The 54746-nt window shown below is 37.3% G+C and overlaps 2 protein-coding genes and 2 pseudogenes across 3 annotated transcripts; 2 read left to right on the top strand and 2 right to left on the bottom strand.

The window, feature by feature from the left end:
* Window positions 1–8928: 8928 nt before the first annotated feature.
* LOC122139708 lies at window positions 8929–37342 on the bottom strand (annotated as a pseudogene).
* LOC109102169 (transmembrane protein 121-like) lies at window positions 25411–32065 on the top strand. Of its 2 annotated transcripts, none has more exons than XM_042738790.1 (2): window positions 25411–26170; window positions 30633–32065. In XM_042738790.1, exon 2 carries the CDS (start codon window positions 30634–30636, stop codon window positions 31678–31680), a length of 1047 nt encoding a protein of 348 aa, XP_042594724.1. In that variant the 5' UTR covers window positions 25411–26170; window position 30633; the 3' UTR covers window positions 31681–32065. The 2 variants fall into 2 exon arrangements, with proteins under 2 accessions (XP_042594724.1, XP_042594723.1); XM_042738789.1 differs by lacking the exon at window positions 25411–26170 and adding an exon at window positions 26312–26607.
* A 3813-nt stretch (window positions 37343–41155) lies between the features above and the next one.
* On the top strand, window positions 41156–42369 carry LOC109102176 (prefoldin subunit 6-like). The gene is made up of 4 exons (XM_019115509.2): window positions 41156–41360; window positions 41625–41695; window positions 41859–41983; window positions 42095–42369. Exons 1-4 carry the CDS (start codon window positions 41297–41299, stop codon window positions 42213–42215), a joined length of 381 nt encoding a protein of 126 aa, XP_018971054.1. The 5' UTR covers window positions 41156–41296; the 3' UTR covers window positions 42216–42369.
* Window positions 42370–47128: 4759 nt separating this feature from the next.
* Window positions 47129–48623, bottom strand: LOC122139707 (annotated as a pseudogene).
* Between the last annotated feature and the right edge of the window lie 6123 nt (window positions 48624–54746).

Raw genomic sequence — 54746 nt, 5'->3', positions numbered from 1 at the left:
CCCTCCCCAATAAGGAGAGGGACAGTGTGTGAGAGAGAGGAGAGCTGTGTTGCTATGCTAATGAATTTAAACGCACAAGGGCCAGTCAGCCAATTACAGCAACCGATGTAAGTCACCAAAAGATGTGATTCAAAGCCTCCTCCCAATTCTAGCTCTTTTATGTAAAGCACAATCCCCTCTAACTCGTTTCTCTCTCTCTCTCCCTCTTTCCTTCTATTTTTAGGCAATGCACCTTGGGGAGCTTAAATATAATCAAGCATCATAAGTATAGTAACCATCTGTTCCATAAAAGAGTAGAACCAAGCTGTGCGTCAGCATTTGAACATTTTGTTCCAGCCTCTTATTGCTCCCGGGACCATGCAGCTTATTGAGACTAAGCAGTGTCACAGAAACCAAGATTGGCTCTCTCACACCATCTGGTGTCAAATAGGATGCATCTATGCAGTAATCCTAAGACTATAGCATCCTAAATTAGGATAACAGCATTTGTTAACCATGAACTAAAAAAATGGGGGAAATCGGTTAACTATATTACATCCCATATGAATGATTTTATTTCACAAATCAATGCTTACGATGTACAGAAAGATCACTGAACATAGTTTTTTTTTTCCTGTTCTCTTCTATCTGTAAAAATTACTATTCTTAGATGTATTTCCTAAATGTATATCTAGAAAAATTACTACTTTTTTAGACGTATGGTTAAAAATAAATGTATGATGATATACACATCATACAGCTGAAATACAATAACAAATGTTTGTCTAATGTTTGAATCTCAGTGTAAAAAAAAAAAAAAATGAACAGCCACTAGATAGAGAGAGAGAAGAGCTTTTAGTAATCTGTGTGTTTGTACATATGCAAACAGAGACAATATTTGTAGTGGTATATATAATAAACTATAAATGATATAAAATATAAGATAAACTACAACTGATGCCCCCTTATGGAAATATACCATGCACACAACATTAGAAAGTGGAAGAGATTAGTATTCTACCCAACACTTTTTCTAGATCAATTTAGACCACTGTAAACTTCATATGTGTATTTTCGTTTGTGACATGACATGTAAAATGAAATTCATTACAGCACATCAGCCGTGGGGTGGCATGGTTTATCTAACAGATATGTAACAGCTATGTACTGATTGCATTCATTCTGCAGAAAGACTTTTGAAGTTGGTAGAAGGTAGCTGACAAAGTCTAGTTTCACATCAAAGAAAAGCCACTCACTTGGGCTCTAAGACGATCAGTCAGAAGCCAAGATCAGAAGATAAATTTGTCTCAGATTTTAGACAAAAGCATCTAGTTATGACTGTTTGAAAATTATATGCACATAGGGACACATATCTAGCTGGACTGTCAGGCTAAAGACATTTAGCTCACAGGAATATGCAAAGCACACTCCATTCAGGATGTAGAGGAGAGGAGGGAGTTACACTCTCCAAAGGATGATTATCTGTGTCTGTTAGCAACCTGCAAACAGTCTTTAAAGATGTAGTGCCACCATGTGGACATTCAAGGAGCCTTCTGTGAATTAAATGACAATTTTATGAAAAGTCAAAAAAATTAAATTAGCCGAAAATAGGCGCTCAGATCTAGTAAACAAGGAAGCAGGTACTACTTTACAATAAGGTTCTACTAATTCAAATCAATTAATTACAGTTTTATCATGAAGTAGTAGTGAAAAATACTAATACTAATGTACTAATACATTATTAAAATCAAAATTACATATTTTAATATTATTTAAAGGAACCTGAGATAACATGAACTAACATTGAACAATTGTAATTTTATCAACTAACGCTGGCAAAGAATAAATAGGCTACTGTAATAAAATGTATTGCTCATTGTTAGATAATAAATTAACGTACATTAACTAATGGGACGTTATTGTAAAGTGTTACTGAAAGTATTAATCATTCTCCAGTGAGAAAATCCAATGGAAAAAAGCTTAACTAATACTAGAACAAATCTGAAAACATTATAATTTGGAAATACCGAAAGTGAAAAAGTTTCAATGTAAAGATGCAGATTCAAGAGTTTTACAAAATAACTAATAAACAACGCTGAGAGAAATGCAATAGGTAGTCTACAGTACACATGAAGTAAATAGGTATTAGAACAGATTCAGAGGTGACTAATCAAACTACTTTTTAAAAACTACTTAAATAAGCAGTTTTAATTTCATTTATTTTTAATGAAACAAGCCAAACTAATACTATGACCCTTTTCACCCTTTCAGAGTTTTCCCCCACATAAATATGAAAGCAATAAAGAATTCATTAGCCTATGCATTCAGAATAATGATGAGTATGCTAACTTTTACCTCAGTCTTATAAATAAATTGGAGGTCTCATTTTAGCATTCAACTAACCTGGAAAAGTCTTTTCCATGAAGTCTCCACTTGAGTGTCTTCATCTTCAAATTCCAGCCCATTTGGTTACACTCATCCTCTTCTGCAGTTCTTTGAAGTGGAGCAGACGTTATCTTCCAGCTCAAATTGCATCTCAGCATCAATTCAGCTTATGTGGAGCAAACTTCTTCTAATGTTTGGTATTTCTAAGAAAATTGTACAAATGTACACATTCAGATTCAACAAGAAAATTCTTGTTATAATTTACATGTATTTCAGACTGCAAATAAACATTCAATATGATAGTAGGCTACTCATCATGGCGGTGTATAGCTCACTTTTACTTTTGCACGGACTCTGGCTACAGTTAATATGTACAAGATTTGCTAATTTTTTTAATGACTCAGGCAATTCCAATCTTATATTCACTATAAAATGAGAGGAAATAGACTTTAGTCAGGAAAGAACGCCATACTGAAATTTACGTGGATGAAAACAAGGCTGTGTAGACACTGTTTACGACTGTATAAAGTCACTAGATCGTGTATATTTAAAAACTTTAAAAACTGTTTTATGGTCTTTTGTCTACTGAAAGCTTCTTTGGAAAGATAAGCTGAACAACTGGCATGTTATTAAACTACAGTACGAATCCACAAAGCCATCCAAAATTGCGAATTTAACTTATGCGCAAAATTGGAATATGCATTAAAACAATTGCGAATAAGCACCGTTTCCATCCAACGAGTCAAGAGAACAAAATCGTCACTTCCTGTGAAAAGTAGGAGAAGCCACTGAATATAATAATTTTCATATATCCTATAAGCTACGCTTAAAAAATTTAGCAGTTATTTAGCAGTTTAGTTGTTTTAATGATTTTTTTTTTTTTTTTGGTTTCAATTTGACACAACTTGCAGTTTATGAATTTGTTCATTTCAACTTAATGTTTTAAAGTTTACACTTTCTCAAATAGTTTGCAAGTTATCTGAACTAGAGTATTTGCCCCCTCAACTTAAAATTCAATGTGTTAATCAATATCGTGTTCTCAATATCACTTATCACAAGGCTTCTAAAATATTTAACAATCTTGAGTCTATTGCAAGCTATCCTTTAAGAGACAAATTTTTTTATTAATTAAATTTTTTTCTCCTTTGTCAACGACATATTCTGATAATTTTGTGTAGCTTTTCTAACTTCATGTGATGATGTCCGTTTTCCCCATTACTTCATAACTGTTGTAATTTTTTCAATTGCAAACAAATAAAAAAACAACAAAATAAAAACCATCACTTATCGCGGTATAGCTCGTGAAGACCATCGTCAGCCATCTTGCTGATCTTCTTCAAAAAGTGTGAGAATTTTCTCAGTCTACCACATTTGGTAAGTAAATATGTGTATTAACTGGTTTACATGTGTAAAATTACGTATGTTGTCCAAGAAGGGTTTAAATGAACTAAAAATTTTAAGGCAACCGGGATACTTACTTTTTTAAGTTAAACCAACAAATAATTTTTTACAGTTCACTTGCACCTCAGAGCGAGCAGATGAAACACAATGTGGTCATTGTTTTCGGAGGTGGGTGCCTGCTGTTTGGGAATGCTGCGCAGTCATGTAAAACAGTTCTGAGATCAATTATGCAGTAATACTTTGAGGACAGATTACACAGAAATACTTTAATCACAGTTACACAGAAATACCATGCTCTGCAACACGATCGGTCCTGGTTAGTCAGGTTTGCCATCCCACAGTGCAAAGTCACATGACTTTTTGATTTAGCATTAAGTCAAAAACTACCTCAAGTGAGCGTAAAAACTGTTTTGCGAATTAAGGGATTTTTTTTCTCAAAATCTGCTTCCCCCAAAAATTTGGCATTTCCATCAGTCGTTTATTGTGCATTAATTCAAGTTGTTGATAACATAGCTACTGTACTTCTATCTCCTCACAGCCTCGTTTTCATTCTTGTCAAAAAATTCAACATGGCGAATAAAGAAACCCCTGAACAAGGTCTGTGCTATATTTCTGAGATTCCTACTAAGTAGGGTCATTTTATATCTACTTTTAGCAATATTCAGGATGCAGTGTAGTGTGGAGTTCATACAGGGGTATAATAATAAAGAGCGGTTGAATTAGCCTACATAACACCAAATCTCATTTGGGATAGCAAAAACGCACTGCAGATCTTATATGACCACATGACCGTCTGCGAAAGACTTGCCTCTTAACTCTTACAGGGCTCTTGTGAGATTCTGCACTTTGGCAAGCTTCATCCAATGCATAAGATACAGATTCTGATGCCTTTAGCAAAAGGCCATATGAGAAATCACATCCTATTTCATGTTATCTCTCGTCCTTCCCTGTTCATGTGAAATTGCAGTCAGCGACATGAAGAACACTGTCACTAAAGCCTGGATAGAGTGCAGACACTGCAATCTTGTTCAAATCAGAGAGAGCGCTAAAGGGTCTACTGTGGTACTCACACTTTCAACAAGCATTTTGAAAACAATCACAAATGCACTTGACTTTAAGGCAAGTGATTTGACAGTGCTTGTAAAGTCACTGGGTCACTCGGGCTACTCCATCACAGACCAAATTACAATCCATTACACATTTTTCGCTTTGCCTATACAGCCTGGCATTTCCAAGACTTCTTTCCCAAGCTGTATCCCAATAGTCAAGCAATCATAATGTTAATGTTTATAATCTCTAAAGGAATTTTTAAATTATAATGTCCTGAAAATTCTCACCCTCAAGCCATCCGAGATGTAGATGAGTTGTTTCTTTATATGATGTGTTTTGGTGTGTTTTTTCGTTCGATGAGTTGCTTAACATGCATAAAATAATACACATGTAATCCCACACACACTCAGTCGATTAACATCCTGTGAATCGAAAAACTGTTTGTAAGAAACAAATCCACCATTAAGACATTTTTAACTGTTGCTTCCAACTAAAATGAGTCCTCTACCTATAAAATTGCTTTTTCCAGTGAAATATGTACACATCAAGCACCATTTGCAAGCCAAGCAGTCAAAACAGTTCTAAACAAATATGCTGGTAGATTTTGATGTGGGAATACAACTTTTTTGATGTGTCTTTTACCAATGGAGGAAGCACTATAATGACTGGATTGTGGATTATTGTGATGTTTTCATCAGCTGTCTGGGACTCTCATTCTGATGGCAGAGGATCCATTAGTGAGCAACTGATGTAATGCTAAGATTTCTCCAAATCTGTTCTCCAAACAAACTACTACATCTTGGATGACCTGAGAGTGAGTATATTTTCAGCAGATTTACATTTTTTGGTTGAACTTCATACCTTATAGTTGCATTTATCAGATTACAGCTGGGCGATAAAATAGTTCACATTTTATGACAATACAGGCAGTTTTCATATGCTATAAAGTAGAGTGTATGTACGCAGATTACACAGGTAAAGGTTTTTTACTACTGTAGGCTACAGCTTTTAAATGTATGCGAATAGAGTGCTGCAGCTGTGACATCAAAAACCCAGAAGACTAATTCATCATCTCGAGTTCTCTTGAGATTTTTTCTATGGGTTTTTATAAAGGGGTTTTTCAATTCATGAATGAAATAAGGTCCGTGCTAAACTGCACAAACTCACAGCCCAAACGGTCTAATGTATTTACATTTTAAATTCTTAAATTTTTAACGGTTAATGTTAACTGTTTAAAAAATTTTTTTTTATAATGTGTAATGTTCTAAATCTCACAGCTTTTGTTTTTTTTTTTAAAAATATGTTTTTTAAAATATAATAAATTGAAAAGTCCCATTATAAAAACCGTAGGAAAATCTTGACAGAACTAAATTTTGATGTCATGGCTGCAGCAGTTTAAAAGGTTTTATATATAGATTATATATATATATATATATATATACTGTATATATATATATATATACATACTGCCGTTCAATGATAAAAATGCAAACTTTAGAAGAAAAGTTAAGACGGCACTTAGAGGCTTATATATACATACACTACTGGTCAGCAAAAATACAGGAAAAAAAAAACAAACAAACAAAAAAAAAATGTTATTACAATATAAAATAATGGTTTCTATTTTAATATCCTTTAAAATATAATTTATTTCTGTGATGCAAAAGCTGAATTTCCATCAGCCAGTACTCCAGTATAAAGTGTCACATGAGCCTTAAGAAATCATTCTAATATGCTGATTTATTAATAGAATTAGCAATGTGGCAACAAATATTTTTTTGGAACCGGTGATACTTTTTTTCAGGATTTATTCAAAATATAAATCTTTTCTAACAATATAAATCTTTGCTATCACTTCTTAACAATTTAACACTTCCTTGCTGAATAAAAGCTTTCAGAAAAAGAAAGAATAAACATTTAAAAAGAAAGAATAAAAAGATAGGCGTGTATATTGTTAGAAAAGATTTCTATTTTAAATAAATGCTCTTCTTTTTAACTTTTTATTCATCAAAGAATCCTGAAAAAAGTTTCACATGTTCCAAAATCTTCTTTTTAACTTTTTTTTATATATATATATATATATATATATATATATATATATATACATACAGGTCCTTCTAAAAAAATTAGCATATTGTGAAAAAGTTCATTATTTTCCATAATGTAATGATAAAAATTAAACTTTCATATATTTTAGATTCATTGCACACCAACTGAAATATTTCAGGTCTTTTATTGTTTTAATACTGATGATTTTGGCATACAGCTCATGAAAACCCAAAATTCCTATCTCAAAAAATTAGCATATCATGAAAAGGTTCTCTAAACGAGCTATTAACCTAATCATCTGAATCAACTAATTAACTCTAAACACCTGCAAAAGATTCCTGAGGCTTTTTAAAAACTCCCAGCCTGGTTCATTACTCAAAACCGCAATCATGGGTAAGACTGCCGACCTGACTGCTGTCCAGGAGGCCATCATTGACACCCTCAAGCGAGAGGTAAGACACAGAAAGAAATTTCTGAACGAATAGGCTGTTCCCAGAGTGCTGTATCAAGGCACCTCAGTGGGAAGTCTGTGGGAAGGAAAAAAGTGTGGCAAAAAAATGCTGCACAACAACGAGAAGAGGTGACCGGACCCTGAGGAAGATTGGGGAGAAGGACCGATTCCAGACCTTGGGGGACCTGCGGAAGCAGTGGACTGAGTCTGGAGTAGAAACATCCAGAGCCACCGTGCACAGGCGTGTGCTTTTGAACCAGAAACAGCGGCAGAAGCGCCTGACCTGGGCTACAGAGAAGCAGCACTGGACTGTTGCTCAGTGGTCCAAAGTACTTTTTTTCAGATGAAAGCAAATTTTGCATGTCATTCGGAAATCAAGGTGCCAGAGTCTGGAGGAAGACTGGGGAGAAGGAAATGCCAAAATGCCTGAAGTCCAGTGTCAAGTACCCACAGTCAGTGATGGTTTGGGGGGCCATGTCAGCTGCTGGTGTTGGTCCACTGTGTTGTATCAAGGGCAGGGTCAATGCAGCTAGCTATCAGGAGATTTTGGAGCACTTCATGCTTCCATCTGCTGAAAAGCTTTATGGAGATGAAGATTTTCGTTTTTCAGCACACGACCTGGCACCTGCTCACAGTGCCAAAACCACTGGTAAATTGGTTTACTGACCATGGTATTACTGTGCTCAATTGGCCTGCCAACTCTCCCTGACCTGAACCCCATAGAGAATCGTGGGATATTGTGAGAGAAAGTTGAGAGAGACAAGACCCAACACTCTGGATGAGCTTAAGGCCGCTATCGAAGAATCCTGGGCCTCCATAACACCTCAGCAGTGCCACAGGCTGATTTGAAGGTTGACTTTTTTTGTATTAAAAAACCCTTTTCTTTTATTGGTCGGATGAAATATGCTAATTTTTTGAGATAGGAATTTTGGGTTTTTATGAGCTGTATGCCAAAATCATCAGTATTAAAACAATAAAAAGACCTGAAATATTTCAGTTGGTGTGCAATGAATCTAAAATATATGAAAGTTTAATTTTTATCATTACATTATGGAAAATAATGAACTTTTTCACAATATGCTAATTTTTTGAGAAGGACCTGTATATGTATTTTTTATCATTACATTATGGAAAATAATGAACTTTTTCACAATATGCTAATTTTTTGAGAAGGACTTTAATATATCACTGGTTGATAATATAGTTCACAGTGTTCAACCCATATACATTTTTTTTAATACAAGAAAATGCTTAAGAACTCTTTGGGTGCATCCAATCCATTTAAATAAGCGTTAAAAAATGTCCTTATGTCAATGCATATCAACCTGTGTCAATGTGTTGCCAAATAGCAATCTACTTCAGCACAGATGTCAAAGACATAGCAGCTATAAAAAAACCTCTGGATTTATTATACCCAGAGTTGGCTAGGAGAGACAGATAAGCCAATGGATGTGAGAGAAAGAGTAGGTGAAAGTGGCTCAGAGGCCTAAAAAAAGGTTGTAGGAGGCAGAGAAAAGAAAAGAGAAAGTGGGGGAGGTAGAAAAAAGTCAGGAGGCAGGATAGTATCATCAAAGAGAGATACGGAGGAAAAAATACACCTTAATACATTTGGATGCAAATGAGCAGCATTTTATTAGAAAAACACGTCTGGAACAGTAGGACGAATCCACGTGAATGGGGGTTTTGCATTGATAAATAACTCTAGCACACAGCAGCTCTTCATTTCTTCTTTACTACTGCTGCTGCCTCAGCGGCTGCTGCCTCTGCTTCTGCCTTCAGTCTCTCCTCACGCTCTCGGAGAAACTCCCCGTACTCTTCTGGTGACAGGCTGACAGAGGGATGACAGGAGAGGATAGGGGGAGCATCGTGAGAGTGACAGAGAAGACGGAGATTAGAGGCATATCAACAGATACATCTACATTACATTAGAATTTCAAACATTTCTAGAGATCGATTGAAATGCAAGGCGAGCATTGCTCTTCCCTCATACACAAATGATGGGTCTGGCCATTTATGCCTCAGTGACATGGTTCATTTATTAAAGAGGTTTGGTTTAAGAAAAGACAAGACTCTGCTAACAGAACAGGCTGCTTTTTTTTGCCTGTCTAAATGCTGCCAAATTTCAATGGCTCAATGACATTTGATGTCGCAGAGACAGAGGATAGAAAAGGCTTCTGGTAGCTGTCAAGCAAACACTCATTTAATGAATAGTCTCAATAAATATACTAGCAGCATCCCTTACAATTTCTCAGCATTATTAAGGCATTAATTATAAAAAAAAAACATTTTTTTTTATTCATTTTTAAAAGGCTGCAAATCAAGCTCAATCTCAACAACAGTGAGAAATGGCATAAAATTCCAAATGAGCACAAGAAATGAAGTCATTGGTGAGCGTGTGAAGTAAGACTTGATTTATTCAGCCATTATTTATTCACATCTCTTTATTAAGGTCTTTAGGTGGTGGGATGCCTGCAATATTTATACAAGAAAAAGATAGATGTTTAATACTCACAGTAGAGACCAGACATGCAGAAAACACAAAAGAAAGTGTGAAATGCTTGAAAATAGTTTTGTATGTAAATCATGCCCACGCATGCATCATTTTTTCCATAAAGCAAAAACTTTTAGATTTTTTTTTTTTAAAGAGATATACTAGTTACCATTCAAAAGTGGAATTGGTAAGATTTTTAATGTTTTTGCATCAAGGTTGTTTAATGCTTAATGTTTTTGCATCAAGGTTGCCTTTATTTGATCAAAACAGTCAAATCATTACAATATAAAAATAAATGTAAAAAGTTTTTTTTTTTTTAATTTACGTTTTCTATTGTAATGTATTTTACGTTTTTAATAAATGTAATTTATTCCTATGATGCAAAGCTGATTTTTCAGCATCATTACTCCAGTCTTCAGTGTTACATGATCCTTCAGAAATCATTCTATTATACTGATATGCTGCTCAAGAAATATTTCTTCTTATTAATAATCCTTCAATCAATTCTTCTTCTTGTCATCACTTGTAATGTTTTTTTATGAAAACTAACAAAACTAACAGTTTATTGACCATCAATTTTAATCAACTTAAAGGGATAGTTCACCCAAAAAATGAAAATTATGTCATTAATGACTCACCCTCATGTCGTTCCTAACCCGTAAGACCTCCGTTTATCTTTGGAGCACAGTTTTAAGATATTTTAGATTTAGTCCGAGAGCTTTCAGTCCCTCCATTGAGAATGTATGTACGGTGTACTGTCCACGTCCAGAAAGGTAATAAAAACATCTTCAAAGTAGTCCATGTGACATCAGAGGGTCCGTTAGAATTTTCTGAAGCATCGAAAATACATGTTGGTCCAAAAATAGCAAAAACTACGACTTTATTCAGCGTTGTCTTCTCTCCCGTGTCTGTTATGAGCGCGTTCACAGCACTGCAGTTTAGTGATATCCGGTTCGCGAACGAATCACTCGATGTAACCGGATCTTCTTGAACCAGTTCACCAAATCGAACTGAATCGTTTGAAACGGTTCGCGTCAACAATAAGCATTAATCCACAAATGACTTAAGCTGTTAACTTTTTTAACATGGCTGACACTCCCTCTGTGTTCAAATAAACCAATACCCGGAGTAATTAATTTACTCAAACAGTACACTGATTGAACTACTGACCGAGCCAGATAACGAACGAAACATTGACTCGTTCTCGAGTCAAGAACCGGTTGCATCGGTTTTCGGATCACCGGTAGTGATGGGGAGTTCGGTCCTTTTTCCGCGAACCGGTTCTTTCAGACAGTTCGATTCAATAAACCGGTTGAAGAAAATGATTCACACCAGTTCTTTTGAGCTCGACGTAATGACTTCATTGGCGATGACTGCCCTTGATTCAAGCCTTCGTTTTACCCGCGCTCATAACATTAGCACAGAATCAGTTCAGAATCAATCATCAAAAGAACCAGTTCAGTTCATACGCGCTGTGTGTCAGTGAGCTTCATGCTGAATCACGCATGCGCAGTATCATCAGCTCCTCGGTTCTCGAGTCGGACGCATCCGACAGAAACGGTTCTTGACTCGAGAACGAGTCAATGTTTCGTTCGTTATCTGGCTCGGCTCGTGTTCATCTTCAGTTCTCTCTTCACAGCAGTTCAGTCCGTGTACTGTTTGAGTAAATGAATTACTCCGGGATATTGTTTTTTTTTAACTCTGAGGGAGTGTCAGCCATGTTAAAAAAGTTAACAGCTTAAGTCATTTGTGGATTAATGCTTATTGTAGACGCGAACCGTTTCAAACGATTCAGTTCGATTTGGTGAACTGGTTCAAGAAGATCCGGTTACATCGAGTGATTCGTTCGCGAACCGGATATCACTAAACTGCAGTGCTGTGAACGCTCATAACAGTCCCGGGAGAGAAGACAACGCTGAATAAAGTCGTAATTTTTTTTTTTTTTTGGACCAACATTTATTTTCGATGCTTCAGACCCTCTGATGTCACATGGACTACTTTGAAGATGTTTTTATTACCTTTCTGGACGTGGACAGTATACCGTACATACATTCTCAATGGAGGGACTGAAAGCTCTCGGACTAAATCTAAAATATCTTAAACTGTGTTCCGAAGATGAACGGAGGTCTTACGGGTTTGGATAGACATGAGGGTGAGTAATTAATGACATTATTTTCATTTTTGGGTGAACTATCCCTTTAATACATGCTTGATTAATTAAATTAATTTCTTTAAAAAAAATTACTGATCACTTTTGGTAGTGTTTGTGTATATACAGTTTAAACATGGACAGAGAGAACATTTTTGGCTATTACATAATTTTTTTTTTTTTTTTTTCTGTAAAAATGATATAAATGAGTTGGTGTATCCAAACATTTGACTGATATTGTATGTTGTGAGGAATGCAGTAGAATGAAGTTTGAAGGACTCTCACTCATTGATAACTTTGATGCCGAGGGATCTGGCTGAACCGATGATGCTCTTGAAAACATTCTGCATTGAGGTGTCTCGCAGCTTAAAGCTTTCATCCTGTGATTTGACCCGTGCAATCTCATATACGGCCCTCACCGTCACCATACCTGCGATCTCATGCCCTGAGTGGAGGAACAAGGCGGGAGGGAAAAGAGACGGGTGATGATACACAGTAGCACAGAAAGAGAAACCAGCAGCAGGTATGGTTGGTCATGATTGAGAAAAATGGAAGTGGAGATGGAGTGAAGGGGGGAAGTAACGGAAAGAGAGAGGAAGAGGAAAGAGTGGGCGCATAAGAAAGAATAATTGAGGTGGAGTGAAACGTACAAAAATGAAGCAAATCCATAATTCTCTTTTTTTAACATGCCACCTTCACCGCAGCATTCCCATTAGTAACTGCCTAGCTCTCTACCAGTGCAGCTCATCATCAATATATCATCAGTCAAAAAATTCAATCTGAACCAAAACACCCTGCAGGGGAAGTCTGTCCATTACTGAAACATAAGGTGGTGGTGAGTTATACAAAAATTGAGTGCTGAGAGATGGAAGGAAGGATGTATGGCCATAGCTGCCCTGGCTTTAATAGGTCTCGCTTACCAGTCTTTCCAGCTCCTTTTTCAATGCCGGCGGCCTGTTTCAAAAAGTAAGACACAGTGGGCTGCCCAATTTTCAGGTCATACGTCCTGTCGGACTAGAGGAAAGAAAAAAGGGGTCATTTTGTAGCCAGGTGAATTAAAAATAAAAAAAAAATACAAATATTTTGGGTCAGTACGATTTTTTTTCATGTTTTTAAAAGCTTCTCACGCTCACCAAGGCTGCATTTATTTGATCAAAATGCAGTAGAAGCCATAATATTAAATATGAAATATTATTAAATTTTAAAATTACTATTTTCAAGTTTGTTCCTGTGATGGCAAAGCTAAATTCTCCGCAGACATTTCTCCAGTCTTCAGTGTCATATGATCAGAAAATTTCCTTCAGAAATCATTCTAATATGCTGATTTGGTGTACAATTATTATTGGTGCTCAGATATTATTAATGGTTGTTATTATCATCAGTGCTGAAAACAGTTGTGCTGCTTAATATTTCTGCAGAAACTGTGATAAATTTTTCAGTATTATTTGATGAATAGAAAGTTAAAAAGAACAGTGTTTATTTAATATCTGTAACATTATAAATGCCCTTTTAACGTGTTATAAATAAAAGTATAAATAAATCGTACTGAACCTAAACCTTTGAATGGTAGTGTATATATTTGTATCTTTGGCAAATTACATTTGTCTAAAATGCTGTGACATAAATTTCCTATTCTAGTCTTAAAACAGTCAGTCCCTATCGAGTTGTAAATGCTGCAAATTATTTCCTTTAAATTGCCATTAAACTTTGCTTAAATTCCCCATCTCGATTTTTCTCTTTTTCCTTAAGAATACAAAATGATCAAAATGACTTAAGTACTTCATATTTACATAAAGGTTTACATGCATTCATATGGAAGGAGATAAAAGAAAATGCCAAAAATATAAATAAATAATACAAGGATATTGTAAAAATGATATAAATAAGACAAATAAATAAAATTTCCTGAGAAAAAAAACTGTACTTTTCTATAAAACTACAGTGCTTGGCCAGGTTCAGTGCCAATTTTGCTTGGTTACAAATTTTGTTAAAAAGAACCAATAAAAGTCATTAAAAAGTAGTTTTTTTCCCTTTGGTGTCTTGTCTTAAGCCTAAGGCACCAAGTGAACCAGGACTGCAACTGTTGCTCCATCAAAAAAGAAGAAAAAAAATAAAAATAAAAAATAGGTGTGTTCACTATAAGTGCATACATTAAAAAAAAAGCTTTGCTTGATAACAAAAGAAAAAGAGAAAATGGGAGTTAAAACCCATGTTGTGTGAATAGTGTCATAAAATCATATAAAAACTACAAAATAAATGATAAAGCTTACAATATTTGATAAAACCCTTATATACTGCAGTTGGCAAAAAAAAAAAATCTGCATTGCATGTTGCGTTTGTTTTTGACGATTATCTATCGAGACTGTGGGAAACAGAAGGTTATTTTCGTTTTCGGACTTGTGGGCGTCAAGCTATCGCACTCTGTCTATCAGTCTCATCACACATAGCGGGTGGTATCACTAACACCTATCCTCTTCGATAGTGAGAGGAGCCAAAATCCTAGCATCAAACAGAGTCTCTGGACCCTGACAGAATGCTCATTGGCATCCATAGACTTTGACAGCCTCTCATAAACTTGAGTCAAAGAGAAGCCAGACGCACACATCCACACACCCTCCATTCCCCCAGCACACACCCTCGACAGTCAGGCCTGCCTAAAACCAAAGCTTTTAAGGCAGTGGATTAGTCCTGCATAGAGAGGCTCAAAAAACAATGAGTGTGCAGCAGACAGCTTAAATAGGACAACTGGGACTTCACAGGCAGTCTGACTTGGGGAGACAGCCTGGCAAAAATGCCTTGCAGCCATCCGGCTCAAGCCTAGAGCAAGGCATTGTGCTGCGAACTCAACCAGAGAAATATTCTCTACACCCCCTGGAGCTGAAGATCACGTAGCCCAGGCTAATCTTCAATCCCTGTCGAAATGCTCATCAGTATAGTTTGAGGGTGCTAACTTTAGGGTCTAATTTGCCTGTAAGACTCTAAGAATGAATAATGCAAAGAAATTTTCCCTTGTTTAGCAATAGAGTTTTATGTTCTGGATGTCTTGAAGGGATAGTTCACCCAATAAATAAACCTTCTGTCATAATTTACTCAACCTCATGTCTTTCAAACAACCTGTAAGAAAACCTCTTTTTTCTTTTTTGTGTTTAACACGAACAATGGTATTTTTATGGATGGTCCAAAACATTTCTTATCTATACAATGAAAGCTGTTTATATGGATATAGCACAAGTCGTATTGAAGATTTGCATTTTATTTGACTTTTCTTCCTTTTTGTAGCTTGACAGCCCTTGGTCATCATTTACATTTATTGTATGAAAAAGAGCAGGGTGAACATTTTTTAAAATTCCTCAACAGAAGATAAAAAGTCAAATGACTTTGGAATCACATGAGGGTGAGTAAATGATGAAGTGTTTTCATTTTTGGGTGAGCTGTTTCCTTTGAGCCTCATCAATACTGCAAATAACAAAAAAGTATAAAGTAATGAGTATATAAAAGTTGCCTCTTCCTCTTTTTGCTCACCATTCTTCTTTTTGATTTACTCTTTAACTCCATTACTCTTGTATTTCTTTTATACACAGTTTTTATTTGTTATGCACAAACTAAATAAATGTGGTGCTCAAACATCAATATTACTTTTGCTCAGACATACAGAGGCTTGTTTAATGGAGTTTTGCAACGTTGTGTGTAAACTTGTGCAATTAATTGTACATATGCTATTACACATCTTAGCAATCAGACATTGTAAATAAAAATGAAGGGAAAAAGGTATGTTGTGAAGGTTAACGAAAACTAAAACAAGAATATTTTCATTAACTGAATAACTGAAATAAAATAAAATATAAAAAGTAGATGAAAATGTAAGAAACTTGCACAAAAAATAAAAACGAGTGTGGGCTGAAATATTAAAATTACAAAAACTAAAATAAATATATATAAAAATAAAAACAGCACACAACAAAATTGCTAAAATGTAAACTTAAATTAAATTGCATAACAAGGGACCAGAACAAGTTATATGTCATGGAGACTGGGGATTACTTGAGCCAGGAAGCCCTGGCAACCAACTACCACACCTTGACAGTGTTTAAGCAAATTTTGCATAGATGAGCACAACTCACAGACTTCAGAATGTGCCAAATTGAAGTCATTTATTATTATTGTCTAAAAAAAAAAAAATGATGAGAAATGATCATGCATATAGTAAAAAAAAATAATAAAAAAAAAAAAATCACAGTGAGCTGTTGCATGTGTATTCAAGGAACAAATGATGAATGACAACAGCATGAGGTACACATTTTCCTCTCTCTCTCTCCCTCTGAAAACGTTTGCATCTGGTCCTGGAACGAAAGCTGATGTACCTGCAAAGGAGAGCCAACAACAAAGGCTGACAATTCCCACCCTCGGGCAACCACGACTGACTGGACAACACAAAGAGATGAGCTAGATGAAGGTGACATTGTTACTGAAGATGTCTAGTTCTTCTTTATGCCTACAGAAGCCTCCGGATTCAAACTGTGGCAGAACTGGACCACAGACACTCGCTTAATCGGCTCAGAAGAAAACAAAGATTATGTGTTTGGGTTCTGACTGAGACCCCGAGCATTAGACATGAGCCAGAGACATTAAAACACCCCAGAATGGATTGGATGGCAGTGCCGAAGCATAATGTGGCCATATAATTTCCTCACAATGTTTGCACCGCCGTCTGGACTGCCACAGCATCACCCCGTTTCGCTTACAGACACAGAGGGTTCTCGAAACTGGGACTTTCAATTGAAATCACACCAGAGCTTTTCAACAGTTCTGTAATGTAAAAGACAACTGTAATGAGAACTCTCATTTCACACAGTCGTGCCACTTTAAAATTAGTGAACAATGACCTCTTCATAATAAAAAGCCATTTCTCAGCACCTTCATAATGAGCCTTTGCTCAAATGCTCTCTGGCATGTGACTCGGCAAGCATTACTAACAGCCATCAATCCATCTTTATTTACAAAAGACTGAGAATATGAGGAGAAGTGCTAGACCTCTCATTTGTTTACAGAGGGCGGGTTGAAAATGGGAGAGACTCGATTAGAAGAGACGGAACGATCGTATGAGAGAAACAAAGACTAAAAGGTGTCAGGGAAAAAGCTGTTTAAATGCACACAATTGAGGGATCCATCAAACGGCCCCCATTTCTCCAAGAAACTTGGAGTACATTTACGGTCTTTGCATTCAAACACAAAATTGTGTCCTTGACAAAAACATTTATAACTAATCGAGTGCTGATGCGCCCTGAGAAGGTGAACGAGGAGATAAACTTAGGCCAGATGAACATTGCATACACCGCATCAATGACTATTCCTCATTTACGAGTCACGCTCAGATCGGGAAAGCTCTGTTCTTCTGTTTACATCCACTTCGCTCAATACCTTTCATTTGATCATAATGTCAGAAGACCGGCCTAATCCGCGCTTTGGCATTCGCGACGCATCTAATGCTGTTTGCTAATGTGCGCCTGGGATGCGAATGTAAACGAGCGCCTCCAAGGGACTCATAAAATGAGAAAACGAGCGGCAAAACAAACAAAGAGCAAGCAATTGACTGAAAGCAATAAGAGTGTAATTATGAGGCCCTCAAGAGTTCCATCTGTAACTGATTGGTAAAGTGGTGTTGACGTGACAAAACAAAAAAAAAAACACCAACAGTATTCCTTTTTAGTGGTTACATTTACCTTCACGTTGATCTTGATGGGAAAGGAATACCTTCTTTGAGGTCTTTGGTTTTCTCATTGAAGTCTTTGCAGAAGGCCCCGATGGAATCCCTTTCTGGAAAAGAAGGAATAGGTAAAAGACATTCAGAAAGGTTTAGAAGCTCCCCACACACCTTTAGCCTTTATTCATTGTGGCATTCTTTTGATGAATACCAATAGCCATTTACGCAAGCGAGTGGCTGCAGGGGTGTCAATCATTCGATAACTCATTGGTGCACTGTGAATGCCTCGGCATGCTTGGATGCCCGTGTGAGGAGTGAGTGAGAAAAAGTGAACGACGAGAGAGGCTAGTGGAAGCCTATTTACCCAGAGGGTGTGAGAATATGTGTATGTTGTGTGTGAGTGTGTATGTCAGAGTATGGCAGTCATCATGCCTCTGAGACTCCACGATAAATTAGATTCTCTTTTCCTGGCCCTTGCCAGGCAGAAAGCTAAATGTATAGCTGACATTAAGTCAACATTGGCTGCCATTTCTCCTGTGCGGCTTCACCAGAGCATGAGTGTTTTCTGTGGGTTGACTGCAGAGGCGGCTGCTAATCTGTAATATTATTACAGTTGTAAAAGTTTTCCTTGCACTTGAACTTTGCAAAGGATCCACAGTGACTGGAACAGTTGTTTTATCATGTGGTAGATGTTACAGAGCTTTATTTAACAGTTGGAACTATTAGGAAAGGGCTGCCAATGCAGTTTCATCATCACAAGTGTTTTTTCAGTTCATCCCCTGACTGTTTGATGCATATTGCATCTAATGCCAAGAACTGGCATGTGAGTGACATCAGATCTTCATCAACTGCTAGCAAGTAAAAAATATCTAAATAATCAGAATTGTATTAGTGGATGTTTCAGAGTTATGTCTGTGAAATAATAGGTACCAATTACTACTGGATGGATGGACATACATTTTGATTTCTAAATAATACATACAACTATCGTTTTTGACATTTGGGGTCCATGTAATTGAAAGACCTCTTTCCTGTGAAGGCTGCATTTATTGGAACAAAATACAGTAAAAATGAAATATTGTGAAATATTATTACATTTAAAATAATAATTTGAAATGTAATTTATTCCTGTGATGGTAAAGCTGAATTTTCAGCAGTCTTTAGTGTCACATGATCCTTCAGAAATCATTCTATGCTGATTTAGTGCTCTCAATAAACATTTATTATTATTATCAATGTTGGAAACTTAAACAAAATGTTAATATTGTACTGTTTAATATTTTGTGGATACATTTCTTTGTAATTTTTTTTTTTTATGAATACAAAGTTCAAAAGAACAGCATTTGAAATAGAATTTTTAAAATGTCTTTATAAACTTCATGAACTCTTTGTGAACTTTTTAAATACTTTTGCTGTCACTTTTGATAATTTTTTTTATTTTTTTTTGCTGTTTTAAAGAAGTTAATTTCTTTTTAAAAATCTTACTGACCCCATCATTTTAAACAGTAGTGTATCTCACTTCATTTTTCTGTATACATGATCACAGAATGCTGAGTAAGTATTTGATTTGAATTATTTTTCATACTACTGAGGTATCAGCCAGGGTTGTGCCGGCATTCAGAAATAATTTGGGAAGTCCAATTTACATGAATTGAAACTCAAAGAAATATTTAAAATAGAATTTTCAATTAAGCAAATTTTGTATGATTTGATTAACTGAAAATGGAATTCTTAATTTTTGCACAAACTGTTATGTATTTCAGATAAACAAATTTCTTTAAACAGCATGTATAAAAAAAACAACTTGAACTAAGCTTGGGTCACTTTAGTCAGACCTTTCCTGTTCTAAGTAGGCAGTTCTTGGCCAAAATAAGCTGACAAAAAATATAACAGACTCTTTATACATCCCTTATGTGATATACGGGCCAAGATAAACAGCATTTTTTGGCGCAAAGTAAATTTGCAAAGAACTCCCTTCAAAGCACCATTGTTATTTGATCCCAACTTGTAAATACTGATGCAATCTTTTCAGATTATTTAAAGCACACACTGTCATGCGAGAATAGCAAATATTTTCCCACAAATCCAGAGGTATTACTGTTCAGCCAGTACACTGCATAATAATCAAAAAAATCTCAACACTAATGAAATGAAAAACAAACGCCCTGGTTGGCAGGCAGCCCATCTCCCTCCTGACTTGCTTATTAATAGTAATCCCATGTCAACCCACTAGCATCTCCCCGAGCTCTGACTTCAGCGGGAACAACAGATCTAAGTAAACAAGAAAGGCGGTGGGTGATTCCTAATTAAATATGGATTAATATTAAACTGATTAATATTAAACTGAGGTTGTTAGGAGAGCCTCAAAAACCCTTGGGCTGCGATTCCATACCACTTCTACTTTATTTTTTCCACCCGATGCTTGATAACTCCCTTTAAAGTTGTTGTTTTTGGTCTGTAAGAAGTTCAAACAAGCAAAGCCACTTGGTGGAATGCAGAGGACAGCAGACAGATCTGTGAGGAAGAGGTCGTCTAATGATGGTGGGGGAAGCAGGGCGGGCAACAAGGATGAAAGGTTATGTTGGTGTACTGACATCAGAAGCACAAGACATACAAACTGTGCCAAACAAAGACGGGTACAATGGAAGAATCCACAGTAATTGCCTTTGCGTAGTGCTTTTAATATCATAAGTGGAGGCTATTATAAAAATGGGAATCTGTTGTTGGTTGAAAGGACAGGCAGGCTAGAAGATGAGGACTGCTCTATAGGCAGTCTTTACAAAATAAAAGCTCCGTGGATGACCAAGACATTGTGCGTTTAATGGCAGATACATTCACTTTCGAGTGCAGGCCAATTGCCATTCTAGCTCTCTAAAAACCAAGATCTAATCATCCCGAAGTCAAGCAGTCCAATTAAACCTCCTCTTTCCTCATTGCATCTGATAAAAGCAGAGCTGGGAAGAACAAAGTGGTTGCAGTACATCACCTTGATGGAGGCGTGCTACCAACCTTGGACACCGCACATTATTTATTATCTGAGATGAATATTAAAAGTGTTTATCATATCAATAATAAAGCGGCTATTCATGTTGAAGGTTCTGACAGAAGAAAAGTCCTGGGTGAATTGTGTGAGAAGATAACCAGACATGAATGCTTTCAAAACAATTATGCTTATAGATCAATTTGTTATGAAATATGTGTTCTTGGGAACAAACAACTCTCTAACAGCGGGAATAATTTAATAACCAGAGTAAAAAACCCTTCACCTAAAATATATGTTGGGCAGGGTATCTGCATCTGGATTATATTTGTGATTCACAAAACACCTCCTCCTTTATTCATTCTTTTCATCAGTTCTCCCACTTTGCATTTGTTTCATTATTATAACGTAAGCTTTCAGCTTCAGCCAATTCTTTTTAACAAGATGGTCCGCTGACATGGATGAATGATAAAAAGAGTGGAGAACAGACTCAGAAAGTAACAGTTGTTTCAGAAGTAAACAGATTGAGGGCCACATATATAAGTGTGTCTAATAATATTGCACACGTGTGTATATTTCCTGTAATGACAGAGAAGAACAGTGTTACATTCGAGTCATGTCCCCTATGAGAGCAACAATGAAGATCAATACTAACATTCAGGAGGTCCGTTTGACAAAGCGGGTGAAAGGCTTCAGAGCGCTGATGTATGGAGAGGCCATAGGGGACCCGCATGAATAAAGAATGCATGTGTGAGGGCTGCGAGCTCAATCCATTAAAGAGAAGCAAAAGGAAAAGGAGCGTGGTGGTGGGTTCAAGTGGTTCAATCACTTTAGACCAAAGCCTCTGAGGAGAAGGCATTAGAGGACAGTGTGACTTCCAACTAAGTGAAAACCTGCATAATTAAATGCATGAATAAGAAATTAAGCAAATTAAAATTGTTAACACATAAGGAAGGAACAGAACATTGCATGGCTCAGTTAAGAGGATAGAAGATGCTGGACAAAAGACTTCATCAGTGATGGGAATTGCTATATATAAAAAAATTCAATTACAGCATAATGAGGCACTTAAAAGGATAGTGCACCAAAAAAAAAATAAATAAAAAAATTGTTATTGCGTCATTTATGCTATATTAACCCTAATGCTGTTCTAAACTTGTGTAACTTTTGTGAAATCTGCAAAACATAAACTGAGAAGTTTTCCAAGAAAGTACAAAGAAACAAAGCTGAAGTTTCAAGCTTCAAACATCACACAAAAGCCCCATAAAAGTCATTAAAGCAGTGTTCTTTTAGTATTATTTATATACTTTTATGGTGTCTATGAATATTTTGATTTAGCTTTTCATTTTCATTTTGGCAATTTTGTGTTTTTGCCATTTACACATTTATTTTATCCGTTTTTAATATTTCAATTTAGCCTTAATTTTTTTTTAGTTTTTTTTTTTTTTGTCATTTTTAGTACTTCGAATTTCTGTTAGCTGCCACAGCAACAAGTTTTTCATCTAATATTTACACCGTATTTCATTTCATTTCTGCTTTTTTCCAATTTACGAATACAATTTTTTAATAGTTTTAGTTAACAATAATTACACCCCATTAAATTCCTATGTAGTCATCCAATAGCTTTGTGTGACTAACAGAACAAAATTTAACTCATAATTTCTCCTTTTCTGTTCAATGAAAGAAAGAAAGTCATAACAGGTTGGGAACAACATAAGGGTGAGCAGATGACAGAATGATGAATGAATTTTTACTGCAGACAATTCAGATGCAGACAATAAGAAACAAAAGGATATAAAGAGTAAAGAGTGAGATGAAGTCGGAGTGCATAACTACAGTTTCTTTCAGAGCGCTCTCTTAGTGTGGTGATTTAGAGGACACAGCACTTCATGTTCCCTCCTTGTGCGCACTGATATGTAACGGTGAGTGAAACAGAAGTGCAAAAAAGGGTGTGTGTACACAAGCATGACGGGGATGTGGCCTTGGGGCAGCAGGCAGGATTAATTGCCCCTGGCACCCTAGGACGGGCAATTCATTGCCCACGCCAACATCCTGAAAGATGGGGGTGAGGTGAGGGGTGTAGAAGAGGGGTTAATTAAACTCTGCAGTGTGAGACACTCTAATTAATTACTCCTGTTCCCCTTCCCTAATTTAATGTGCAGAACTCTTCCCATTTTATTACATTCTTCCCTATAAGGGTGTCATACAGCTGATTAGCTTCATACCCTCAAACCAGTCCAACCCGTCATGCAGCCTCAAGCTCAGGAGAGAAATGGATGAGGCCTTGTACTGGGAAGGGTCCTGCTTTTGAATGCAAAGAGGATTAATGTCTATTCGCTTGATCCACGGGCGATCACAGAATGTTTGCATCAGATATTGTGGAATGCTAACAAAATTTTGTCAGAATGGCTAATGGCTCTATCTTTGATCATCCCAAATTCCACTGTAACCTCAAACACATCTAAAAAACACATCTCTTCTTAAGTACAAAGAGTGATGATTAATGCATTCAAAGCAAATGCCACAGGGCGAAGACGTGCCCACTGGGGACACATTATTTTCAGGTCAATTTTATGGTGCATTTTTACAGCCAATATTGATAGTTATACCTACTTCAGTCTGAAGAAACAATGACATGTTAACTCCTCTAGAGGTTTATTAAAGCACAACAAAGCAGATTTATTTAAATATAATAAAAACACAGGGTGAAGGTCTAAGACAGAGCATGAGGCTCCACGGCATTGAAAAAGTTAAAAAAGGACAGTAAACGCTTTTGAGGGAGCCGTATCTTTTCCGATGTCTAACGTCTGATGGAAATCAGTGAGTGTGAAAAGATTTCATTAAATGTTATGTTATTTAAAGTAAATGAGCCCAATTCCTCAGACCCACTCTTCAGAGAATTACATCGCATCAATGGATGTCTTATCTTATCGGAGCTCTGCAACATTGCAGTCGGTTAATCAGTAAGACTGCTGATAATTAATAGAGTATCATTATCAGTTGAGCCAGGGTTGGTTTTAATTGTAAGATTTATAGATATTTTAAGTTCCAGAAATATAACTTAGATGTTAAGGTGCGGATTAATGATCAAAAAAAAGTATATCAAGCTGTGCGGCTCATTGTGAGATTCTTCCAGTCTGTAAGACAGATTGTTTCGCTGTGGCTGGAGCATGTGTGGTGTCAGCTAAGAGCTCTAATGCGTAGCAGATGGATGCAGTGAGGAGTGTCTTGGGACGAGCTTCTGCCAGTGCACACCTGGGGCACCAATCAGGCCCGTAACTTTCCATAAGTCAATTTTTGAAGTCTTTACCAACTTTATGGGGGGTGAAAGTGTTGACTGTGCACTGCTGGACTCTTGTTTGTCTAATTTTCTCCGCCGTTCCCACTCCCTCCGTGCTGAAAGCTAGCCAGATCAGAGTGACCTTCACAAACACTTCAGCCCCATGGGGACGAGTGAGAGAGCGCGAGTGAGAGAGAAGGTGATAGAGATGGGAGAGAGAGAGAATGTAGAGAGTAGTGGGTGGAGCTAACAAAGGTGAAAAAATATTGAAGGCAAGGAATGGAAAATGTCTGAAAAACCAGTAGTGCGCACAGACGACTGTGACAAGAAAGATGACTTTGCCTTCTCTATGCCTTTTCTTTTCCATCTGGCTGATTAAAACTCCAAGATGACCCCTCACCATGAATAAATGAGGTGAACATTGTAAAGAAAAAAATACAGAGAAGTAACGTTTGATTTCACAAAGGCCATAAAGACTGTGGAAACAGGCCTGTCAGAGCAGTTTGGGAGAAATTTGACAGATAATGAAATTCAGCTCAATCTCCTGTCACACTGGTGCTCTGATCATGCAAGAGCAGTTCCTAAACCCATCAATATTAAGTTTCCTCCTCAACTTTTCGTAGATATTCTACATAATAAAAAATGGGCCTATGTTTGTATAAAAAAAGGGGTCAGTGCATGTCAAATCAGATTTGTTGTTGTACCATATTTTTATATTTTTTTCCCAAAAAATGTCTTCTCTGGGAAACCATATTTAGGGTATGATGTTTCAAGAATTATGATTGTCTGGCTCACAGGAAGTTGGTAGACCGATAGAAATTCTTGTTCCTTTCAACTCCAAATGATTCAGTTTCTCTCCCGGGAACAAATATTTTCATAATCGGAACCAAAATTTGCAAAAAGGTTTCTAGGTGTGGGTGGTATTGGGCATTAATTGCATCCATAAAGACACAAAAGATACTGACAAAGCCGTTTTGATCTTAAAGCATTGATTTTCAATGATCATGATCAAAATATGAGATATTAACATCTCAGTTGGGTAAGCTACAACATATTGCTCAATTTAAGGGACTAAATTGGAAATGTCTACCTAGAAATACTGGCATGGAAGTAGGTCCATCCATATGTGACCTGTTTTACAAAAAAATTATTTAGCTCAGCTGTTATTAGGCCTGTACATGTTTTTTGTACATTTTTCAAAGGTTCTATTTAAGATTTTAAAAAAAAAAAAAATACTGAGTGCACCTTAAATTTGCTTATAAATACAAAGACTGCATTAGTAATCCATGCAATGCAGTCACCAGTCTTCAGTCAGGCATTTAACCCTGGGGACTGTCCTCACAATTAGTTGTTCTAGATTAAAAAATGTTAAATGGCAAATAACCAATCTGAAAGGACCTTCTAGTTCATCTCAGCACACAATCATTTCGTCACTAACAGCAGGGACACAGTGGGTGTTGTTTTCTCCAGCCTGGAACAATGTAATTATCATAGCAATGATTGCACTAGCAGCAGTAATTAGTAGCACGGACCCTTCCGGACGGTGACTCCCATGCAATATGCACGAGGCCATTCAAATATCCCCGCCTGCTTTCTGAAGTGAAATCCGAGAGGCTTAGAGAGAAGCAACTAAAAGCGGTAGAGTTAGAGAGCGAGCGGAGGGAGGGGTACAAGTGCACGTAAGCTGCCTACAAATGACACACTGCAATCATAAACTGTCTCGCGACGCGTTCTTTTGCGCCCTTTCCTTAGTGAAGTATGAAGAAAAGGAGATACTCGGGAAAAAAGCGGCTTCCGTTACAGATTTAGCGGAAAACACGTTTCTAGCGCACTTCTGACGGACTTCTAAACCTCAGCCCGCAAAAAGCGTCCTCGCAGCCGCCCGAGAGTCTGGATGGAGCGCGAAGGATCCTGCTCGAGCTCGAGTCGAGAAAACGGAATAAACCCCATGCCGTTTATATAAGGATTTTGCGACAAAGAAAGTCAGGACACAGAAAGGCTCGCTTCCTCATCACTTCGCCCGAATAAACTGCACATCACTGTTTATATTATGGACAATGTAGTCTTTGATCTTGGTGTGGCTGACTTCTCTGGATTATTTTCCTCGTTTAGTTATGCTGAGCGGCCGTACAGTGTCATAACTGGACGAACAGCGCGATTTCGGACACTGGATTCAGATAATATAGTCTTGATGCCTGCAGGTCTGCGCTGGTTATTAGATTGAGACTGCCGTGTCAAGTCTTCATGCTGTGGGGTAAATACATTCTCTACTTCATCTAATCCTGGTTGCATTAAGTTCAGCTCTCTTGCAACTTGATATTCAATTATTCATGCAGCCTTCAAGTCTAAAAGTTCAAATGTTTTCACTGCTAGTTGGTGAGACTGACACCTCACCAACCATTTATTCGGATGGGAAGATCCTAATGTATTGACACCTGTCGCAATATGGTGATATATTGAAGTGGTACAGGTCTGATCACACGTGTCCTGCAGTGGCAGCAGCTCGACACTTGCAAGCATCAAGACAGATGATGCCATTTATTCGCGAACACCGATGCTCTCACTGTACAGATCATCTTCTCTGTGTGGGAATGGTTCAATGGCACATTACCGACGGACATTTTCAGCCGTTTACTCGTAAATGAGGGCATGTGGCATGAGTCCAGCAGAGAGTATCTCCAAGAATGAGAGGTAGACGTGATTATGGGCACTTGCACGCAGCGATTAAACATTTACAATATTTAATTATGACCTTCACTTTAGAGTGTTAATTAGAAGCTTTTACATTTCTCCTCACATTGTCTTCATTACTCCATTACATTATTTCTTATCTTCTAAAACATTGCAGGCATAGTTCAAAGTTCTGTCATCATTAATTCACCCCCATGTCATTCCCAAACCTGTATGACTTTTTTTGTTTTTTTAGCTGGAACATAATAGATATTTTGAGAAATGTCTCTTTTTTTCAATGGTTCAAAATGACTTATTTTTGGTAAACTATATCCATTTAAAACAACTGAGAATCAAATAGCTACTGCAAATGACCAATATAGGTTAGTTTATGTTTAAGTGTCAGATAATAAATATGAGGAAATTATTTTAATTCTGCTTTTAGACACATAACACGATCATCACATTGCAACATTTGAAGCATATAAATACGGAATATAAGATGCAAGAACAATAGTGCCTGTACATCAAAAGACTATTCAAGGCACTTCTTTTGACTTACTAATACAAGCGCAGATCAAAGAACACATTTGTGTAGCAAAATTGCATAAAATGATGCACTGTAACCAGCAGCCTGAAGCCATCCCTTATGCTTAAGCATGCACTGACTGTCAGTACTGATGTCTAGTTATTATGGATGTGCCTGGATAAAACAACACAGTATCTTCCAAGTGACTTGATAACCTGATGAATTACGGGGCTGACAGTGGAATCAAAAGATAAACTCTGCACCTACCACAGGCAAACCTTCTGGGTTTCAATTCTTTTTTGTTTTAAAATAACTTCTATCATTTTTCTGATTGAAAATGAAATATGTGTCCTGTGCAGAAACATTTTTCTTCAGGATCACGTGCCCTCATCTAAGTTCAACACTCATAGTCTTAGATTATTGGATTCAATTGAATTCCAAAGCAGAAAATCAGTAATAGAGACAAAAATAAAGTCTACAGTCAGAATCAGATATTAGTGACGCACACTCCCTTTTCATTCCACAGAGCTCACAGAAGATTAATCATTCTAGGTCATTTACCAACATACTCCCTTCATTTCCTCCACACTTCCTATTAATGCGTTTAATTTCTACAGTTCCCAAGCTATGAATATATTTCCATTTCTATTCTCATCAACAGTTCTCCAACACAACATCTCCTTATTCCCAGAGCACGTTGCCTGTGCTTTTTGTGTAATACTCGTCACTCTTTCCTTCTTCATTTCCCTCAGCTTATTTATGAACTATTACCATCATACCGTAACACTTTATTAGGTCTGTAAAACTCAAGGGAATGCATCACCACCATGCTCTCGCCGTCCCTTTCTCACTCCATTCAATTTCCATTTCACTTCACCATTTAACACTTTCTCCCTACATATCCACACATACACCTAAGGAGTCTTAGGAGTTGTAAGAGTTGTAATAGTATAGTTAACCCAAAAATGACAATTCTGTCATAATTTACTCTTCCTCATATCATCCATTTTTGGGTAAATTAGTAGTTGTAACACCTAAGCTAAAAAATCCAATAAAACTAAATGTAGCAAACCTGTATCTTAAACCCTCTTGACACCCTTTTATATCTTCAACAGTAATGATTTTTTATTTAAAAAGCTCTCTGTCTGTGGTGTTGACATTCACATCAGACACAAATGGTCAGACGGCTGTAGTGCACCATCCGGCTGAGAAGGCCTGCATTCGATTTCACCATAAAGCCCACGATCATTTCTCTACATGAATCAATACCACAGTTTTACACTGTCCGTTGCTGAAATATGGCTTTAGGAGACATGAATAAAAATCAACATCAGTATGCAGTGTTATAACACCACTCGGACAGTATTAAGATTGAGCGTCGCCATTTTGTAGGTGGCCCAGTGCACTCAAAATGAGCCAGAGAATCAGATTTGATCAAGTCAAGCTTCATACTGAAAATTAAAGACAATAAAATATTGCAATATGTGACAGAAAACCAGCACGGAAGGCAAGCCACGAGGAAAAGAGGCTTTGAAATGGTGTCTGGGTTTCCTTCGATATAATTAATTAATAAGGGAACAAGGGTTGACATGAATGCTATATACTATGCAGAAAACCTGGGACACTTGGAAAGATGAAGGGATTTAAATTTTTATGAGTTGAAAAATCTTATTTAGAAAGGTACAAAGAAAGAAAGAGATTCTGCCATGTTCTATTATATTTGAAGCATCAACTGGGAAAAATTAATTAGACTGGAAGCAGAAAGATATGCTTGTGTATGGAAGTGATGGAAAAAAAAGACCCTGGCCACCCTAACACCCTCTCTAAACCAGGAAAATGCTTATACTTCGTACTGCCACAGACTTCATCTTATTAATCCAGTCAATGTCACAGGCTTTGTAAACTAAACAAGCCTTTGAAATGCCATGAATTGTAAAATAGCCCAGGATCGCAAACTATTAGTCAAGACCTTCAGTACAGACATTCAGCAGCTACCTTTGATATTAAAGCTGCAGACTGTAAGTTTCATCTCTTTGTTGCCATCTGTTTGAAACCCTGCAATTGCAGCTGTTTGCAGAATTATCTTCTTTGTGTGGGTTGTGCGCCGGCTCGGCTCCAGTGCGGATGAATCTAATGTTTTGAGGAGTATGTGTGGCAGTCAGTCACTGCACCAGTGTGGATATTGTACTTTGCACTCACAGATTCTAGCCTATGTCTTGGAATATATGACCCAAATAAGAATTTTCACCATTGTCATCTGAACAAGTAACAAGTCTGCCCAGCCTGATCTCACAGCAATTTGTACATATTTTACAAGGTGGCTTATTCATATGAATTTGTACAACCTCACTCGTACAAATTCATACGATTTGTGCTAAATCGTATGTATTTTACGAGTTGCACAATTTGTATGAATTTGTACTAATGACCTACACCTAACCCCGCCCCTAAACCTCTACCCTGGTGTCTAGACAAATCATACAAAATGATTTGTGAGGTCGTATGAATTCGTACGAATTAGCCACCTCGTAATATACGTATGAATTGGTCATGAGATAGCGTTGGTCTGCCACGTTTGTTCTGACTAACTGAGGAAAAAGCATTACAATAAATCGCGCTACCAATGGTAATTTAATCTAAAGATCGGTTAGCTCATATCACATCAAATCGTGCAAATTATTATTATTGTTATACTTTATTCTCAAATTATTAATGTTAACAACATCAGCATTGTGTGACTATGTGTATATAGTGTGTATTAGCATGTATATTTCAATTTCTGTACGGTCTAATCTCTTAATTGTCATTACATTCGAATTTCATATTAAGAAATTCCTTTAACCCAAAAAGCAAATTATGCTCCCTTCGAACTGGTGACACATTACAATCTACCATCAAAATAATAAATATAATTATTCTAGCTGCTTTGAGAAAGGCTATAAACCATCCGCCTCCTGCAGGATCCTCACATGCGATAGCCTAGTAGCCTGGACAACTTCTTTATGTTTGATGACATGACATAATGGCGCAGCAGCATGCTCGAATTTCCCGCGAAAACCTACCAGTACCACTCAAATTAGAAAACATTATTGTAAGCTAACCCTTGTGAATCAGCTAAAGTAAGGCGATAGTTTTGAACACTGGCTGGTTATGTACTTGCTCAAATATTGATTTCAGATCATTTTTTAACTAAAAAAAAGTTACAGACTGCAGCTTTAAGTTTGAAAAAGAAAAACTCTCCAATTTAAACATCACCAAACAATGAAGCTGCTTCAATGGAGTGCATGAATAGTTTATTGTTGACCTGCACATTGCAGAAAACCATGCAATTTGCTCAGTCCATAAAAATGTACTAAAAGGCCATAAATAGTATTGTTTGACGATATATGGCTAATTTACTCTGAAATTGCACTTTTCTCCGTATATTGCAGTCTTGTAAAAGCACATAATCATGCAGGTCATATCCTTATCAGGATATACAGTCTGACTATGTCCTTGTTTCTCCTTCTTCCTCAAGCATGTTGCCCTCGCCCCAGGTGTGCGTGTCTACTCTGGTGACAGTGAGCACGATGGCTGTGGTCGACCTCTATCTGCTGGAGCAGAGCATGCTGGGACCTCGAGGTGGAGCCCGTCCTGCAGTATGGCCATGTGTTGCCGTCGCACTGGGTGACCTGTGTTTCCTGCTGGCGCTGCGCTTCGTTTCTGCCGGTGTGGTTTCGGAGGCTCGCTCTCCCCGTCGGGGCTTCGCCAACGCACTCTGGTTTCTTTTCCTCTCACTGCTGCAGCTGAAGCTTTTCTTTGTCTGTCAGAATTATAGACAGGAAAGACGACCTCCGGATCCTCTTGCCCGCAAGACTCTAACTCTTTTACTTTCAGTGTGCTTGCCCTCACTGTTCCTCATCCTGACAGGAGCCGATTACATGACTCCACTCCGCAGGAAGCAGGAGGTGCGCAGCCGGCTCCTGTGGGTGGTGATTGACTTGCTCGATGTGTTGGATCTGCAAGCCGGCCTGTGGGAGGTGCAGGGAAGCGTGGGGGTTCCTCTTTGGGTGGAGGGTATTGTGTTCTTTTACTGTTACGTGCTGTTGCTGTTGCTGCCATGCGTGTCGCTCACGGAGCTGGGTGCCACTGCGCTTCCTGGGCTGCAGGCGGCTCGGAAAGAGGCCATCTATCCGTGGCTCAGCCTGGTGACCATTAACCTGTTCACGCTCGTGCCCAGAGGGTTCGGGATGCTGTGGTACAGGGACCCACGGGTATCCACGGTGTTCCTGGGGAAAAACCTGCTGGCTCTTGCGGTAAAGTTGAGCTCCGCCTGGGAGAGGCACAGAAAGGGCAGCAGAGGGATGCAGGGCGCAGGAGCCGCCACAGGAACTGGAAACCAGACTCGTGGGGCGGCATCAGAGCAATCCACAGAGCAGGAACAAGAGTCCACGTCTCCAGTGCCGTCCTCTACGCGCTACCACACACTCACACGCACTCACGGACACAGCCACTCACTCTCTCACGTCAGCCTAGACCCCACTGAAACCTCACTGGGACCAGCTTACATTTCCCATGAGCTCTAGAGGTCATGAAAGAGCCCTGAAACTGCCAACAACTGGAATTTGTAGGCTTGTAACTATCCCTGGAGTCTCTGTGCTTCTGGCAAGATTAGCAGAGATAACTCATCGTATTAGCACACTTTGTAGTTTGTACAGATGATGATTTGTTTGTACAGCTGATGATTTGTAAAGCCAAACACGAGCAGCCTACTGTGGTGTGAAGCTCCCAGACAAAATGATAATGAGGCAGAGGGGGTGCTGTGTTTAATTAAGTGCCTTCTTTAAAGAGCAACAATTAATATGGTTACTCTTGTTCGTTTTGGTGTTCATCAAGGACTTGAATTAAACCATGTACTGTGAAGCATGGCCACTGTTAATATTCCACTCAGTAATAAAAATGTTTAATAGACACCTGCCTCTACCACTGTTAACCAGTCTCAGCCCGACCCATAATCTGTTGGTCTGACATGTGAGATTTGTGCAGACCTGTCAAACCTAATGACAACATTTCCAAAATTAAATGGGATGGAACTTCATTTAAAAATCATAATTTTTATGGTTGGTCTTCACAAACAAATTAATCCGTTCCTCCATCAACTAAATAGGCATTTCATGGTTGAGCAAAGACAGTAACGAAAGTACCTGTCAATCACTTTCAACAGTAAAACTTTTCCCACAATTGTGCTTTTCTACTTCAACAAATTTTTCATAAAAAAAAATGATTAATTAAATATATTATCAGCACAGCAATTTTAGGCCAAAATTGACAAAAAAAAAAAAATTACATAAATTTTTAAAGTATTTGTACTATCCCCCTTTTTTTCTTTACTGACAGCAGCACTCAAGCTAAATGAATCAGCTCAGAATGAAGCACAAATGCTCTTTTGGATCATTGGAAGCAAGAGCATCTAACCATCTGTACATACAGTTCACATGCCATCAAAACTTTGTTTTATTATTTAGATTCAAATTATATTTCAGTTTCTCAATGTTGTCTCAGACGTTTAGACCCCTAAATGGGCAGCCCCAGGCATTTGTACACAGAATGGACAGTGATGGCACATTAATCTCCACCTTTAAATGTATCATAGTTACCACAGCATGAAGTGTCTTTTCCATTGTGGTTACCAATGACACATCTGTACGTATCAGAGTATGATGTTAGAGAGAGACACACTTTCTGATGTGGTGATAGAGAATGAATCCTGGTGCAGATTACGGCAGGGGGGTTGTGTATTATTCACTCTCCATCAGTAGCCTCTAAATCCCTCTACAATCCCCCCACCCCTGCTCTGATAAACCATTATTACTCATATTAATTGAAATGGGACTCGTTTTTTAAAGAGCTAAGAGCTTATACCGCACTTCATTCATGATTTACATGGAATATTTACCAAACATAAAAGCGGACAAGCTTGCATGGCAAATGCTAAAAAATAAGTCTAGCTATAAATTAAATGAATTACAGAGAACAGTTCCACATGAAGCTGGTTTAGCTTCAGAGGTATAATAGACATACTGTATGAACCAGACCAGAATGCCATTTCTCAGCCTTTCACCTCTCTCTCTTTCTCTCTTCATTTTAAATGCATGTTATGTCCCCTGTAATTGTTCAGTTTTTCCAGTAACGAAAAGAAATCAGTGAAAAGAACAGAACTAGCAGGACAGACATGCATAATGTTCAATGAGTGGATATTTCACCCCAAAATTAATAGAATCAATTAAGTGTTTTGCATAATAAAAGTCATTTTGTTTGCATTTTGACATTATTTTGAGGACAATTAAGCACATGACCCCTAAATTCTAATTTTTTTTTAAATCTAATTAAAATAATTAAAATCTAAAAGATAAATATATATCTTTTATAGATAAATCTATAAAGATATATATTTAAATATTTTGGGAACTTAAGGTCACCAAAGCTAAATTTATTTGATCAGAAATACAGTAAAACTGTAACAATGTTAAATATTATTACAATTTAAAACTCTTTGAATATGTATATTTTAAAATGTAATTTATTCCTATAAACTTATTTGTGTGTGTGTGTGCGCGTATATATATATATATATATATATATATATATATATATATATAGTATACAGTAAAGAGAATAAAAATAAAATGATTGAGTAAATAATAAATGATTATTTTTCACGTTAACTATTCAACTATTCCACTATTGACATGAAAAATAATGTTTCAGTGCAAAATATTGTAATGATTAATAAATGTATAGATTTCCTTTAGATTTTTAGGGGTGAAATGTGATGTGAACATGTTTCAGAAATTCACTCATTTACCTCAATGAAAAAAAACACGGTGTTAGTATACCTGGTCTTGACTCTTAACGTATAAAACACTTGAACTATTGTCTAATATGCCCCTTTTTTATTCTTTCCTCTGCTCTCTCTCCTCCATCCAGCTGAGTTAATTTCTTTCTGGACTGTAATAACTCACCTCCACAGAAGCTGTGAGCTTCCCCCCTCCTCCGGAGCTCCCTCTTTTATTTCTCTCGTTTTGTTTAAATTTGCCCCCCGGCCGACAGGCAGCCTACCTCTATGAGCTTACCCTGTCAGGAATGGTTAGGCAGATGAGAAAAAACAAAGGAGAGAGAAAGCGGGAAGATTAAAGGGCCAGAGCTGTAAGCTGAATGCCTACTGACTGCAATTTATTTACAGTTTAATACACATAAAAGTTGAGCCAAAGATGGCAGCACAGGCACAAAGGCAAAGCAGAGCGCAAACAGAGCTGACAAGAGCACGGTTTGACACATGAACAAACACACAACTACACGTGTTTCACTGACATATGGAGCTGCTTTGCTTGACTGATGCTCATTACACCTCATATTTAGTTCGCAACAGCTTTCTTCAACAGGCAAGCACACTCAGGAGGCCAGGTTGTGTCTCATTTATTATCATCATGATGGGCAAGGGACTGTAATGACATCATTAAAGCTGTAATTAGCTTGTTAGTTATGAATGTGCTTCACATATGAGAGCAGAGGTAAGCCTGTGTCAACATTTGGCTAAACAGTTTCTCAAGTCAGTCCCTATGGTGGAGAAAAGCACAAGTACAACCTGTAGAGAAACATCACATTACAGTGATCAAGACAGACTTTTTTGTTATGTTGTAAATATATGACATCAGATTTTCTTTCAGAACATTCGACTCCTGCAGAAGACAGCTTGCAATGGTCAAAGGAGCAATGACAGCAGACGTGCTTGTAACAGCAATTTTTTGTGTGTGCTGCTCTTTCTACATTCCTAACCATTCGTTTTTCTCAACCTTTTTTAACTCTAAAGACCACCATCATATGCAACAATATTCAAAGGCCAGACACTCTTATTTTCTGTAAACTTAATTACAGGATTCCAAAAGTTTTAAAAACTAAATAGAGTGCTGCAGTGGTGACATATTTTTGTAGGCTAACCCATAAGTTACCATCACATTGGTTCCATCGACAAAAACCAAATAGGATTTTTCCATTGGCTTTAAGATTATTGCGGAAAATAAGCTCTTAGACCAACAAAAGTTTATAATACTTACCTGTTTTGTTCATCATGATAATCTTTGCAAATTAACACAAATTGTATGAATTCTGAAGCCTACATACAATCATGAGAAGTAAAAACTAAAGGTAGGCAAAAAAAAACCCTATACACCACGTTCGCATGACCATCAGTGTCACCACCATTAAGCTTCTGACAACTATTTCAGTCTTTATTTCAAAAAGTTTTCCCTGAAATTTTGAGTTAGAATAGTTTGCAAGTTCCTAATATAAAGCAGTGAGGATGTTAAAGTAGACTGTTGAGTTTATGAGTAGATTGCCTCATATTTGATTAAGTTTGCATCATTGATTCTGTTAGTTTCCCATTTAATACTGTAAAACACTTCAAAACCATCTCTACTCAATAAAACGCTACAGAAATAAAGGTGACTTGACATGTTCATTGTGATGTTTAAAGTCCCCAACAACCTCTGTAGTCCCATTTAGCCACTTGTTAGCAACTGCCTTTTTTCAAGTTAAGTAAAAGCTTCAAAAATTATGAGTATTACTGATGTATTGTATGTCATAGAATAAAAAAAATGAAATATATCAAGCTTGTGATAACCACAGACCTTATTTCAGTCATTTAACCAAAAAAGACCATTCAAAAACGGTATATGCTAACATGTTAATTTCATATGTTCTGAGTTTTTTCTTCTAATTTTTCTTCTGCTGATTTTATTGTTTGTTTGGTCTCGTTTTAAAATTATCTTGTGGTGCCCTTGAAAGTACCCCTGGTTAAGAACCACTGCACTGAGGCATAACAAAGGCCATGAACATAATAAAGAATAAAATAACAAAGTTGAAATGAAATGGTGAAAAGGGAGGTCTGAAAGCTTACCTGTCCCAGGATGGGGCCCAGTGGAGGCCCAGGAGCCGCTTGTCCAGACCTTACAATTGCTCTGATCACACCTCCAGTGTCCAACTTTTTCACCGCCTTGGCTGCTTTAGATATCTTAGACATTGTCTATGTGTCTGGCCTGCCACACGTCTGTCCGTCCCCTTTGCCTGTTGGGAAAGGTAATTACTGAGGTCTCCTTAATTCATTAAAAATGAAACACAAAAAAATCAATACTTGTCCAGAGGTTGAAAAGTGAGTTACACAAAAGCTCTCCAATCCATAAAAGCTCTCCCAGGAGTGCACAGCGGCCTTATCTAAAGATGCTGTAAGTGAAGACGAGGTGAAGTGCTATGAGACATCAGGCCCTTCAGAGATAAGGGATAAAAGTACAGGTGCAACACACACTCACAAAGCTTCTTTGCTTGGTTGCCTTCAATGGTTCCTTGCACTCTGCTGATCCATTACACTTAGCTAGCACTCTATGGGTCTAGATCAGGGCCGATGGAGCAGATTGGATGGCAACCACCAAGCACCAAAACATCACCGACGATGCACAGAATTAGCACCACAAGCAATGTCAAAAGAGTAGTATCTGGTTTTTCCATTCAAGACTGGAATTCAATTACATGATTCAATCAATTAGGTGAGTGGTTCAAATGACCTGAAACATATGCGCTCAGGGAAGCATGAGTCATAAAAAACCACACTCCATAATCGGATATACACCAAATGCAATAAAAGACACTCTGCGTTTAACGTCATTCGCAGCACGGCTAATTGCAAATATGACTTGACTCATTCTGTGACTGTTCAACCCAGGTGAAAAACAACATCTCTAAATTATTCACAGTGTTTTGTTCCCAGGTTAACCTCACTATTTACATATTCATAAATGCAAGGGAGATGAGGATAGAGGTGAAATAAACACACCTCGCACACGTTGAAACGCGCCGTTGGTTTTAATGCCAAGTTAAGCCTTGCATCTTTGTGCGCAAGGAGACAAGCAAAGAGAGCTTTTCACAAGCACTAAAACGTCTTGGATCTCAGAATACACAGACTATCTGAAGAGAGCAGAAGCAGCAGATATAGGCTCCGCAATCACCAATACACTGCGTTAAAATTATTCTCTGGGTTTTCTTTAAAATGCCAATCCCACGCTGGCCTTCATTTCGCCGTTCAAACATATTTTTGCTGTTTTAAAAAGCATGTTGAAGCTCAAATCAATTTAAGAGGCAGTCACGGAAGGTTGGGCTGCTGGTAAACCTCCACTTCTTGGCAGGAGGTCCAACCATTTTAACATATTCAGAAGCAGAAGAGGACAATCAACAATCCTGTTGGGTTGAATTGAAGCAATTTATTCAGAATATTTTGTTTGGCACCAAATTTTTTGGGGGGATGGTTTACTTTGTGCTGACAATAACAGTGTTTCTGACTGTTTTGAGGAAAAATGCATGAAATGTATTTTCAATTTAAAAAAACTCTGTTGACGTGATGGGGATATAAAATACACGATGAAAGAAAAAAACAATATGGACTGCAGGCATGTTCTGTCAAACTTCACTGTGCTTGCTGCGTTCACTGCTTTGAAGCACTCTTCGGCTTTCCAAATTAGATTAAATTGCTTGAGAATAATATTTGATATTCTAAGGAAAAAAACATGTTTTGTTTGAAATATTATGATTAGGAAATAAGAAACAGCATGAATACACCACCTTGGTAGGGTTGGTAAGATTTCAATGTTTATGAAAGAAGTCTCTTTTGCTCACCAAAGATGCATTCATTTGATCAAAACAGTTTTAAACATATTCTAAAATGTAAAAAACTCGGCTAGGCTGGATTTTCAGCATCCATTATTCAGTGTCACATGATCACATAGGAACATTGCTGCTCAAGAAATGTTTCTTATTCTTATCAACATTGCAAAAAGTTCTTAATATTGGGGACTTGGAGATGTACTGAATGACAAAATTTTATAATTATTATATAATGCTTTGATTAGGTCTACAATTTCAGATTTTAGGCTCAATGTTCTGGAAACACTGAAACCATCACTGCATGGTACATCCGTATCTGATTGTTTGCTACAAATGTATCTTTAGCCAAAGTGCTATTTGATTTTTTTTTTATATTGTTTGAACAAGAAGAATAATGAAGCAGGTGTACAAACAATTGGTGCCTGAAAATAGATTGCAATTGCAATGTTTCAAACTGAAGTATCTTGGCTGTAACAATGATAAAAAGGAAAAGCCAAGCTCTGGGATTTTAAATTGCACTGGGAAAATATAGCAATATACCATTAGCAATAAATGAACGTGGCTCAGGTTAATTTATTTATTTTGTGGAGCAAAAAAAAAAAAAATTGGATGTTAAAAATCCCTAGACTCAGTAAAGTGTTTTAATATCTTAATGCAAATTCAGAGAAAGCAATAGTACAAGAGACCGCAGAGACCTAAAGCTGTTCGGTTCAAACTTCAGTTCAAAGGGATAAAACCAGGTTTGAGGAAAATGAAACACTCAAGGGAGTCAATGGCATTAGCAGGGCTACATCATTCCTGATTTAAGATGACAAAGAGAGACAGGACTCTCTTTATGAAGTGATTTAAGAACCTCAAAACCATTCCCCCTGCAGCTTCACATTTACATATATAGATTTACAGCTCAACTTTTGAAAGCCAGCCAGTTCATTTGGATTCTCACTCTCTTGATATATCTTTTTTTGGTTTGAGACAACTTGAACTTGCGGACATGGGAAACATGTTGTTGAGGCAAGAATAGTCCATTTAAAATACTGCTGAGCAAGCAATTGTGGTTTTCGCAAAGTAGACAAAAGCTGGAAAATAAATGAGGAGGAATGTGCATAAAACATTTAGCATTGCAGAAATGACTGGTAAAATTATATAATTCCTTCTACCAGCTTGCCAAATTGGGAAGATATGGGGAAATTGGCCTTCCTGCTTTAAAATGAAAACATTTGCTCACTAAATGCGACTAAATGAACCAGCATAGATACAAAACTGAGATTCTGTCCTCCTCTAATCTATAACAAACAGTGATGCAGCATATGCCCCAATTCAGCATGCAGGCTGCTGTTTCAGAATTCAGCTCAGTTCCTTTGATACCCTCCGGGTGCATATTGATTTTGACAAGACCGCAGAGTGCAATTTGTGATAACCTCTGCAAAGAGCTAAACTACCTCCTAATTTACAACAGCAAACCAGAAAAAGATGGGAATACTCAAATGGCACTGAAGTATCACTGCTGTCAAATATAATGGCATTAAAACACTCATGAGCACTAGACTCATTCAACAAATGTAACATTGTGAGGATATTATGGTTCAAATTATAGTGATAAATTTAGAGAGTGTATTTTAGGGTCAGTTATCGGTTTAATATCTTTATAACATCGGTTTGCATAAAATAGTTTTATTACCAAATTTGATCATTTCTCAGAATAAAGCAGTCTGTTTTTTACTGCTCCTTCACAGAATGCGTCTTTTTTGCATTTGAAATGAGCAACAGCACTGAGCAGTTTATCTGGTTCTCTCACAAAACAGGCTTGGAGGTTTGCTATTGTGTCAAAAAGCCGCATTTTACAACAACCAGCTCTGAGCTGTGCCACACAAACAAAGATCAGACTTTAAATGATCAATGTCCTAAACGAACTTCAAGCAACACGTTCTACAGCCAAAATATCCAGAATGGTAGGTACCCCAAAACCAGGAACAGCACAGGATTCTCTTCCTCTTTTATTCTGATGGTTAGTCCTCTGTGGCAGGAATATTAGCATCTAATCTGTGGTTTTATAATGACACCAGAAAGAAGATGTTCAGTTCCTTTGTGATATTATGTCAACTATGGACTGAACCTACAGCACAGGTCCTAAACCATTATACCTTCACTCCTGCACAAAACAATCAGACACTCTGATTAACCCTTATAAGATGATATCTTCACAAGATTATGACTTTTAAGATTTAAGACTGATGCACTTCTGAGAAACATTACAGTACCACAACACACTAACAATCTCTAACATATCAAAAACACATCCAACCTGCAGTTGTGCCTGGATAATAATAATAATAATAATAATAATAATGATAATGATGATGATAATATACAGCAATATAATGGTACTGGGTTAACCAACATTTAACACAGCTCTTGTGTGATTGGTTAACAGACAGGATCCAGTTAATTTAAATGAAAATAAACTATTTAATCCAAATAGGTGTTTTAATTTGGCTTGGTTTTTACATGGCTGGTGTACATAGTCACATGATCAGAGAGATTTAAATTCCAGTTTGCCCTTTGATTTCTCTAAACAAGAAAGCATGTGACATCTCGTAAGTAATACACATTTAACAGACATATTTAGTACATGCACGCATAAATAGATGTAAAGATATCATTGCTCACAATAGTAAATAGTGGAAAATTACACAGTGGAAAACAAAGAGCCCCATTGACTGCCATCACAACCCTGTAGAATTAAAGTAGTGCTGTATTTTGTAGTTTCCGCGCCGTTTGCTAATGAATGGAATAAAACAATGTTTGACGAAAATGTAGAGATAATAACAATGATGATAATATTACGGAGCTTATAAAGTATAATTCATCATTAACGTTACATGCATATAGCACATGACAGTGTTTTAATCTAAATATGGTTAATAAGCAACTTCAGTTACATGTTTAAAACAGAAGATATATTTTATTATGATATAATTGACAGTACCTTCTAGTGGGATAATATGTGTCCACGTACACCCGAAAAAAGACCTTCACGTTAGTATTTGAACCATGCGCGCTGCCATGTTGCCTTTACTGTCACTTCTGATGGTTTGGTGAAACCAGATAGACTGCCCCCTTATGACAGGAGGAGGACTGCACCTATACTTACTGTGTATATAATGAAAATGATTTATATTGAACGCTACGCAATATTTAAATAAAATATATAGGCAAGCAAATGATTGAAAATTCTATAATTTTTTATCATTGCCCATTCCACTGGGTTTATTTGAAGAGGCGTTGATAAAAAAAATGCTTAATTTTTAACACTAGATGGCGAAGAGACGCTTTTATCGAATTTCAAAACCCTCACGAGCATTGCGTCATTTCCCGTGCGCCCCAGACTGTGTGCATGACCCGTGTGCTGCTTTTGTTATAAGATAACGTTACCTCTGTTTGTTATCGGTTAAGCGGTATATAAAGGGATCAGAAATTAGAATAGCTGGTGTGATGGCTGAAGCGATTCATAAGAAATTACAGTCTGAGTTGGAGAAATATCAACAACTGCAAAAAGGTATAGCATCACAATGCTAGCTAGCCATGCTAGCAATTCTTCCAGCACTCTGCATGTGCATATTGCCGTGCATTTTAACAGTATGTTATAAATTTGACTACATTAACAATGCACAGAGAAGATTATCTAATTAAGTTTATCTAACAATGCACAGAGAATTTATCTAATTCTTGTTGAAACGTGTTAGATTCAAGTAACGCTAGTTGCTGTTGTAATGCGCACATATGTGAGCGTAGAGCTGTTAACTCGTTTTATTTTTCACAGATGTCAGTAAAAGTATGTCATTAAGACAGAAACTGGAGGCACAGTTGACTGAAAATAATATCGTTAAGGAGGTAAGAGCTCAATAACAATATATCTTCCCTATTTGCATTTTTAATGATATCATGCAACATTATACACATCATACATAATATGTCATGATCCGTGTTATCGACATATTATGGTTATTATGTTAATGATGTTTTACAATACGTCATGCATGTCGTCCCTCTGTAGGAGCTTGCATTGTTGGATTGCCAAAATACAGTTTACAAACTAATTGGACCAGTTTTGGTCAAACAAGATCTAGATGAAGCCAAAGCAACAGTGAGCAAGAGATTGGAATACATAAATGGTGAAATGTATGTATAAATAATGACTCGCACTGCATTGAATGTGTAAGAATTTGGACGTTGCATTTGGTTTTGTTGTATTCATAGACAAACCACTAACTGATCTCCTCTTCATCTCAGTCAGCGCTATGAAACTTTACTGAAGGAGATGGAGAGAAAGTCTGAGCAGCATCGGGAAGTTCTGTCCAGCCTGCAGCAGGAGTACCAGCGTGCTCAGGGTCAGGCTGTTGGGAAGGTCTAAATGGATTATAATTCTGGACACTAGTCTTATCCAGCAAAAATCAGAGACTGAATATGCCTGCTATAATAACACATGCTTGTTCACATGTATGTTAACAGAATTCTGTAGGTTTTTTGTTTGATGTTATTAGGCTATCAATAAATTTGTTTATTTATGTTCAGCCTCCTCTTTTTGTCCTCGCAGTTAATCATGTTAATTTTCATATAAAATTTGCACTTTTCACATGTCTTGGGATTCTCAGTAGCGTAAATCGTCATAGTTTATAGTTTTAGTAAATTTCTGTAGAGGTGAATATAAATTACAAAACATATAATTTCCTATTTGCTCTAATAGCAAAAGAAAAATCTCTATTTTGAAACACTCTAATACTGGTTGTATTAGAAACATGGAGCAGTGTTAACTAGTTTTCTGTAAGTGAATGCCAACATAATATAACACAAAGTGTAGTGATATAAATGTAGTTTTCATTTGTTTTTTAAATATAAAAATATATTAGAAATTTTTTTTTTTTTTTTTTTACAATGATAATAACTGAAAATGCCTCATGACAGTCTGTGTCCATGTTTCTGTTACAAGTTGTGAACTACACTGTGTCTATGTGAGCTTCAAACTGTCTGCCACGAGTATGCAGTACACTGAAGTTTTTAAAGTGAGACATCATTTGCTTAACTTTTCATTAAGGATTCAATTTAGACTAAATTCATGAACATGAAACAAGTGCATAGACTAAAAAGAATTGTAAGCTTGGTTATTCACACCATAAACTTCCATGACAAAATTAAACACTGTTCAATTCATTGTCTTTTTTTTTATTATTTATATTTTATAGATTTTGTGTATGGCACATAATCCATAAAATACACAGATACATTGAACACAAATTACACACTTTTTTGTTTTATATATATATACTGTTTTAAAATACAGATAAATGACAAGAACTGTGCAAGAAAAATAACTTCATAAAGAAAAAACCCAGTAAATATAATGTTCAAGAAAAATAACTTCAAGTAAAATTTCAAACATTCACTGTATACAGTTTTGGTTTATGTTTATGATGATTTGTCACAGTTTTCAAAAATCAATAGAAAGGTTCCTGTGTGTTTAACCATGTAAAATAGGGGAGACAGTTACAAAATAGTAAAATTACAATTATTCCCTTTCCTATTTTATTCCGGGAATTCCTGGAGAATTTTGTTTGTTTTCTGTATGTGAAGTAGCAGGGAAAAATGGTAGCTCTTGGCGTGTCTAATGAATGGCAGCCAAACCAGCTGCATTACAAGCACATTTCCCTTCCCTACCTTCCAGGACATGGTCCAGCACAGATCTGATAAAGGGTCAAAAACTCAAGTTAAGGATGTGGTTTTAAAGATTTTGTGTTCCACATAAACATGAAGTCAAAAGTGCTTGATTTGCATTTAGAGCAGGATATTCTACTGTGTTTCTGTGATCATTCCAAAATGGTTCATGACAGGCTTTATCAACACCTCAATGAGTGAAAGAGTCACTTAAAAAAACAGGACGCTGTGAAGTTTCTCATTAGTTCATTTCATTGGTTTCATGAATAGTGTGTAGTTTTTAGATTTTCTTTTAGAAAATGAATGATGTTGAGTATCTTAGATCATATTTAAGTAAGTAGCTATTTATAGATTTATTTATTATTAATAGTAATAAAAGGAAACAGGAAGACATATGGGTCTGTATGCATAAAAACTTTAACATTTCCAAAAGCACCAGACCTAAGTCAGGTAATGCTTCCCACTGGCTGTGCATCACCATACCAAGCCCTTCAGAGTTGCCCAGTGAGGCGACTCGTTTTTCTAATTAAAGGGGCAGGCGAGTGGTGCATACGGCCAGATGTTGCTCAGGGTAATGTCATTGAAGCGCTCGGTCAACAGGGTGTGTATCCGCCCCTGCGCAACAGGCCATCAGACGCGCAATGGAGAAGCGCTGAAGCACAGACGTCCGCATTGTGGATGCTTACCTCCAATTAATATCCCGCGGAGGGGGACCTGTCCCCCTTCATTTCCCACCCGCCGGGGATTAACGCGTTTTAATAAAAGGCATTAGAAGAGCGGCGCTACTTGTAAGGGAGCTGTATACGATTAAAAAGCAGGTTGCCCAACACACCCGCACTAAGTCCAAATCGTAAACAGTGGCGAAAAGCTTCTAAAGGGATTAGCTATTTATTGAAGCAATACTATGCAAAGCTAATTAAACAGACAGTCTTTGAGGTATTATTCGCCTTTTTGAAGTACTAAGTAGGGTGAATTATGCACGGCAACATGGGATGTAGTCCTAATAGTAGCTTTATTATTCCAGACTTTGAGATGCCACAAGCCTCCAAAATGTAAATGTAACAAAAATATTTAATGTAATTTATGTTTGGTGGTGATGATAGGTTATTAAAAAAACAATTATACACTGCTTTCCACTTTGTTCTGTTGTTTGAAGTAGAGTGTGGCAGTGATTTCACGTTTATTATGGCAAAACGCGTGCGCCTAAACTGCGCGTGCCTTCTTCACTGTGCGTTTGTTTTCATAACCAGGTCAGGACACGCGTCGGTTTAATTTTACAGTTTTTTGCCAAATGGCCAGAAGGACCACAGTGAGATGCCGTTGCTATAAACGTTTTTCCCATGAGTTAGGTGACATTCAGAGAGAAAGTCAGCACCTAACGCTCGTGCGTAATTTGGCAATAGCTGCAATAAGTCGACGTTGAATTGGCTGTGGGATAGCGTTGGAGAGCGAGACCTGTCTCATTACATGGTGCAAAAAAATCGACCACTCACAACTTGTTTGTTTGAAAAGAAGATTGACCATATTTACAGAAACATTGTAAGAGATGTCTGTAAATCATCCCAACACAAGCGAATAAAATTTAGTGGAAAATATTTAGGATGTAAATTTAAATTTTGTCCAAGTTTTGTTAATAGATGAACCAAGACTCGTGTCCGCTATACACACCTCCTGAGAAAACAAGAATTTGACACATCCAGAGGTGTAAAACTACATAGAATTTGTGCGTAACTGTATGGACATCATATGTAAAAACTGTACTATTTTTTTTTAAATGTTAAGATCCATCCATCCATCCATTCTCAAAACCACTTAGAGGGATGTCAGTATGCATAAATTACACTGAAAGTAAGCTTTGAAATTTAATTAAAATATTTGTAACTGAAAAGTAAAAGTTCTTAACTTTAGGCTTGATGAAATTAATAAGTGACAAAAAGATGCACAAAATAGGCCTGAATAGTTTAGAAGAAATTTTATGGTTAAACAACTATTTTACACGGTCAAATAAATAAATAAATAAAGACGGTGGAGCACAAGGCTTGTTAGCTTAGTAAAATGAATTTGTATGGATTTGCTAAACCTAATTAGAACTAATGGTAGCACAACATCCAATAGTCAAAGAATAATATAGGACTACTTTATTTCACATCTACATTTCACAATTGTACATTTGATATACTTGGTTGCATGCATTGCTCTTTGGTGATCAGAACAGACAAAAGCACACATCCGGTCTGGATAATCTATTTACACCTTTTGTGTTGAATGGCATTTGGGAGACTTATCTGTCTGTAATAAGCGGTTCAGGCATCAGCCGGTGCATGGCATCTTTCAAAGGTCTAATCTCATTTCAACTCAAACTCGTTTATCTAAGGGCTTATCCAGAGCGACAAAGCGAAACAAAGCTTGCAAAGGTTGATTTAGGGGAGAGTATGAGCGTTAAGTACAACTAAGCCATTCTATCTAGTGGTAAATCTACTTTCCAGGTCATACTATTTTATGATAACCTTTATTCTGTAAATACTTTATTGTATGGTTTCCGTTTGACTGTCACATGTAGATAGCGCAGTCGTTGAAGTAGTAGACTTGACCTATTATGTCAAAGTAGCCTAATATAAAAGAAAAACGACCTCATGATTCAAATCACAAATCATTTGTCACGCGCAGTCGAATTTTCCAAATCATTTGGGCTCTCAGATTGATTTGGATGTCCCGATGATATGTTGATAGGATAATTGAGACCAAACTTTTGGTTTTATTAATTTATCCAGAAAATATTTATATAAAAGAGGCGCCTTTAAATGCATTACAATAGCCTAAGTGTAATACAAAAATAATAATAATAATAATAATAATAATAATAATAATATTTCATATTTCATGCTGGATTCTCACGTATAGTGAGCTTGAGATAATTGTTACATACAGACAAGAACGGTGCCCTAGCCAAATCAAATAATATGCTATAAAATCTGATGCAATTAAGAGAGAGAATGGATGGCTGTTAATAAAATCATAATTAAATTTGACCTGTTTTAAGTATTAAAAAAGTACTTGAAAGGACTTTTCCAAACTCAAAACTTTATTTTCCTTAAATATCTGTGCCAACTGTTGCTAATATTATCGGTCTGTGAATTAAAAATTTTGTCATCATATGCTTCCGTATTGGATCGAGTATCTACATTGCTACAGAACATGCTACAGAAATAGACAAAGTACTATCAAACTCCAACATCATGTTCTGACAAAGGCCCGTAATGACCAACGGTTAAGCAATCTACACCTCAATACTTTATATCTTCCATACATTAAGTGCAACATCACTGAGATGACCAAATGATTGCCCAATGAAAATCTGCAAATGCCAGGCCTTTTATCGAGTTATCAACCGTTATCACGTTGGAACGCTAAACATTCACACCGTGTCTGAAGAACAATGCCGTTCAATGTTGAATATCATTCAGCAAATTATTTAAGGGACATGCAAATATTAGAAAGAGCCAAAGATAAAATAATATATCCTCAGAGAGATTTAATTCTTTGTTCAAAGTATAAGAAAATACTTTATGAACAACATTTCACAGTCTGCTGACAAGAAAAATAACAGCAAATAAAATGTCTTGTTATTCGTTTCAACAAAAAACAGAATCTCTTGAATGAAATGAACATTTTTCAATGTTTTAGAAGAACACAAATATATGGCAATAACCACACAGAAAAAATAAAAATGACATGAACTTTTTCTCTAAACAGTTTCTTGGCACTCAAGTAAAAAAAAAAAAAAAAACTAGAAATGTTCACCCCACTAAGTACATGATTTCTCAATCAAAAATAGATTTGTAAAAGTCTTGAAAAAAAGTTCTGTTGATATAAAAGTATCAAAGTTCTAACTAAGAGATACATACATCTCAGCGCAAATGTGTATCTTGTTTGTTTGGCTGTAAGATCACCAAACACTATACAGGCACAGATTTCTCAATGCCTTTTTATAACAAAATAAATCTTTGGCATCTACTGTACAAAATCAACATATTTACACAATTCACAGTCTATTGTCCCAGTGCTGCTCCCACACAGCTGAATCGTGAATCACTGTAGATCAAGCTGGCCTTTTCAGTCGTTGGAGAGCATTGCAGGGACTACGAACATGATCTTCTACCAAGGTCTCCAGACAGCATCACAGAGCATTACAGGTTGCTTAGCTCTTGAAGTCATGGTGGGAGCAGACAGAACAGTTCTTTGTGCAAGCTTCGCACAGCCAGATGGTGTGCAGGTATTGCTCAGTTGGACATGAGTGAAATGCTGTTGTAATGGCAGTGATGAGTCCTCACAGAGATGCACCTCAGTTCCTCTGTGGGGTGGGGTGGACAGTAGCTGGACTTGCATTGGCTGTGATTTGTTAAGATTTTCACATGCCTTTTCCACTCCCTGTCCAAACTCATGGCTCTTGCTAGCAATAAAATTGCTGACTCGTATGAGACATGTCCTCATTCCATCACGATAGCTCTGACGTTTGCAAGGTGAACTCAGGTCCTCATCAGAGTCCTCTGTGCGTGCTCTTTTTCCTCTAGTGATTTGAAAAGGGTCAGTCCCCAGTCCTGGTTCAGCTCTTAGGAAGTGCACAACACTTTCCAGGATTTAAGCCTTTTCCACTTTAGGGTTCTTGAGTTTCTATTAAAAAGAAGAAGAAATGTGGTCAGATAAAGATATTTTATATACAGGGTACATTTCTACATTAGTAAAAAAATTAAATTAAGTTACCTCATTGTGGGTGTTCTCAAGTAACAGGATTCTCAGAGTTTCTAAGCTTTGATTAATGCGATCTCTCCTTCTTTTTTCCATGAGAGGTTTTGAGACCTGTAACATCAAAAGTGGTGTAGTTTAAATATTATGGTAAAATATCAATCTTAAAAGCCTTAACATGATAAGTAACAAATCTTTATTTCAAATTTAATCAGAATAGCCTAATATGTAAGGCTTATGTGAATTATAATTATATAGCCTACCAGAGGTCTGAAAATACATTGTAAAACAAATAAAGTATCGTTTTTACCCGTTTCGAGTCTTTTTGTTCCGGTATGTCAGCAGCTTGTTTGCTCATTTTGGCGATTCACGGGGGAAATTAAAAGTGAGATTAAAGGCATCATGTTTTTTGGAGTGTCAAGTCATTTATGGTACAGGCAATACACGCCTACTCTTCTCATTATGAATGATAAAAGAAGACGGACCAATCACATGCGTCTTTGAGCTAGCCCCTCATTAATATTCACATCCATGGCTGGATGAAAGCGACAAAGCCTGTAAAATAATGTCAATTGTGAAGTAAGAGCCGATCAAGGACCCATTTAGTCCCCCACTGGGATGTTTAAACGATGGCTTTTCAGTTTAAGGTATTGTCAAAGATTATCAAAGAAGGTTTAAAACCATTCACATGCGTTATATTTAAAAGAACTACTGAAAGGCGATTAGGCCTTTTATCTGCTGTAATTTCAAATCTTTATGATTATTGATAAACAATAAAAAGTGCACAGTTTGCCATTTCGACAGTTTATAACATTGCACAGTATTGTAAGAACGATACCTCACATGCCGAATGTTTTCTGCTCAGGTGCTTAGCCTATTTCCTTGCAAAGTCCATGCATCTCGAAAATTCAATCTCACAATAAAATTAAGGTATTTTTACTTGTTTCAATTGTTTTACTACCACTTTATGCCGCTAGGCTGTCAGGTCGGATCACAGTCTTCCTCCCTATACACTGAAGCCCTGTATAACAAAAGAAGACGGTGTTTTTGACTTGGTTGAGGCACTGGAGTGTGGCCTCAATTGAAAGTGGTCTTTTTGCTGGTCTTTTGATGTGTGTGGGGTCTTTCTTGTGTTCGCAAATAATTCGCTTTCTAACGTCTGAGGGCTATAGGAATAGCCTACACCTAATTTCAGTTGGAAAAAAATTGCCAACGGAAAAAAAACCTTAAACTTATTTATAAACATATTGTACTCTCTTCCAACAGGCCGTTACATCAAATTCAGAAAGTTTCAAATGTCACTCGAATTGTTTTGCTTTGCTTAGTTCCTGATGATCCACTTGGCCATTCCAACAGTTACAAGTTAAGCGTGGGACAAAAATGGTTGGCCTAATCGCTCACACTTCTATCAAAACACTCCCATACAGCACACTTAACAGATTTGCTCTAAAAGCCTGGGCATCACACCTCTTCACACCCCCCATTTCACCATAAAGCAGGATGCGCGTGTACTTCTCACTGCCACGAGCTGATCTCGCATTGGCGCGCGACTCCAAAAATGCATCGTATTTTCCGTTGTAGTGAGAATTTTCTTATTATTATGATATATCATAGTGTTGTTTCAATCCAATAAAGTATCATAATAAATATGCAATTAAATTAAGAGCGTCAGCTCAGTGTTCTTTATCAGTAATTTTATTTAAAATGTGTTTAAAAAGTGCATCACTTTGATTTGACTTTATATAGGTTTCAGTGTAGGCCTACTGACAAAATTGTTGTTATGCTGTTTTAATCACCAAAATGTCAGGACAGATGCCATTTGCCCATATGTGTTTTAGGAGTTCACATCAAGCATTGCCCTCAGCTGTTTATTCAAAACCATTTGCTGATATTTGCATATTGCAGCACGCAATCAAATATGGCAAACTTTTTTTTGTCCACAACCAATTGCGCCATCAAATGTTTCTAATATGCTTAAAAATACAGCTTCAGTCTGTTTATTAATGGCTGTTTTAAATACTATATTTAAAAATAGGCAGTGTAGTTTTGCTTGTCCTTAGATGTCAAAACACAGTCTGTTACTGACTGTTAAGTTAAGGCCGTAGAATGATGGGTGGAAAGTTCACGGTGCCTACCATCACTGCCACCTCTCTCCGCCAATCAAATGCCACACCAGAGGCTTAAAATTCCAGTTTGGCTCAATTTCAGCAGTTTCCCCACATCTACGAATCAGCGTGAAGAGCAAACTGTTCATCTCTCAACATGGCGAAGATAGAAGGCATCAAAAGAGTAAGTTCTTTAAAACCAACTGCAAACAATTATTTCTCAAATATTTTTATTTGAGAAATAATTTCTGATTCTATTTAATTTGGCCTGCACATGTTCATTTGATTCATTCTGTGTCATTCAACTACTAAACAATTTTGCAAATGTTTTAATTTTGTTTTTAAAGACTTTAAAAGCCTTGTTGGTGAAGAGAAGAAGAGAAGGGATCGAATAGACCATAACCGGTAGAAGCATTAAGAGATCTGCTTTTCAAGAACACTTGCAGGGACACGGTTATGGCTGCCCTCAATTTATGATGCATTGCTTCACATTAATTTCTGCCACTATTTCCTTGGACAACACCCTAAAATGCCTCTCTGACTTTCCTTTCTTCTTCTACCAAAGTGTTTACAAAATCCTAAAATGGAAAAACGCAGAGGGATTTTAGTACCTTGCAGTTCAATACATCAAAAGAGAGACCACCAAGAAAAACAGAGGGTTTGGTTTTTACTGATTTTACAGATTTTACTGTCCACCGCCATCTGAATTTAATAGCTGTTGTTTATTGTAGTAACATCCCTAATTTATGCTAATGTTTTTCTCTCTTTCTGCTGTGACATCTAATCAAATGGATTCCAAAGGCACGCTCCGACACCCAGTCTGTTGTATCTGCTTCTGTGGGCCCCACCAGTGACCTCTACTCAAGTATCAGACTTCTCACTGGAGGTGTTAAATCATTTTGAGCAGACAAGAGGTTCTTCTGAAAACTCAGGGTCAATCTAAACCAGGTGCTTGTCCAAAGCAAGTACATGAACCATTGGGCAGACAGGCTTCCTACTATATACCATCAGACCAGAACTACCACCAGGAACTCTCTCTTACAAACAACATCCCTCAATAATCTTTGTATGGCTCTAAACTTTTCATCGGAATGTAGTTCCCTGCCATCATCTCCCACTTTTACAAGCTTATCCTCCTCTCCCAGAAACTCGCCACCATATCTTTCCGGTTTTGTCCTCTACTTGCTCCTCCTGATTCAGTGTCTCCTCTCATAACACCATTTTCACTCCAAAGGCCTGCTATTGTGCATCAGCCCATTCTGCATAACAAGTTCTGGATATTATTCCAGCGGCTGTTTCCCCTGCTCTGTCTCTTATGTTGTCTCTTTTTTCTTTTCTTTGCACAATTTTTACTAGTGGAGAATGTGGATGTGATCTTTTAATGTGTTTTTTTTTTTTTTTGGGCTGTTCCAATAGAGAAATTGCCTCTCAAAGGGACATAATGACCGTATGGTGTGGCATGAACATAGGGTTGTCACTTATGTTTGCCTCCAGTCAGTATTACTTTTGCATGTTTTAAATGAAGTACTTTTTTAACTTGCCTATTTATTGTTTGGACCCAGTTTTGTCTTCATTGGTACCTAATTTTTTAAGTATGGAAGTAAATTGTTTATTCTGTTCATGTGTTCAATTTTTAAAAGACAAGTCTTATTATTCTTTTTACATGAGTCTAGACTAGCTTAGAGGATGGAACATTGGATCAAATATAGATTTTCAAGTTGGAGCAACTAAAGGCAAAGTACGAGCTTGCCGATCGGTGCAGCTGGAAATGTTCAGGGCAGCGTTGACACAGAACTGTGTTTGCGTACATATAAAAGCAACACAGGGCAGTGAAATGAGGGAAACAATGTAAAGAGATGCATTTTTTTTTAAAGGTGAACTTTCTTTTAATTTATTGCCGACGGCCATAATAAGCAGCTTCTTTTTGCTATTGTGGTGCAATAATATGGAAGAATGCTCACAAGAGTAAACATTCACTGGAGCTAGCCACCATGGAGGATCACCACATTATTTAGAAAGGTAAAAGTTCCCAAATTAGGTTAAATTGACATGAACCAGCAAACAGTATAATGATATATTAAACTGGATACACATTACATTACTACGGTCCTTCCAAATCCACACCTTAGCATGGTTTGCTAACCCTGACAAGAAATCTGAACATTGTGGGGAAGTCGTGGCCTAGTGGTTAGAGAGTTTGACTCCTAACCCTAATGTTTTGGGTCGAGTCTCAGGCTCCGCAATACCAGCGCTGGAGGTGCCCTTTATCAAGGCACCGGACCCCCAACTTGCTCCCCGTGCGCCGGGCAGCATAAATGCTGCCCACTGCCCTTCCGCCCCGGGTTGTGGTTCCCGGTGGGGTGTGTTGTGTTCACTGCTGTGTGTGTGCACTGGAATGGGTTAATGCATAGCAACGAATTCTGAGTATGTGTCACCAACTTGGCTGTATGTCCCATCACTTCACTTATTAAAATACACTTTGAACTCTTTTTCCTTCGGCCTGATGGGCAAAAACCCTATCCGTCTTGGCTTAGCTTGAGATTTAAATTTCCATCATTCCAATAACACAAAGCTTTTATAAGTGCCAGTATTATAATAGAACAGTTTCTTTATCCATAAAATAAAAATTGTCAATAATTAGTGAAAAATTGCTGCTGCCCTATTTCCCCCCCACAAACACTTAGGACTACTGCAATTTTTAAAGGGTACTTTACTAGCCATCCTATGTGGTATCTATGCATTGCCAGACTAGCGCCTTATACCCTTTAAAATAAATTTTGCAAGCATAGATCAATATTTTCAGCTATGCACAAAAATACTGCAGTCTCTTTATAAGTTTAAACCAAGTTCTGATAAACATATGAGGTGCGGTTTTACATCGGAAAGCTGCTCCAACAGATTTGGCACTGATTCAGAGACTACTAGGTTTTCGTCAGTAGAGCCGATCGTAGGCCAAACATAAAGCGGAATAGTTAGCTAACAGCGTTCAGTCGAGCTCTGGCTCTGTAGGTACGAGAAGGAGCCTGTTGTTCGCTGCGCGGCTGTTAAGCCGAGGGAATGCACTGACTTTTCTACTCGCACTAAATGTCAGAAATTTTTCTCTCACTCCTATCAGTCTTGGATAAATCCGTAATTCTTCCCTATCTGCACATTCACCAGTCACAGCTCTATTGACCAAAGCCTACTGAAAGCATGAATTATTGCTGCAGCAAGGCCAGCAGGGTGTGTTCTGGATGGAGAAAACAGGGTTTCTGGACAAGATAGCAACATGAATCGCCTTTCGGATAATGCGTTATTTATTTTTCTCCTCTCTCCTCTCTAGTGCCAGTCTTCGCATTCAGTAGATTCTCTCTGTACGCCAGTGCCATTACTTATGAGATGGCCATTTGTTCAGTTGTGAGGTAAAAGAGGCAATGAGCACTTTGGTAGTCTTTCTGTCAGGTTTTAGCATATCGACCGTGCAATACAAGGAAGTGATGAAAGCACGCATAATTAAAGAGGACGCTCTTGACCTGGAACGGACGGAATGCTGCCTTCAGTATAATCATAATTAAATGGGTTTTCCTGGGTAGGGCAAGGAAATCCCTCAGAAAAAAAAGCCTCAAAGTTCCCACACAAGCTTTCTCCAGGTCACAACACTGATTTAGCAGCTAGATCCTGTTACCTGTGTGTCTTAGGTACTGCTTAATATTGTTGAATGCCAATCTTTTTTGTTTTTCATGCCATTCCTGATACTGGTACAATAAGGTGGTGTGTGTGAGGGAGAGTGAGATCAGAAGACCTTAAAGGGAAAACATTGGACAAGGATCCCAGCACAGAGATGTCACTGCTCCTGCCACAACATGGTTTTAATTGAGACTCTGAGTTAAACACGATACATTTGTGTGGGCCACATCTCAAAAGCAATTTGTTGAGGGCAGGGCTGCCGCTGTCAAACACTTTCATCACACGGGCACACACTTGTACAGCCCTGTCCTTCAAAGCACAGGCACTCTCGCCGGCACGACGCACATGCACAAATGTTGTGGTTTCATTGAAAATGGATCCCATTTTGTGCAGAATTTCTCTGTATATATGTCTTTGTGTTATGGATATCCATTGAGTGATGGTCCCATGAATGTTATTTTAGTCAGAATCAACTAACTTTGAAAAAACGAGATTATTTCATCCTCTCAAACCTTATGTCTGCATGTGTTTCAATCTTAATGTTTAAGCTGTAAGGTCAATGAATTAACCTTCATTAATGATTCTCAGCTTCCTTGTAATGTTGACAGATCTGGTTAATGGGGGGTCTATTTCAGTTTTCCTCTTCCATAGATTCTGAAAAACTGTTTGTTAGATTATTCAGGAGCCGCAGGGATTATTGTTTTAAAAAAATGTTGTTG

Source organism: Cyprinus carpio, chromosome B14, assembly GCF_018340385.1.
Source record: "Cyprinus carpio isolate SPL01 chromosome B14, ASM1834038v1, whole genome shotgun sequence".
Classification (NCBI taxonomy): Eukaryota; Metazoa; Chordata; class Actinopteri; order Cypriniformes; family Cyprinidae; genus Cyprinus; species Cyprinus carpio.
The sequence above is the reverse complement of the archived record's forward strand: the minus strand, read 5'-3'. Positions and strand labels throughout refer to the sequence as shown.

Coding starts and splice junctions, on each gene's coding strand:
- LOC109102169 (XM_042738789.1), top strand. CDS start 26,558: ATGAGGGCATGTGGCATGAGTCCAGCAGAGAGTATCTCCAAGAATGAG. Junction 26,608..30,632: donor AGTATCTCCAAGAATGAGAG/GTAGACGTGATT, acceptor TTCTTCCTCAAG/CATGTTGCCCTCGCCCCAGG.
- LOC109102176 (XM_019115509.2), top strand. CDS start 41,297: ATGGCTGAAGCGATTCATAAGAAATTACAGTCTGAGTTGGAGAAATAT. Junction 41,361..41,624: donor ATATCAACAACTGCAAAAAG/GTATAGCATCAC, acceptor TATTTTTCACAG/ATGTCAGTAAAAGTATGTCA. Junction 41,696..41,858: donor AAAATAATATCGTTAAGGAG/GTAAGAGCTCAA, acceptor GTCCCTCTGTAG/GAGCTTGCATTGTTGGATTG.